We start from the raw sequence: 72,089 nt of genomic DNA on the forward strand, positions 1-72,089 counted from the left end.
GGGGTAGGTGTACTGTGACAGGCCTATGTCGTGGCTGGTGAAGGCGTTAGTGATGCTATACTGCTTCTCGGGCTGCCCGACCGCTGCTATCGTGAAGGAGACATTTTCACCCTTTATGGTCTTCAGGTCTCTTCTAATGGTACGGATTGTCATTGTTTCTTCGCTCCCCCGCAGACCCAGCCGGGCTGCGGCGGATGCGAGGAGGAGAGTCTTTTCTGACCCATCGTCTAGGACGGCGTAAGTGTCCATGACCTTGTCCTCGTAGCTTAAGAGCACTCGGACCACCTTCAAGAGCACTCGGGAGCTCCCGCTCTTCGCAGGGTCTATGTACATGACGTTCACTCTCGAGCTGCTTGGGGGTACGGGTTTCTTCTTGTTGCTGTCGTGTAGGACCTCCAAGTGGGCGCCGTCGCACTTGCTGCATCTTTTCTTTAGGCGGCACTCAGCTGCCATATGGCTGCGCGCGCAGCGGAAGCAGCGGCGGTTGGCTTTGATCCACTGACTCACCTCGTCAGCGGTCAGCTTCTTGAAGGTGTCACATTGAGACAGCCAATGTTCATTTTCACAGTACTGGCATACAATCTTCCACTTCCCCTTGGTCTGGGGGGTGCTGTGGTTCTTGTGCTGCGGCACTGACTCGGCCTGGTGCATAACTGTCACTGACCGGCGGTTATCATTGGACCTCCGAGGTCCATCTCTTGGGCTAGATCCACTCCACACGAATGTGTCCAGTCGTAGGCTGCTAACTTCCCTTGCGAGGAAAGCGGCCAGGTCTAGGAGGGATGGCTCTGGGCCGTTGGGATCACGGTGGTCTCTCTGCCGCCGAAAACGCTCTTGGCGGGCTGGAGGGAGCTTCTCCAGTATTCGCTCCACATTAGAATTTGCATACAGTTCATATCTCCCCTTCTCCTTTTGGGACCCCAGCATTCCCACGAGGGATTGTACCTTGATAGAGAGGTCATCCAGTGCTCTATTGTCTTTGGCTGGGGGGAGACGGTCGATATCCCGTATTTCTTGGATCACGTAATCCCATATGCGTCCATAACGCTGGTCGAGGGCCACCAGAGCCGCGGAGTATGGGGTGCTTGAGTTGGAATATGCCAGCGCTATGTTATGCGCTCTGGGCACCTTGAGATGCTTGAGGAGGATGGCATATTTGTATGACTCGTCGGGGACATCGGACATCATAGTCTCCAAACACATGCGTAATTCCGTGTACTGTGCTCTGTCCTCGCGTGTAAAGTCTGGGAACGTCGGTGTGCCAAGGTACGATGCCATGGATGGCTGGTACATTGGTGAGCGTAGGGGAAGAGGCCTCCTGGGCGAGTCTCCCCGTACGTGTGGTCGTGGGTTAGTACTTGGTGGGTACCAGAGGCCGGGTCCCCAGGTGCTGTTCCTCGGTGCTGACTGTACGTCAAACTCACCCGTGAGTTGGGTCGGGGGTTTGTAGTGCAGTGACTCGGGGCTGAAGTCGGGGCTGTACTGGGCCTCCTGGTCCGAAGTACGTTCGTGCTGGTGGGCTTGATATTCCTCCTCTTCCTCTTCTAGGTCCTGGAGTCTTCTAGTTAGTCTCTCGGCGACGTAGGCCAGTTCTTCCCGTTGGCTGGGTCTCGTATGGACCGGTCGGGGAGGGGGCTCGGAGACGTAGACAGGTTCCTCCTGTTGGCCGGGTCCCGGGTAGCTTTGTCGGGTAGGGGAAGGTGCCCTAGACCCTTGTCGTGATGATCTCCGGGAGCTCCGTGCGGAGAAAGGGGGTGTCGCCCTGGCGATCAATTGTTCTATCATCTGCGCCTGCAGCCGGTCGCGCTCTGCTTCGCGCTGCGCATTGGCGGCATCGCGCTGTGCATTGGCGCGGTCTCGTTCTATATTCTCTTCCGTCTGAAGGCGCCTCTCCTCCAGTCTTATGCGGTCGTCCTCACTCCTTTGTTGCGCCTCGAGGCGCTCTCGTTCAGTTGCAGAGTGTTCGCGCTCACTAAGGGTTTGCGCTTGGAGTTGCGCGTGAAGGCGCTCTCGTTCCGCTGCAGAGTGTTCGCGCTCGCTTAATTGTTGCGCCTGGAGGCGCTCTCGTTCCGCTGCAGAGTGTTCGCGCTCGCTTAATTGTTGCGCCTGGAGGCGCTCTCGTTGTTCGCGCTCGCTCATCTGTTGAGCCTGGAGGCGCTCTCGTTCCACGGCAGAGTGTTCGCGCTCACTTAATTGTTGCGCCCGGAGGCGCTCTCTTTCCGTGGCAGAGTGTTCGCGCTCACTAAGCGTCTTTGCTTGAAGCCGGTCGCGCTCACCCTGGAGTCGGTCTCTTTCGGTTGAGGCTGTCAGCGTGGCGATCAAGGCTTGCGCCAGTCTCTGGTCCGCCTCGCTGGGGGATGACACTGACGGAGGTGATCGGGTGCTGACAGGGCTTGTTGGAGATCTGTTCTCCTGGCGCGCTCCGAGATCTATCTCCTGGGCGCGGTACTCTTCTCTTGGTTGTGTGTCGGGTTCTATCCCTGGAGCGCTTTCTTTATCCTGGAGCGCTCCGGGGTCTATCCCGGTGACGCTGTCTGGAGGTATAGTCACGTCATGTCCCACTTGGTCCCCCCCGTGAGCTAAGTCAGTTTTGTTTGAACCCACTGGGGTCTCTACTGGCAGGGTCGCCAAGTCGATAGGATTGGACATGCTTAAACTATCCGATTTATCCGTATTTAACGTCTGTTTAGATAAGCTAGGGGGTAGAACGAAAGCGAAGTCCTCCAGATATGGAGGTAGCTGACGTTTGCGCTGCGGGCGTTCTAGCTTAGGGGAGCCGCTTGGAGAGTGTTCACCGCTGGCCATGTCAATATTAATATTATATTAAATATTACACTGATACCCTCCGGCTCGAAGGACCAATTGTAACTGAGGGGTTACAAAACCCTGACTGTATTAAAGATTGTGATAGATTAAACCACTGCTAGTTATGTACTTTAATTACTGGCCAGACAGTACATCAAATATAGATGGTGAACACCCACAAGAACACGGCATTGACAAAGAAATAGTATTTGAGGGTATTTTATTATTATTAGGCAACATTAGGTTACAGAATGAGAATTAGGGTCGCGCTTGTATGGCGAAGAATATGCGTAAAGTCAGTCAATAGCATGAGTCACTAAGAATAGCAGGAATCCTACGATGGGTCTAAGTTGACACCACCTGTCGTATAGTAGCAACTATATAAGGCAACACTGGTACCGCCTGGAGACAATGGGTTCCCTCCGGGGGTGTAAGGCCTGGAGGGTAGAGGAATGTTCGGGTACTCCGTCTGATTCAATGAGGAATAAAGAGACTCCAGGTACAGGAGTCGGTCCTTGTAACTCCCTTGATCAGCAGCAAAGCAATAATTGTAATCCAAATGCTCGATAGCATTGATGACAGTTAGCCAGCCTCCGTCCACGAGGCCAGCCCGAGTTGTAATCCTCACGAGGTTGAATCCCAAACGATAGTGGAAATCAACGATGCTCTTCTCCGGGTACCACGTTCCAAATCAATATAATCCAACCAGTAATGGTTCTGCAATCGCCGACGCCGATTCTCCGGTGTACATGTCCAACAGTTCTCCGCCTAGGACTCCTCGGGTGTGGGCGACGTATTTAGGCCACACACCCTGGCTAAGTACACTAGCTAAAGACACGACGAACCGCTGGGTAATGCTACACACGAACGAACTGTGGCCGCACGATATACAATAAATGAACGACTATTTACTTCACATTAGATTAGGTCGAACTCGACGTTACTGCATTAAACTCTGACACTTTACTATTCTATTCGCACGTGGTTCTCAACGCTCTGTTAGACGCAAGGTTGCTCACTTCACTGCACGTTGACTCAGGGTGAAGGTGGGGTAAGGTACTGAACGAGGCACGGTGTGCGCACCTTGCGCTGTATTTATACTTAAGTGAATATCTAGTCCCAAACCGCAGTCTTTGTCTGGTATCAATACGCTGACTCCGGGCATGTCCTGACATGCCTGAACTTGTCTTTGAACCTGCCGTTGGGGGCCTGCGCGCTGGCGCCTGGGGGCGCTGTCCAATAAGGAGAGCGGATATTACTCTGGTTTGAACGCAGGTAAAGGGATATTCCGTGTATATATATAAATAATATACAAAGTATATCAAACAATAAAGGTAGATTCTCAGTTTAATCTGGCCCTTCACAACAATATATAATAATAATAATAATAATAATAATAATAATAATAATAATAATAATAATAATAATAATAATAATAATAATAATAATAATAATAATAATAATAATAATAATAATAATAATAATAATAATAATAATAATAATAATAATAATAATAATAATAATAATAATAATAATAATAATAATAATAATAATAATAATAATAATAATACAAAACCTACCATACTTTGTTTTACATCTTCCACATCTTCATAAGAACTTTCCACACTCTCTGAGGTGGATGCCTGGTTCTCAGTCTGCCAGTCTACACATGTCAGTGCACCTGAGGCCATTTGCAACACACATACATCTTGGGAGTAAACACATTTTTGGACACTTACAGGCCAGTAGATCCAGGACGGCATCGGGTGCTGGCTGGCCTTCCATCCAGTCCACCACCAACTGTTCAGCTTCCTCTTCTCTCTCCATCTTCAGGCTTCTGCCAACAGGGCTTGGCACTTGTGGGTCCTTCTCCAAACATCTTCTCCATATACCAGCCTGGTAGTTGGCTTTCTGTGCATGTTTTGTTAAGCAGTCCTTGCATGGTGGGAGTTGATGACTTTCAAGTTCACCTTTTTTGGCATAGAAAATGTGATATCTGAGCTGATTGACCTTCGTGGTTGATGCTTTTGGGGCATACAGGAGACATGTAAATGCCTCTAGTTTGTCCCTCAGCTCTGGGGAGAGATCCCATTCCTGACCTAACTCTGAGAATGTGTCCTGATTTTGCCTATTGCTGGTCAGAATTTTTAGGGCACTTGTCTTCCCTTTGCCTGCAAAAGCACTTACAGTGTCACATCCTGTATATGCATGCAACCCGATGAGAGCCCTACACACCTCTACGCGAACAGTGGCAGCAACCTTCCTGGTGTCCACAAGCCTTGCACGGGATTTACTGCCACACATCTGGAACAATGGGGCCTCAATCTTGTCACAGAACGCTAAAGACATGATAAAGACATCTGTGTCTTCTGAGCAGATAACTACAGATGGGTATCCCTCTCTTTTGTAACATGGGCAGCATGGAGAAGTAGGCGGCCATCTGCTTCTTGTTGACATTGAAGAGCTGACACCTCCTCACTGTCCTGAGATGAGATTCTGTAACATTTGTCATTCACAGTTGCATACAGAATCTTGTCTTGTAGCTTTGCTCTGTACTCTGCCTTCCTCCATTCATCGACTATACAGCTAATGAGACTAGTTTTGTTACTGACTTTGGTCAGGAAGCTCCTCCACTGCCTCACCATCTGTGTACCTGTGATACCTTGCAACTCATGACCAGTCACTTCACCCCGTAGAGATCTTTCACTGTTCTTGATAGAGTTCTCCTTGTATGTGTCAAACACAACATCTATTCTGCTACTCTGACTGCCTTCCCTCAGAGCCATACCCAGAACTGTTGTGGCAACATCTCTGAAAGTAACTTGATCACCTTTCACTCTTTGGACCAAGTTCATTCCATCAACCACTGTAGCAGAGTTCCCTGGGAGTTGCTATGCTAATGCAAACATTTTCTGCAAGGTCGTGGCCAAAGTAGCTTTATTTGTCTTTCTCAGCAATCCGCCTGGTGTGGACTGTGGACAGGGCCCAGGAAAATCGCCCAAGGGGATGAGAAAGGATATCTTCCATATGTAGACTGCACCCTTGTGCCATCACTTTGATGTGTCCAAACAAAGACCTGTTTGCTTTCAAGATGATTGTCCTCCCACTTGATTTCACTTCTCTCTTCTTACACATATCACTGAATGTTTTTAGCCTGTTGGTTTTCATTGGGTCATGGAATTTCTTTGCTGGTAGGTCTTTCTCCAGTCTCTCATCCTTGAAGATTGCATAGCATTGCTCACCAATCTCATATGCCTTCATCAGGTTGGAGTCAATCTCCTTGGGGGCTGTCTTTGCTGTAGAGATTCTAATGAGGTCCCGCTTCTCTGCAAATGGGTTGACCCATTCCTGTATGAGGCTAACCACTGCTGAAACTGCTTCCTCATCTTTCAGGATTATTGGCTGCTGTAGCTCCGCATGACAAACCTCTGATTTGTTACCTTGCACCATCTCCCTTAACTGTCCCAGGAATGCACTGCGGTGCTCAGCTGTTATGTAGTAACGCTTGACAGCTCCAGCATTCAGGCTGAACCATGTTGTGCCTCCAGGAGTCGTGTCTTTGTTAACTGTGACTTCAGTAGCCTGGTCCACAGGGATCCGTCCAAAGGGGTTGTTACTTGACAGCTGCACCAAGAATTGGCCTGTCTTGAAAGCCTCATACACAGCAGGATGCTTCTCTGGGCGGTTTTTCATCTGAGCAAAGTAAGGGGACAGGTACCTGGCATAATTTATCTTATCATAAGCAAAGCACCATGGGATCATGCTTCTTATAGCATGGAGGTGCAACTCCCAGTCCCCCTCACGAGGCACGCAGAAGGCCAAGTATTACGTTATCTACCATGTCAATTAGGGATGCCCCGATCGATCGGCCACCGATCGCTATCGGCCGATAATCAGTATAAATATGCGATCGGTGATAATGCTTTATTTTTGCCGATCGTCAAAACCGATCGAAAAGCGAGATTTCACTCGCTGAGTTCTGTCTCAGACGCTCCGTCTCCTCCTCCTCCTCCTCCCTTCCCCGTGTAAACAACAAGCTCGGGCAATAGTCTGCTCTAACCTAGTGCATGCGAGCTCCTTGAGCTAACGTTAGCCACCGTTACTGTTTAAACAGAATGACCCAGTCAACTATTCACTTTTAGTTTAATACATGAGGCATTGTTAACGGTATCTAGCCGGCTAGCTACTGATAGCTCCTGATATCAACAAATGCTCCAGCAATAGTCTAGTAGAGACGTGCATGATAGCTCACGTTAGCCCACGTTACTTAGCCCACTGCTCAAAACGAAAAGTCCCATTAAACTAAATAGTTCACTGAGGCGTTGTCTTAACGTTATATAACCGGATAGCAGTAGCCACAGATAGCTCCTGATATCAATGTATCAATGTCTTATAACAGTGATTCGATGCGTATTCGAGCCCCGGCTTGCATCGCAGTCACAAACGGGGCTAGCTGAGGGAGTAGGGTATATCTGCAGAGCCTAGGGTATATCTGCAGAGCCGCAGATATACCCTGCTGAGGGTATGCTGAATGTGATTTGATCAAAGCAGAGTATACACACAGACAGTGGAGATAGCGAGCATTTTGACTTGTTGCATGGTGGCGATGTCTCGCAGATAATACAACTACAAGTATAATTATATAATATATATATTTTATTAAAAAAAAATTATATAAAATAAAAATGTTAATCAAAAACGATCGATATCGGATCGGTATCGGCCGATATGGCTCAAGACGATCGGTGATCGGTATCGGTGGCAAAAAACGTGATCGGGGCATCCCTACATGTATGACATCCAGAATGCAGAAAGCTCTCCATTGTTGTGACGGAGGTGTTCCAGAAAGTCTGTCCACAGGGTTATCAGCTCAGCTAAGAGTGGACTTTGCAGCAGATTGTCCAAGAATGATTTAATCATCCCACTCTTCTCTGGAATGCTGTCCTCAACCCACAGTGTGAACTCTGAACTCTGCCCATGTGAGTCTCATCAGTGCTTCATAGATGTACTTGTGGACCCTGACAGCACGGTTATAGTGTTTACCATCAAGGACTCCATTGACGGAACCCTCTTCTACAATTCCAGCCTCTATGCATATGTCCTTTAGACCAGCATCCCGAAATCGCTTTCCTAGGATGGCTAAGGCATTACGTATGGTATGGAATGTCCCCATTCTGAGAAGAATGTTGGAGAAGCGCTCTTTGTGCTTCCAGGCAATTTCAGTGGCTTTTGCATATAGTGCTTGATCCATGACTACCACAATTGATTCTAGATGCAGTTCCTTTCTGATTATCTCTGATTGATTCAGGATTTCAAACACTGGTCAACTGTGGCTGGTGAATTGATGGTTGGCAGATACCCAACTATATCTTGTGAGATTGGTTCTTGGTCCCTGGTGCTGATATTAAAACCAGTCCAGCTTGGGATTGTCTGATTCTCTGTATCTGTTTGCCTTGCAAGTGCCCACACCAGGTTCTTCTTGCAGGCAAGAAGAGCAGCTTCCTTGGTTTCCTGGACACAGTGTTCCCTGGTTGGGAGAGGCTGTGGGCCCACACGCGCACCTGCTACATATACTCCCAGTTCTTGGTCCTCAATGGTGACCGATCTCTGCTTCAGTTTCTCAATGTGTGGAAGCTCAGCTCTTGGTAGTTGTGGTCCATAGACATTGGCCTGTACAACTACCATTGACTCTATGTGATGTGCCCTTTCCAGTGAGAGTTTCCTCAAGTCTATCAATATTGTCCCATGCAAGATTGATGCTGGAAGTACAACTCTTTGAGTTGAGGCTGTTGCTAGCTTTTGGAGACACAGAGCAGTGTCATTCTCTTCATGTTGGGAGTAATAGACCCCATGCCCAAGCTTGTTCAGTGTTTGGATGAGCTCAGTATTACCCATCAATGTTTTTACTGCATAAGGAAGTAGAAGGTGGTTTGTGTTAAAAATGTAAACATGATTACTTGATTAAAATGTTCCTTACGCTTTCTCCTAGCATCACAATCGGCCATGCTTGCTGAAAGAGGGGTGTGGCTCTAATGCAGTCCACTTTAGATGATGTGGAACGGTGGTTGGCTTATAGACATCCAAGAAAATATTTGTTCATATGGGTGGATGGAGTCCGATAATAATAATAATTATAGATCTAGACCGCCTTTAAAAGTCATGTCCATGGATCAAATGGGATATCTTTATAAATTGTATCATAAATGTTGTATTTTGTGTATTTTCATCAGATCCAGAGTTACATTTGTAGTCAAGGAGTAGGAGGACACATTCAGTTGCATTATTATCCATGTGATATTGGTAATAATGGTCATATTGCCTTTTAAATTAAGATTATGTACCAGGCGAGGATATAAATATGATGTTTTCCTTCATTGTATCTCCATTTACTCTGGAATGGTAATATATATGTATACATGCATATAGGCCTTATGGTTCAGGAGCTATCATGATTAATTTGGGGCATGTAATTTCGGACAGGAGGCCTGCAAAATATGCTTGGTAGTGTTATAAAAGATATGATGGCACACATTTGGAGGCAACTGCTGCATTGCTATCACATATTTTCTAGCAGCAGGGGTGTATACCTTCCCAAAAATCACTATGAAAGTTAGTCCCCCAAGATGGTAGCCGTGGCCCAAATTTGGGGCCCTGGCTCACGGCCTAAAATGTGTTACTACACATTAGATATCAGTATTAAATGTTGCACTAATAATTAACAAATAAGGTTGATCATGTGGAAAAAAGTTACCAACAGATCGAATTTTAAACGAGTACATTTACAAATGATGTACTAATCAGTTGTAAATGTGGTTTTGTTCATGATTAGTTCATTATCCACTATAGCGTTATAAATAATTTGTAAATGTTATACAAATATAGTTATAAACGATTTAATAATCATTTATGAATGTATATAAATGGTTTGTTCATGATTAGTTCATTATCTACAAATACCTTATAAATGTATTATAACAGGGTGTTATTATAAAGTGCTACCGACTTATTTTGTATTTCCCACGACAGTCAGGATAGTCAAAACACCACCAATCTGTTGCGGTCGACTAAAAACACACTTCTTCAATCAATATCTGAAATGTGGTTATATAGTCGTTATGCCAATTCCCAATCCCCTTCCTGGTCGTTGCGCACCCCCCCCCCCCCCCCCCCCATCCCTACTGTTGCTCCGGGAGGCCGGATACTATCACATGCTTTCCTCCGACACATGTGCAGCCAGCCGGCAGCCATCCTGGCAGCGCGGACTCGAACTGGGAGAGTGTAACGTGTGGAAGATCACACTACCTCCCTCCAGATCCTTCCCTCGCTGTGCAGGTGCCCCGACCGAACTGTAGGAGTCGCTGTTTACAACAACCTACCCACACCAACTTCCCACCCACTGACACTGCCAATTGTGTCAGCACGGACGACCGACAAGCCGGAGGTACCGTTGGCAGACGCTTAGTCCGCTGCGCTACCCGGCCGCCCCTGAATCTTGAACCTTGTATTATATATGTTTATAATATAGATAGAATATATGTTGTGTATTATATTTAGTCTATAGTTTAGTTTGAGTTTACAGCTATTTGTACAGTTAGCATAGCATCGTTTGTATAGATAGAATATACGTTGTATTATGTTTACTACTAGTGTGGTAGTGAAAGGTTAACCTTCTGTAGTGTGGTAGTGAAAGGGTTAATGAGACAGGATTCACATGCCTTGTATAATGTGTACTCAAGTGATGTTGTGTTTTAAGGATGTATGCTAAGGGTTCTGGAATGAAGAGGTGAAAAACTCCTAGTCCAGAAGAAGAGAGAGAGAGAGAGAGAGAGAGAGAGAGAGAGAGAGAGAGAGAGAGAGAGAGAGAGAGAGAGAGAATCTAAAGGACAACTATGCTGAAGAAGAACACAAGGCAAGACTTATTTTGTATATCCCACGACAGTCAGGATATAGCCAAAACACCACCAATCTGTTGCGGTCGACTAAAAACACACTTCTTCAATCAATATCTGAAATGAAAGAAATAAAAAAGAAAAACAACCAACTTTCTTACTGTCTTCTACTATCATCATCTTGAGCCGTACTGTATTGTACCCATTCTGCAATCTGTTAAATAAAGTTTTCATTCATGTACTCTTCCACTAATTAATGTTCCTTGTGTATATTACTACCTACTATACTAATATGTCTATACTACTCTGCACTCAACACTGCAGCACTGTTTTGATGAACATTGTTACTCAGCAAAAAGAGTTGTACCCTTCCTGCTGACTTGTCATACGGAACTTGTAAGTCGCTTTGGATAAAAGTGTCAAATGACTAAATGTAAATGTAAGCAGAATAGAATGCCAATTTTGATGATTGAAAGCTCATTTGTTGGGCCTTATAGACACACCTGGGCCATTTAAATGAATAAAGGTTTGAATTTGAATTTAATTTATATTGTGTTACTACTCCTATTCCTATTGGTGAAAAGGAAACCAATTGTATGAACCTAATCGATCAACATGATGCAATTTGTATGATGCTTTTCTGTTGAATATTGTGCAAGGTTTGAAACAGGAAACATCTCTTTCGTAGAAAGCAGAATCAGAGAATCGCACAGCATGTTTTTTCTCTTCTCTCTTTCTCTCTCTGAAAAAGATGCCATCCCTATAGCTACGTCACACGCATACCGCATGTTAAACAGACACACAGGAAATACCAGCAGCACTTCTCTACTGCAGGGGCTTGAGCAGCTCGTCACTATCTCATGATGGCAGGTGAGTGCATTTTCCACACCTGGATGAAAACAGTATTTGAGTATATTCTAGTATTTTAATTTGTACTGTATTTGTTACAAACTTATTTTTTTATTTATTTTTTTGCACAATGAAACAAAATAAAAAATAGCAAAGCGACAAATTAAACAAAATGTGCAGGTGGGATTAAAAAATAAAAATATAGGAGTTACAGCGTAACTCGCTCTGTTGCTGAGAGAGAAAGAGAGAGAGAGAGAGAGAGAGAGAGAGAGAGAGAGAGAGAGAGAGAGAGAGAGAGAGAGAGAAAGAGAGAGAAGAACACTCGCAGTTTAGTTCTTGCAGCCGATTAAATTAGAGATTTGTATTTGGAAATTAGGAGTAAACTACTCGTTTTACTCTCAGGTGACTAAGTATTTGTATTTGAGCTGATGTGATCTGTGAGCTAATTTCATATCATATATAATGAATTTTTTTTATATGTATGTGTTTAATCATTCAAGCTGTGTTAGACCTGCCACTTGTCGAACACAATCTCAGGAGGCTCATACAGAACCAAGCATTTCACTGTAATGTACACCTTATATGTGAATGTGACAAATAAAACAAAACTTGGAAACTTCCCAGTCGCGACGTTCATTGATGTTTTGTTTTGGAATTGTTTCAATACAATACGCAAATATATTATAGCGTTACTAATTTACGTTTTCTGACGGGACCTTGTTGCAACACATCACCAATATAAGCAGGGAAGTGTTGTGATCTCAATTCCACATCCTCATCAAAGTAGGCAAACTGCATGTCTCCAACAGCGCTGAAGCAGTCATTACGCACGAATGAAATGCGCTTTGATGACACCAACAACAAGAGCCTTTCCACGCGTGCACGTCATCACTCTCTAATTCAAGTTTCAAGTTTTGTTTTATTTGTCACATAAGGTACATGATTATGTGACTACATGTACATTACAATGCTTGGTTCTGTAGAGCCTCCTGGGATTGTGCTTCATTAGTAAAGTAAAAGAATAAAGACCAAACGCTATACAAAATATACAATATACAAAACAAAAGTACAAAATGCAAAAATGAGAGATGTAGTGCAAATATTTTAGTAATAAATAGATCAAATATGGTGTAGTGTTAACACTACACCATATTTGATCTATTTTGCATTTTGTACTTTTGTTTTGTATATTGTATACTGTTTTCGGATGTCTAATTTTCGGAAAATGTGCCTAAAAGTACATATACCCAAGTAAAAAGGAAGATTGCTCCACTTCTACAAGGCCATTAGCATGTTCTAGGAACATCTATGGACCTCAGGGAATATATTCCCAGTGTCATAAATATTGTGTCTGTTAAAATGCTATGAGTAAATTGTGATGAACCAAAGGAGAAATATATTTTCATCCTCGCCTGTTTCCCCCCCCCCCATATTTGACAGTGAATAACACCATGCTAACAATGTCCAGACCTGAAAACATGCCACGGAGCTCATTCAGCAACTTCTTGACAACAACTGTACCAAAAAGCTAAGCAATTGAACAAAGGACATAGCTTCCAGAGCAGTTCTAAAAAGGGTAGTAGCAGGCGGATACTCAAAGGGACATCTGGGATACCCAAAGTACCCAAAATGTGCCGAATGGGTTCCAATGGAATTTGGCTGGAAAAAACCACTTATGATCAGTACAGGAGGTTATTTCCACATAATGCAGCCTTTGAATATGACATGTACCCTGTGCATCATATTCTACCATTGTGCACAGTATAACATCAATAAAAAACAACAAAGTTGTATCGGAAGCATACTAGGACCGCTACTGTTCCTAATTTATGCAAATTGCATGTCGTCAGCTTGTGACTGCAACTTGTTCCTGTTTGCGGACGACTCAGCCCTGCTGGTCTCTGACAAGAACAAGTTGCAGGTTGAAAAAACCCTCAGCTCGGAACTAGGCAAAATCTGCATATGGCTCGCTGATAACAAACTATCATTACACATGGGCAAAACAGAGTCCATTCTCTTCGGCTCAAATAACAAACTCAGCAAGACCGACGGCATCTCAGTTGCAGTGGGTGACAATATTGTCACAAGGAAAGATGAAATTACCTACCTGGGTTCCATCCTAGAGGCAAATCTTTCCTGTGACAAAATGGCATCCAATGTAATAAAAAAAGTCAACCAACGAACTAGATTCTTGTACCGGATCTCCTCTCTGGTAAACAAGAATACCCTGAAGACTCTGGCAGGAGCACTCATTCAAGGGTACTACGACTATGCTTGCACCTCATGGTACCAAAGCACCTCAAAGGCGCTAAAAACAAGATTACAAACATCACAAAACAAACTGGTCAGACTACTACTTGACCTTACTCCTAGAACCCACCTCACCCCTGCCCACTTTGACAACCTAGGATGGCTTAGAGTAGACGACAGAGTACAGCAACTTGCAATGGGCCTGGTCTACAAGATACACTACACGACCAAGGTACCCATGTACATGTCAAAATACTTCCCAAAGGTCAGTGAATACCACAACCACTACACCAGAGGAAGCTCAACAAATCATGTTAAACCCAGATTCGGCTCAAACAAGGGACTAAACACATTTCGCAATTGTGCCACATCAATGTGGAACGCCCTACCCAAAGCTGTAAAGGAATGTGAATCACTACCCACATTCAAAACCGCTCTTAAAGAGCACCTACGGGAGGCTGCAATTCGAAACTGGCCACCGTAAATGCCCAAAACCCCCACCACCTCCTAATAGACAGTCTCCTCCCCACCGCATGTATATATTCCCTCCCCGCCGTATGTATATTTCTCTCCCACCCACCCACCCCCTCCTAATGTACAGTCCCCTCTCCATTATGTATATACTCTGTCAGGATCTATGGGTAACAGTACTGTATATTTGAATACCGTTTATGTCACAAATGTATCAGTACTAAATACCTATATGTCCCTATGCCATAAATGTCATGTATGTTGTGTATGTCATAAATGTCAATATGAACTGAAAATGGGGGACCCTGATGGAAACAAGACAAACGTCTTTCTCTGGTCTGCAGCCCCTTAACAATTGTGTGTATTGAGCCGTACTGTATTGTACCCATTCTGCAATCTGTTAAATAAAGTTTTCATTCATTCATTCATTCATTCATTCATTCATTCATTCATTCATTCATTCATTCATTCATCCATTCATCCATTCATTCATTCATTCATTCATTCATTCATTCATTCATTCGTTCGTTCGTTCATTCATTCATTGAAGTTTTTTTTATGGTGGAGCTCTGAGATACATGACAAGTATCTATTTGAGCTGTCCTCAAACAGGCCTCTGTGATTTGCTGGGGCCAACGACTAACGTCTCAGTTTTATCTGCGTAAAATAACACGGGAGACTCGAGATCATCAACACAACAGCTTTTACATCCAAAATCCCAGACAGAAAGTGGGAGCAATGTGCGCATGAGCCCTTCCCCAAAACAATCCACACGAGGGCGCTCAAGTCCACCATCACAACATCAGTGTCAACATACATAAGATAAGATAATAATAATAATAATAATAATAATAATAATAATAATAATAATAATAATAATAATAATAATAATAATAATAATAATAATAATAATAATAATAATAATAATAATAATAATAATAATAATAATAATAATAATAATAATAATAATAATAATAATAATAATAATAATAATAATAATAATAATAATAATAATAATAATAATTGTTGTGAAGGGCCAGATTAAACCGAATATATATATTTATTTATATATATATATTTAATTGTATTTGTATATTCTCTAATATTCCCTGATATCCCTTGTATATTCCTTGTACAATATGCATTGAATATCCATTCTAGCCTACTGAACATCCCATAATAGTCTCCATTCTACTATTGGTCGAGACCTTGGTGCCAGGCTGCCATACCCCTCAGACCCAGTTCAAACGTACCGCTCGACATGTACGAACAAGTCCTAGTTCCGCGTAGGAATTTGGCTACCGCACCACTAATGGGACTATTTGTTCATAGTGCGTATATATACTGCGCTACTAAAGTAGGACTTTCTTTTCAGTCCAGTTTCTTACCCTCCAATAGAGTCACAGACGTAAAGCCTCCCCGCGATGCCACGTGTGGGAGTAAGGCCAAGTTCGGCCTACCATCGGTATTGAGACATCGTGTATATTAATATTTGAATAGTTATATTTGGCACTATATCGTCGAGTTGGACGTAGTCTATTAAGCTAATAATAGTCTGTTAATATATAGTGCTTCGTGCGGTGAGAATACTACCGTAGTCAGTACCCCATCGTTTCGGGCAGAGAACTGGCTGCTTACCCAGGGTGGTTGACCCTATGTGAAGCTGCACCCGAGGAGCCCCAGAGCCGATGAGCGAGTGGACCTGTATACCGGATTATTCTACCGACGACAGCCCGCCTTCCCAGGCACGGATTATGCTTTGGATACTTTGATTATTCTATGGATAAAGACCCCCGACACTACCGTGTGTTGGAACCCCCCCCCCTGGAGAGGACGCAAGGTGAGGAGACGCTCTGCAAGACGAGGTCTCTCCACATCTCTCCCCCGTGGACCGGAGAGAGCCGGCCCACAAAGAGTCCACCTGCTTTCATCTGTGGTCCAAGGATCGCCGGCGCATTGAACGGCACTACAGTGGGTTCACCTGGGATACCCTTGGCCGGACGAGGCAGCTGGATTCTACCCCCCCCCCCCCCTCCTACTCCTGTCGGCTTACAAGCGACCGGATTAACCCCCTCTAGTGTATCCAGCCTATAATCATTAAAGTATCATTGCTGTTATTCCTTAACTATTCCAGGTCGTATATTTACCACCTGCGCCTTCAGAGATTGGACATTATCTATTGATATACCGACAAATACTCCTTGCCATAAAAGTGCATACTATTTCAATTCATAAATGTAATTAAGTGATTAAGTGCTTATTCTACACACCATCGCTGTGTAGGAAATAAAGACCTGTTTCTAATTCGTACATTTGTGTTGGATCCGTTTCATCTACGTGAGAGTGTTCATGATAATATATTTATGCCGTGTACTGGGTGGCCGAATATTAAGTACAAAGGTAGTGGTAGTAAGTATCATATCTAGTAATACAGTCAGGGAATTGTACCCCTCAGTTACAATTGGTCCTTCGAGCCGGATGGTAATTAGTGTAATATTAATATAGTGTTATTAATATTGAAATGGCCTATGATGAACACTCCACGAAACGATCCTCCTAACCAACGCCCGCAGCGCGAACGACGGCTCCCTCAGTACTTAGAGGCTTACGCTGTCAGTCAACAACCTAGTCTTCTACTAACAGTAAACGCGGTAAAACTAGAAAGTAAAAGTATGTCTAACCCCAACGCCCAGACTACCCCGACCATAGAGGCCCCTACGGGCTCTAATGTAACTGACCAAGTTCACGGTGGGGACCAGTGGGAACCAGACATGACTTCACACCCCGCCAGTACTGAAGAAGTAGTCCCCGATGAGTCCCGGGAGGAATACAACGCTACCGAGAGAGAACTCGGCACGGAAGAAGACGGGGAGAGCACCGTGGAGATAGAGCTCCAAGGCTCCGCAAGGAGTACCCCGAGGGAAGGCTCCCCTATACAACCGCCTTCTCCCAGCGAGGCAGAGAGGACCCTACAGCAGGCATTCCTCGTCAGCCTGAAAGCCTCTACTGAACGCGATAGACTCCAGGGTGAACGCGATCGATTGCAGCTACAGCAACGGAGCGAAGAAGAGCACATACGCCTGGAAATAAGACGCATTCAGATGGAAGAGAATGTGGCCCGAGACCGAGCAGACAGCCAGCGAGCAGCTGCTGGTGCTCTACGGGACGCAGAGCGCGACAGACAGCAAGCGCAACTAATAGAACAGCTGATCAGACGGACAACACCCTCTCCCTCCGCCAGAGGCTCCAGGAACTCGTCTAGACACACCTCCAGGGCGGCATCCCCTAGCCGAGTAAACAACCCTGAACTTGACCAACAGACGAGGTCTATACCCCCCACAGACCACCTCCCCCCACCGGTCCAAGCGAGACCTAGCAACCGGGAAGGAGCAGCATATCCTGTGGAGAGGCTAAACCAGAGACTACAAGCACTGGATGACCTAACTGAAGACGAAGAGGAAGAGGAGGAGAACCGCGCCCGAAGACAGCACAGTACTCTACCGGACCAGGAGGTCCGGTACAGCCCAGGCTATACTCCCGCGGAGCTGCGCTACAGACCCCAGACTCTATACACGGGTGAGCACGACGCACGACCCGCACCGAGGAACAGCACCTGGACAAGCGGGCCATGGTACACTGCCGGTACCAGCCCATACCAAGGAGCGGGAGGAGACTCGCCTAGGAGGCCTCTCCCCCAACGCTCGCCGATGTATCCACAGTCAGCGTCATACATTGGCACGCCTATGGTACCCGACTTCACCCAAGAGAACCGGGCCCAGTATACAGAACTCCGCATGTGTCTGGAGACCATGTTGGTGGATGTATTGGATGAACGCCACAAATACGCCATCCTACTGCAGCACTTAAAGGTGCCCCGCGCACATAATATAGCGCTCGCCTACGCGACTTCCACCACCCCATACACAGCAGCGCTGGTAGCATTGGACCAGAGGTATGGGCGCATATGGGATTACGTGATCCAGGAGATCCGACACATCGACCGCTTACCCCCAGCAATAGACAATCGAGCACTGGACGACCTGTCCATCAGAGTGCAGTCCCTGGTAGGGATGTTGGGAGCGCAAAGAGAGAAGGGGAAGTATGAACTTTACGCCAACTCAAATGTGGAAAGGATCCTGGAGAAGCTGCCGCCCGCTCGTCAGGAGCGCTTTAGGCGGCAGAGGGACCACAGAGACCCGAATGGCCCCGAACCGAACCTCCTCGATCTAGCAGACTTCCTGGCGAGAGAAGTCAGCAGCCTACGGCTAGATACATTCGGACGGAGCACCCCTGGCTCCAGAGAAGGAACCAGACGACTAAATGATGGAAGAAGATCGGTGACTGTGATGCACCAATCGGAGTCAGTACCGAGCAGCAGGAGCCACAGTACCCCCTCCAGAACGGAGAAGTGGAAGATAGTGTGCCCCTACTGTGAGAAAGAACACTGGCTAGCGCAATGTGACTCCTTCCCCAAGCTGAACGCGGAGGAAGCAGGTCAATGGATAAAGTCCAACAAGCGCTGTTTTCGCTGTGCGCGCTCACACATGGCAGCCGAATGCCGCTTAAAGAAAAGGTGCACCAAGTGCGAAGGAGCCCATCTGGACATACTTCACGACAGTAACAGACGGCGCCCTTCACCTGCACCATCCAGCCGCAAAGCGAGCGTCATGTACATCGATCCCGCCAGCAGCAGTGGAGCCCGAGTACTCCTAAAAGTAGTGCGTGTGACACTAAGCTACCAGAATAAAGTCCTGGACACTTACGCCGTCCTCGATGACGGGTCAGAGAAGACCCTGCTGCTCGCCTCCGCTGCGGCCCAGCTAGGGCTGCGGGGAAGCGAAACCCAAATGACAATTCGGACAATAAGACGAGATTTGAAGACGATAAAGGGCGAGAATGTCTCATTCTCTATCGCAGCAAGCGGCCAGCCTGAGCGACGGTACCAGATTGCAGACGCTTTCACCAGCCAAGAAATAGGACTGTCGCGGTACACATACCCCGTCGCCAAGCTGATGGAGAAATATGCACATCTGCGCAAGTTACCGATCCCGCTCATAGACAATGCTATGCCGACCCTGTTGATAGGCTCCGACCATGCAGACCTCATTGTCCCGATAGACCGGGTTCATACCGGACCCCGAGGCTGTCCTGCAGCAGTCGAGACCCGTTTGGGATGGACTCTCCAAGGCCCGCTCGCCAAATCTCTCAACCGAAGTACAGCCACTAGATGTCTCCACTCCCGAGTCACAGAGGGAGAAACTGCACTCCTGCAACACGTAGAGCGGCTATGGAGCTTGGAACAAATGCCCTTTAAGAATGGAAAGAAAGACATTCGCTCTAAAGATGACATTTACGCCATTCACCTCCTCGAGACAGGGACCAAGAGAGTCCCGGTCAACGGCGTGTTGAGATACGCCACGCCACTCCTGCGGCGAGAAGGAATGCCTACTTTCCACGCCAAGACAGACGCCATAGAACGGTACCTGCTGAACACGGAGCGGCGCTTAGCCAAGAACCCCGCCCAAGAGAGTGTATACCGCGCTGAGATTGAGAAGCTCATCACAGCGGGACACGTCACAAAGATGGACATTAAAGAGGCTGACCAGACCACTGAATCGTGGTACGTGCCCCACCACAAGGTCCATCACAACGGTAAAGACCGCATAGTATTTAACTGCAGCTACCAGATCGGATCCCAAAATCTGAATAAAGAGTTACTGCCCGGTCCCACACTCGGCCCCTCCCTACTCGGCGTTCTACTCCGCTTCCGCCAGGAAAAGGTGGCCATCAGCGGGGACATTAAAGGAATGTTCCTGCAGGTGAGATTAGTAGAGGCGGACAAGCCCCTGTTACGGTTCCTATGGAGAGAGAAGCCAGGAGATGAGCACCCAGCCATCTACCAATGGGAAGTCCTCCCCTTCGGAACGACGTGCAGCCCCTGCTGTGCGACATTTGCACTACAGAAACATGTAGCAGAGGACCCAGCAGCGGACGAAGAGGTCCGACACAGCGTAAAGAACAGCTTCTACGTAGACAACTGTCTACAAAGCCTTTCAACCCAGGAAGAAGCCGAGGCTCTCCTGATTAAACTCCGCGCCTCATTGATCAAAGGCGGCTTTGATCTCAGGCAGTGGGCCAGCAGCGATCCGCAAGTACTGCGCAGCCTCTCCTCCGAGGACAAGGCAGCCAGCAGCGAGACCTGGATGGCTACAATCCCGGGAGAAGCCCAGGAGATGACCCTGGGATTGGTGTGGCGATTCAAAACAGATTCGCTTCACTACAGACACAAGCCCCTGACTACGGAGCAGGGAAGGCCGGCGGCGGCGCCGACCACCAGACGGAGTGTGTACACAACACTCGCCCGACAATATGACCCGCTAGGATGTATTCTACCGTACACCACCAGGGCAAAAATGATTGTACGAGCATTGTGGGACAAGGACCAGGGCTGGGACGACCCCATTCCCGCACACCTTGCATCCACCTGGAGAGAGTGGGAGATGGAGCTCCACTCACTCCCAGGCGTTAATATGCGCCGAAGCTACTTCCCACCCAAGGTGAGGCCAGAGACATGTAAAATGGACTTACACGTCTTCAGTGACGCCTCAGAGGTCGCATACGGATCAGTAGCCTACTTGCGGGCCCAAGACCAAGGGGGAGAGATCTACACAGCATTTGTCCTCGCCCGCTCGAGAATAGCCCCACGCAAGCAACAATCTATCCCACGTCTAGAGCTCTGCGCAGCCCTAGCCGGAGCGCACCTAGCCACGCTCATCCAACGTGAGCTCACCATACCGGTGTCTAGAACAATCCTGTGGTCAGATTCCACGACGGTACTCGCCTGGATCAAATCGGACTCATGCAAGTACAAAGTCTTCGTGGGAGTCAGAGTCACCGAGATTCAAGACTTAACCGAAGAGTTAACCGGAGAAACAGAGTGGCGCTACGTTGATACAAAACAGAACCCAGCTGACGTCATCACCCGGGGGATGCCCCTGGATGACCTCACCCGTCGCAATGTCTACAGTGACGGCCCCGCATTCCTAAGACTCCCGGAAGGACAGTGGCCCATGCCTATCCCGAGGGAAGCAAGTCCAGAGGAGGTGGAAATTAAGAAGTCTGTGTTCTGTGGATTGAGCACCGTAGCCTCCACCGACCCTAACATAAACGATTGCACGTCCATAGAGAGTGCACAACAAAGAACATTCCTGCGGTACCACCCGGAGTGCAAGTCCCCCGCTGATATGTCAGCGGCTAACTACGAGGAAGCAGAATTGCTTCTACTGCAGCGAGCCCAGAGAGACTCGTTCCCCGATGAATTGGCCTGTCTACAGGGAGGAAAGCCCGTCCCATCCGACAGCAGATTAATTCACCTGGCCCCCGAGAGCGACGCTCACACCCTCATCAGAGTGGGTGGTCGCCTACGCAGAGCCCCCAATCTACCGGATGACATTAAATACCCGATCGTATTGAACAGCCGACACAAGGTCACAGAGCTGATTATAAAGAAATACGATGAGGATGTACATCACGCAGGAGCAGAAAGAGTCTTCGCGGAAATCAGACGTCGTTACTGGATCCTACAAGGAAGAGAGGCGGTACGACGCTTCCAACGAACATGTCTAGACTGCCGCAAGTGGCGCGCGCAGCCCAGCATACCAAGGATGGCTGACCTTCCTCCATGTCGCCTCCGAATCGGTGACAAGCCATTCCACTCAACGGGTATGGACTGCTTTGGCCCGCTGCACATAAAGAAAGGAAGAGGAACCGAGAAGCGGTGGGGTATTGTATTCAAATGCATGACCACCAGAGCGATACACATCGAGCTTCTCCCGACCATGAGCACAGACTCATTCCTTATGGCCTTCCGTAGATTCATATCCCGGAAAGGAAGACCGTCTACCCTATTGTCCGATCATGGGACAAACTTTAAAGGCGGCGAAAGAGAGCTGAGAGAGAGCTTCCAAGCTATGGGCCCAGAACTTAAGACCCACCTCGCTCCAGCACAGGTTGATTTCCAATTCAACCCCCCAAACGCACCCCACTTCGGTGGCACTTGGGAACGAGAAGTGCGCTCCATAAAGACAGCCCTGTACGCAGTACTTGGGGCCCAGACTGTGGCAGAAGAAGTCCTAATGACAGTCCTCACGGAGATTGAGGGAGTACTTAACTCGAAGCCCCTCGGATATGTCTCCAGTGATGTGGCGGATATCGACCCAGTTACCCCCAACACACTCCTGATGGGGCGGCTAGATCCCACATTACCCCAGACAATGTACCGGCCTGAAGAAGCGAACGGCCGACGAATGTGGAGGTACAGCCAAGTATTAGCCGACAAGTTTTGGAACAGTTTCCTACTGCACTACCTACCGTCTCTACAGACCCGCCAGAAGTGGGTAAAGGAGAGAGACAATTTGACAGAAGGAACAGTCGTCATGATTATTGATCAATCACTGCCCAGAGCTATGTGGCCGGCCGGCCGCGTAAGCAAAGTGATCACCGGTGCCGACGGCAAGGTCCGAGCAGCTGAAGTGCTCGTCCAGGGTCGCACTTACACCCGTCCCGTGGCAAGGCTCATAGAACTGCCTCGACTCCCAGACACAATCGATGATGACCATGACCCTACAACCCTATGACTTTGTGAAGTTGACTGACCCCTACAGCAAACCCTTATGTGTAAATAGACAACGCGATTAATCTGTCTCCGTTTAACTGATTAGGTCTGGGACCTATTCAGGGGGTGGCTGTTGTGAAGGGCCAGATTAAACCGAATATATATATTTATTTATTTATATATATATATTTAATTGTATTTGTATATTCTCTAATATTCCCTGATATCCCTTGTATATTCCTTGTACAATATGCATTGAATATCCATTCTAGCCTACTGAACATCCCATAATAGTCTCCATTCTACTATTGGTCGAGACCTTGGTGCCAGGCTGCCATACCCCTCAGACCCAGTTCAAACGTACCGCTCGACATGTACGAACAAGTCCTAGTTCCGCGTAGGAATTTGGCTACCGCACCACTAATGGGACTATTTGTTCATAGTGCGTATATATACTGCGCTACTAAAGTAGGACTTTCTTTTCAGTCCAGTTTCTTACCCTCCAATAGAGTCACAGACGTAAAGCCTCCCCGCGATGCCACGTGTGGGAGTAAGGCCAAGTTCGGCCTACCATCGGTATTGAGACATCGTGTATATTAATATTTGAATAGTTATATTTGGCACTATATCGTCGAGTTGGACGTAGTCTATTAAGCTAATAATAGTCTGTTAATATATAGTGCTTCGTGCGGTGAGAATACTACCGTAGTCAGTACCCCATCGTTTCGGGCAGAGAACTGGCTGCTTACCCAGGGTGGTTGACCCTATGTGAAGCTGCACCCGAGGAGCCCCAGAGCCGACGAGCGAGTGGACCTGTATACCGGATTATTCTACCGACGACAGCCCGCCTTCCCAGGCACGGATTATGCTTTGGATACTTTGATTATTCTATGGATAAAGACCCCCGACACTACCGTGTGTTGGAACCCCCCCCCCTGGAGAGGACGCAAGGTGAGGAGACGCTCTGCAAGACGAGGTCTCTCCACATCTCTCCCCCGTGGACCGGAGAGAGCCGGCCCACAAAGAGTCCACCTGCTTTCATCTGTGGTCCAAGGATCGCCGGCGCATTGAACGGCACTACAGTGGGTTCACCTGGGATACCCTTGGCCGGACGAGGCAGCTGGATTCTACCCCCCCCCCCCCCCCTCCTACTCCTGTCGGCTTACAAGCGACCGGATTAACCCCCTCTAGTGTATCCAGCCTATAATCATTAAAGTATCATTGCTGTTATTCCTTAACTATTCCAGGTCGTATATTTACCACCTGCGCCTTCAGAGATTGGACATTATCTATTGATATACCGACGAATACTCCTTGCCATAAAAGTGCATACTATTTCAATTCATAAATGTAATTAAGTGATTAAGTGCTTATTCTACACACCATCGCTGTGTAGGAAATAAAGACCTGTTTCTAATTCGTACATTTGTGTTGGATCCGTTTCATCTACGTGAGAGTGTTCATGATAATATATTTATGCCGTGTACTGGGTGGCCGAATATTAAGTACAAAGGTAGTGGTAGTAAGTATCATATCTAGTAATACAGTCAGGGAATTGTACCCCTCAGTTACAATAATAATAATAATAATAATAATAATAATAATAATAATAATAATAATAATAATAATAATAATAATAATAATAATAATAATAATAATAATAATAATAATAATAATAATAATAAATTAGATTTAGAGAGAGAAGCGCCTTTCTCAGACTCAAGGACACTTTACATAAAAAGAGAGAAGCTATATAAAAGACAATATATGAATATGAATATATATGTAGCCTATAGTAACAACAGGAAAATTAAAACAAAATAAAAAAGAGTCGGAGGGGAGTGGGTGAAGAGACTTGGCTACTTGGGAGCAGGGCCGTGTTGCGTGAAGGCAAGTGTGAACAGGTGTGTTTTTAGGTGTGTTTTGGAGAGGTTGATGGTGTCGGAGCCTCGGATGGTAGGGGAGAGGGAGTTCCACAGCCTGGGGGCAGCTACGGAGAAAGCTCGGTCTCCCAGTGTGGAATATTCCTTTATTGATCCCCTTGGGAAAATTCAGGCATCATAGCAGCATGGGGGAGGGGAGGTACAGGTACATGGTAATAGTAAACATAATACAGGTAATACAATTATAGTACAGTAGAAAAGTAAAAATAGGCAGTGTAAACAATATAACAATATAATTAGCTCTGAGTATACACATATGAAACAGCTTACACTATCATTAAAATAAAGTCTTGGTATAGCCTATTTATCAGTAATTGTTATTGTAGCTTACATTTCTTTTGTTTATTGGTTTTACAGCATAATTGAAATGCTATCTTTGTATATTCATCTTTCATATTTCTTGTTTTTTGGTTTCACACAGAAACGCACGTGTGTGTGTGTGTGTGTGTGTGCGTGCGTGTGGCGTGCATGTGTGTGTGCGTGTGTGTGTAGATGTTGGACACCACACAGAATAGACTGTGTGACTATGATTACAGAGGGTAGACAGTGCCTACTAGAAATTATATACAGTATGTATGTGTGTGTGTATATATATATACTCAAATGTATTGAGTATCAAATTGTCATCATTATACAGCACAAGTACAGTACAATGAAAAATAAGTTTAGCATCCAACCAGAGTGCAAATGTAGCAGTAAAGTGCAACAGCAATATACAATGTACAGGTGATTAAACTGGGTACAAAATATACAAATTAGTACTACCAAGTGTAGTGCTAGTCAGATGTATGTACACAGTTGTATTATATTTATATAAATAGAAACAGTATGACTACTACTGGCCAGCAGCGTAACTAGTAAGAGTAGGATATGTACAGATAACTTGAAAAGCATTGTTGAAAACTCCAGTGCTCCCGATGGCCAGTCCAGGCCAGTGTACAGATATAATATAAGGGACTATGTGCAGGTAAGTACATACAGGTGAGGATAGGTATATATGCGGTGAGAATAAATATATATATACAGTATGGTATATATATACAGCATTATAGTACATGCTATCATACAAAGCAACGGGTTATATGCAGGTGTACATCGTTTTTAGGGTTAGAAAACATTGGGGGCTTCAGCCCGGGGGGATGAGAGGGATCTGGGCAGTCCCCATAGAAAATTCAAAGTTAACAGGACCAAATCATCAGTTTCTTATTTATTTATTTAACCTTTATTTAGCCAGATAAAATATTGATATGGTTCAAGAGACCCCAACGAGTACAAATATACATATATACTAGGGATGCTCGATATTGGCTTTTTTACCGATACCGATATTTCGATATTGTCCAACTCTTAATTTCCGATACCGATATCAACCGATATCAACCGATACCGATATATGCAGGGTTTCCCCGTCCAAAAAACGGAATAATTTCAGGTACTGTAACTAATAATTTCACTGGATATATATATAACAAATATTGTTATTGTTTTTTTTTGTTTTTAAACCAGTACCGATATTTTCCGATATCACATTTTACTGCCGATATCGGCCGATAATATCGGTCGGCCGATAATATCGGACATCCCTAATATATACACATATACATACATACATACATACATACATACATACATACATACATACATACATACATACATACATACATACATACATACATTACATACATACATACATACATACATACATACATACATACATACATACATACATACATACATACATACATACATACATACATACATACATACATACATACATACATACATACATACATACATACATACATACATACATACAGTACATACATACATACATACATACATACATACATACATACATACATACATACATACATACATACATACATACATACATACATACATACATACATACATACATACATACATACATACATACATATATACATATATACATATATATACATATACATACATACACACATATACACCAATAACAAAATAAAAACACAGTTAAGAATCATACACATAAGCAAATAAACAAACAAACAAACATTATGCACAGCCTATGTACAAAAGAAATAAACAGTTAATCTCTAGTCTTTACAGTTTTCTTCGATTGCATAAACACTCAAATCAAAAGTATTACACAATTATCAAAACCTTACACTCAAGGAGCAAAACATAGGCCCAGATTTGCACCCCTATAAGCACAAAGTCAGCCTCACATTTTTTGCAAAACAATACACACAGTGATTTGCAAAACACTAAACACACTTGCATTACATTAGACACAGAATGTCAAATTACCACACATATGAGCCAATTGGTTAAACACAGCAATCAGATGCACAAACACACCATTGCTTAATTGTAGATACACCAATCAGTTTTAAGCACTATAAAAATGCAGCAGGTGAGTTTGGTCTTCAACCAAAATGGAAGGAGAGTGAAGTACTGTACACAGATAACGTGAAAATATACAATACATTCACCAAACACTACACAAGACAACCAATGATGCAGACTGATGAAAATATAAATTTTCTCTCCATATACCCAAATCAGTCAACATGATTGTCAACATGGAGAATCACAACAAAGAAATCTCTTGCAGATCTAGCTAGGCAAAGAGATAATGTCTAGTATTTTCTGTACTCTATTTAAATTTGTTCTACTTTTGTTTTTGTTTTACTGTAATTTTAACCTGTACTGGATACAGTATTTTATGTTTGTATGATATTTGCTGAGCTTACTGTGTTATGCACATTGTAGTAGCATGAAAACTGGGACATGTTTTGTTGTGATTCTCCATGTTGAAATGTTGACTGATTTGGTTATATGGAGAGAAAATTTATATTTTCATCAGTCTGCATCATTGATTTGGGTATATGGAGAGAATTTTTTTTCATCAGTCTGCATCATTGATTTGGGTATATGGAGATAAATCAATTATGTTTTCATCAGTCTACACTACATTGGTCTTGTGTAGTGTTTGGTGAATTTATTGTATATTTGCACATTATCTGTGTATTTCACTTAATCACTGAGAAGTAGATTAAATTAATTAAATGTGTTTTAGGTTAAGCACAGCAGTGTGTAACTGGTTCAAACAGAATTAAGTCATATGAAACGTGTGTTTCATATGGTAACTAAATGTAGTTTTTATAAATTAGTGTATAGTTTGTGTTTAATTTAGCAAAGGATCTGAGGTGTTCTGATAATTGTGTGTGTGGTTGTGCTAATTGTGTGTAGTGTTTTGAAACACCGGGCCCTGTTTTCAAATCGTGCTTAAGCAATCGAAAAAATTATATACATAATGTTTCAGTCTTCTCATAAAAAAAATATTCGATTTTGGGGTCTTTTCCTGCCTTTGGTCCGCTTTGCATTCACATCTCAAATGAACCGCAGCAGGGTTCACTTGCAAGAGTGAATGAGCTTTCACACCACCCCAAACCAACCGGACTATCCGAGGAAATGAACCAGGGTTCGATTAAAGCTTATTATAGTTTATCACAATATCATGAGCATGTTTTTGTCAGTGGACACTGGACATGGGTATGATGGCTCCAGGTGCTGCTGCGTTAAAGTGCACATCTTCAATACCTATCTGTACTATTTAAAAGCACAGTGCAGGACACACTCAAAGGTTATCGCACCTCAGAGATGGCAGTGGACATGTATGACAGGACAAAGGCCATATGTAATGGCCTTGGGATTGAGGAACATACTACCAGCCAAAGGAGGAAGCAGAAAAGGATGGATGAGTATGTAGTTGAGTCATCTTGTGGCACAAGCTCAGACCTCATGGAGATCAGCTGAGACAGAGACTGTTCTATCCAGTCCTCGACAGAATGCTGCAAGAGCTTGAGAGCAGGTTCTCATGAGTTGGAGAACAACGTATGAGAGGCATACAGGCATGTTATCCAGCCTCAGACCAGTTTCTCTCAGTGGAATTACTGCAACCCCTCGCCACACATTACAATATCCAACTACTGCCAGAGGAGATCACAGTTGCAAAGTGTTTCCTGGCCAGGACAGGCAGAGATGCAGTCCCTACTATCCAAAGTGTCTTTTCCCTCCTGGATGATAATAATAATAATAATAATAATAATAATAATAATAATAATAATAATAATAATAATAATAATAATAATAATAATAATAATAATAATAATAATAATAATAATAATAATAATAATAATAATAATAATAATAATAATAATGCATTTTATTTATAATGCGCCTTTCAAGACACTAAAAAGTCCACAAATCGGTGAATGAAACAATTATATAGGATCAAATGAAAACTACTACTTGCTAAAAATCTATGTTTAAAAGTACTAAAAACCAAAGAAAAATACCAAACACTAACAAACATTCAGCACAGACAATGGGGATGCTACCATCAAAAAATAAATATATATGTAAAAGCTTTTCTTTTATTTATTTTTTAGATCCGGGGCTAGGAGAAAAACATCCGGGGCTAAAGCCCTGGAAGCCCAGGGCTAACGACGCCACTTATGTGTGTGTGTGTGTGTGTGTGTGTGTGTGTGTGTGTGTGTGTGTGTGTGTGTGTGTGTGTGTGTGTGTGTGTGTGTGTGTGTGTGTGTGTGTGTGTGTGTGTGTGTGTGTGTGTGTGTGTGTGCGTGCGTGCGTGCGTGCGTGCGTGCGTGCGTGCGTGCGTGCGTGCGTGCGTGCGTGCGTGCGTGCGTGCGTGTGTGTGTGTGTGTATAAGCCTGTTTAAATATTTCTTCATATGCATGTATAGTTAAACACAGCAGAGGTCGGCTACTTTCAGGCGATTTGTCACATTCTAAGTGATTTGGACTTTGAATCCAAGCAGACTTATTATGGTTCTTCGTCTGAAGAATTTGGTGTATCCTGATTGGAGGACCACATATAGGCAGAGTTCGTCACATAATGCAACAAGCATCAGTAAGTTTGACTCTTTGAAAGTCAATATAGTGTTCTATACTTTTCTGAGATTGACCCTTTATCAGACACGGTGACCTTTCTAAATTGACCCAATGCGGTAAACACCACCCATCTGGTACCTAAAGCAGGTTGCATACTAACCTCCTTCCCAGTTTTATCTCCGTGAGATAAAGCCTGGTAAAGAACTACTGCCGAAAGTGTCTGTGGAGTAGAATTTCCGGTGTATGTACTTCCCCTGGAAGCTGCCTCCGAACATAGACATTTTAGAAGGCATATCTTTACCAGCCTAGTTGCATACAGACCCCCACCTGCACCTTTGCTTACACCGTTTATTCTTCTCATATTTTTATATTCAGATCAAATTGTATTACCTATACTTGTGTCTTTCTACTATTACCCTGCCCATACCTGTACCTCCCCTCCCCCTCCTGCATGCCTCTTCTATGACAACCTTATTTGATCTTATATTATATCATCAAACAGTAAGAATTACTTGGAATTTCCCAAGTCTTATAAATATATAGTAGTACCTATATCAGTTTTAGTAAACCTTCACCTATGTCTGTCTAAAGTACAGATAACCATAAAGTAATAGTTATTCTTAGTATTGTAATTAGTCATTCTTATATACTCCTCCTCCTTACAAAGCACTAAATGGAACAGGACTACTGTAAGCTACATTGCCAATTCCCTTGTCAAGTCAAGTCAAGTCAAGAGTTTTATTTGTCACGGCATACAAGTATACAATGAAATGCGGGTGGTCTTGCCCGCAACGATGTGCAATACAGTGGTACAACATATAATAGAATCCAATAAAAAACAACATTGTGCATAAACAGGTAACAAGCAGGTAACATGGTGGGACATCTCGGTATCTGTACATAGTTATTTACATAGCATGTAGGACATGCTAGATCCTTTGGTAGTGCAATACACTGTTACTGTTGCTATGCTATTTTTAAAGTGACCTTTCCTTTTGGCCATAAGTGTGGGCGTGTGCGGCATGAGTGTGTGCCTGCTCATGTTAAAGTGGCTGCTAGTGTGCGAGCGTGCACAGCGTGCGTGTCGTGTGTGTGCTCATGTGTGCTTGTGTGTGGAAAGTTCAGTGCTCTGTGGCACTCAGTGTTCATTGTTCAGGGCTCTGATGGCCTGGGGGAAGAAGCTGAGCCGAAGCCTCTCTATCCTAGTAGCTGGGGTTCGCAGGCGTCTGCCTGACCTCAGCAGCTGGAACAGACTGTTATTGGGGTGGTGGGGGTCTTTCATTATTCTGCAGGCTCTGGATTTGCACCTCTTGTTGTATAGAACCTGCAGGGGAGGTAGTGCAATACCCGTGGTACGCTCGGCTGAGCGCACCACTCTCTGTAGGGCCTTCTTGTCCTGTGCCGTGCTGTTTCCATACCAGGCAGTGATGTTTCCAGTCAAGATGCTCTCTACAGCTCCGGAGTAGAAGGACTGGAGTATCTTCCCCGATACTCTGAACTTCCTTAACTGTCTCAGGTGGTAGAGGCGCTGCTTCGCCTTTTTTACGACTGTGTCTATGTGTGTTGACCATGTCAGATCCTCTGAGATGTGGACCCCCAGGTACTTGAAGCTGCTCACCCTGTCCACGGTAGCCCTGTTTATCATCAGTGGTGTGTGTGTCTCCTGCTGTCCTCTCCTATAATCCACGATCAGCTCCTTGGTTTTACCAATGTTCAGGAGCAGGCTGTTGTCCTGGCACCAGCGTTCCAGTACCTCAACCTCCTCCCGGTAGGTCTTCTTGTCGTTGTCCGAGATCAGCCCCACCACCACCGTGTCGTCTGCAAACTTCACTATGGAGTTGGAGCTGAACTTGGCCACACAATCGTGTGTGTAGAGTGAGTACAGCAGGGGGCTCAGAACACAGCCCTGGGGGGACCCGATGCTCAGGGTGATGGTGTTGGAGGTCTGACCCCCCACCCTGACCGCCTGGGGTCTTTCACTCAGAAAGTCCAGTACCCAGGCGCTCAGGGCGGAGCTCAGACCCAGCTCGATCAGCTTGTCCACCAGTCTGGTGGGGACTATGGTGTTGAACGCTGAGCTGTAGTCAATGAACAACAGTCTCACATAGCCCCCCTTCTGGCGGTCAAGGTGAGAGAGGGTGCTGTGCAGTACCTGGGAGACCGCGTCGTCAGTGGACCTGTTTGTCCTGTATGCAAATTGCATAGGGTCCATATCACTGGGGAGGGAGGCACAAATGTGATCCTTGACCAGCCTCTCGAAACATTTTATGACCACAGAGGTGAGTGCCACCGGTCTGTAGTCATTGAGACATGTTGGGGAGGGTTTCTTCGGTACAGGGATGATGGTAGACATCTTGAAGCAGGCAGGGACCACTGACTCCGCCAGGGATTGATTAAATATGGCGGTGAACACCGGGGCTAGCTGGTTGGCACAGGACTTAAGTATGCCTCCTGTTATACCATCTGGGCCAGCCGCTTTCCTGGTGTTCACCTGCATAAATGCTCTTCTCACACTGTGTTCCGACAACGAGAGAGCGTCCCGCCCCCCCGCGGTTGCCCCCCCCCCCCTCCACAACAGCCGGCGCGCCAGGGACGTCACTAGCCGTTGAGCCAGCGGCGCCACCGTCTACACCAAACCGAGCGTAGAAAGAGTTGAGTTTGTCCGCGAGAGAGGCGTCGTCGCTCCCCATTGAGGGGGCGCTGACTTTGTAATCAGTTATTGTCCTCAGTCCCCGCCATAATCCTCTTGTGTTGTTATGTGCCATTTGTGTCTCCAGTTTATCAGCATATGTCCGTTTTGCAAGTTTTACAGCCTTGCGCAGAGTATAGACTGAAGCCTTATATTCCTCCATGTTTCCTGACTCTCTGCCCCGGTTGTAAGCAGTGGTGCGAGAGTTCAGAGCTGCTCTGATAGTACTGTCCACCCACGGTTTCTGGTTTGGGAAAACCTGCACCTTTTTCGTGGGGACAATACTATTAGCGAGTGTTGTTATGTAGCTCACCACGGTGTCTGCGAGCTCGCTGACGTCACTGGCGCTTCCCTGGAACATATTCCAATCCGTGTCTGCGAGCGCGTTCTGGAGTGTGGCCTCTGATTCGTCGGTCAATTTTTTTGTCTCACGTGACACGACGGCGTCACGTGATCTTTGTTTGTAGGACGGAATTAACAAAATGGAGTCGTGATCGCTTGAGCTTGTAGCACCCATCAATGGTGGAGCTGCCACAGCCTTGTAGCCGGCTCTGAACGGGGTGTAACAATGGTTGAGTGTGTTTCCCCCTCTTGTGGAGCAGGCGATGTGTTGGAAAAAGGACGGCATCACTTTTTTCAAATTCGCCTGGTTGAAATCACCAGCTACGATCGTCGCCGCGTCAGGATGTTTGATTTGGTGCTTATTGAGGTGCTCGTGTAGTTCCCCCAGCGCTTTGCCAGTGTTCGCGTGTGGAGGGATATATACGGCGGTCATGATGACCGCAGTGAACTCACGGGGGAGGTGGAACGGACGGCACAGAATTGAGAGATGTTCCATGTCTGGTGAGCATGAGCTTGAGAGAACATGCACCTCTTTAGGATTCACCCAGACATTGTTCGTGATGAGACAGACCCCGCCGCCGGCGCTCTTACCGGAGGCTGCCGTGCGGTCCGCTCGTAGGACAGTGAAGGAGTCCGAGGGACAGACGCTGTGGTCCGGAGTCGCTGGCTTGAGCCATGTCTCCGTGAAACACATGATGTTAACGTCTCTCATCTCCCGTTGGAAGCGGATCCTCGCCCTCAGGTCATCCATCCTCCCCTCCAACGAACGTGCATTCGCCAGAAAGATGGATCATTGCCGGGCGGTAAGCAGCTCTTCTTAACCTCTGTTTGATTCCTCCTCTCTTCACTCTGTGTCTCTTTTTCTTGCCGGCTCCTTTGTCCTCCTTGTTGTGGCGCCAGATCTCCGGTGGTAAATCTAGGCATAAAGTGTCTCTAAACTCCTCTTTGAGTCCGGAGTTTAGGTCAATAAGTGACTGGCGGTCGTATGACGTCCCCGCCAGTGATGTTTCCATAAAAAAAGTAGTAAAAACAAACATAATAACAAAAAATTTGCACAATCGTTGCTGAGCTGAACCAACGGCGACTGACCTGGGTCACGCCATTTTTGACAGTACTACAGTACTACAGTACTTTGACAACTATGTGCCCCCAAGAACACTACGATCATCTACTACTGGTTTATTGAAGGTTCCCAACAGCAGCCAAAAGAGGATGCAGCCTTTGCTAATTACACACCAAAGCTCAAACAAGGGACTAAACACGTTTAGCAATTATGCCACACAGTGGCGGCTCGTGAATTTTTCTCCAGGGGGGTCGATCGATACCAAAAATGTACATGTACCATTGTACCAAGGTAGCACAATGCCACACTGCACACAAACACGCGCGTGCACACGCATCGCGAAACCACACACTACTGTGTGCGTCAGAGAGCGTCGGTGAAACCAAAAGCATACGGATATTTAAGTAGGTACAGTTACAGTACAACTATCACCATTGCCATCAATCAATATGATCACAGAGTCCATGCAGCTAGGTTTCCAAACACTCACACCCCGATCTCAACTCTCTCTCTCTCTCTCGAAAATTAACAACACGCTGTGAGAGAGAGAGAGAGAGAGAGAGAGAGAGAGAGAGAGAGAGAGAGAGAGAGAGAGAGAGAGAGAGAGAGAGCGAGAGAGAGCGAGAGAGAGAGAGAGCGAGAGAGAGAGAGAGAGAGAGAGAGAGCGAGAGAGAGAGAGAGACCGAATTAACTCACTGTTTACGTGGTCGAGGAGGGCTTGATAAAGTGTATAATTATGTCCACTGTTGTCCCCAGACTGTTGATGTATATCCACTCTGTCCAGACTGCATCCAGATTAGCTTGTTAGCACAACACAACAGTACTGTGATGAATGAATGAATGAGTCTGTCTTTGCCCATTTCCGCGTCGAACAGCCTGCAAACTACCTGGCGTTCTATCGCCCTGCTCTAAGACAAACTCTAACCTTAACCAACTTTGAAAGAGTGCCTAAGCTTAACCGTCGAAAGAACTTGCCGTCACGCTCTAAGACAAACTCTAACGTTACCTTGTCCTTAACCTACTTCGAACGAAGAGTGGCTTTCCCAGTGTAGAAACTGGCGTCGGCCAATCAGAGAGCGTCTCGGAGAAATGCGGCTACGGAAATTATAGACGCTGCTTGCTTAGACCACTTCAAATCGCGCCCGGCTTCCATCATAATACATCATATTTCAACGCACAGCGCGTTACGCACTGATTGGCTGCGACGGATACAGCAATGAAACCAGTGCACGCACACTCAAAGCGCTATTGCGTCTAGCCCGAGAGAAATGCGGCTAGGAGAAATGCGGCTACGGTAACGGAACGTATTCTCTATCAGACAGAGTCGTCACTTCCTGTTCAGGAAAACGATTATTTATATTTGATATATTAACGTTATATTGTGCATTGGAAACAGAAACATACTTAAAATGAGTAAATATTATTCATTTTAAACATGTTTATATTATTTATAATAATAATCAGGGTTAACCAGGGGGGGCGGCGCCCCAGCGCCCCTAGTGGCGAGCCGCCACTGATGCCACATCAATGTGGAACGCCCTACCCAAAGCTGTAAAGGAATGTGAATCCCTACCCACATTCAAAACCGCTAGAGCACCTACGGGAGGCTGCAATTCGAAACTGGCCACCGTAAATGTCCAAACCCCCCACCCCCTCCTAGTAGACAGTCTCCTCCCCACCGCATGTATATATTCTCTCCCCACCGTATGTATATTTCTCTCCCACCCACCTACCCCCTCCAAATGTACAGTCTCCTCCCCACCGCATGTATATTATTCTCTCCCCACCGTATGTATATTTCTCTCCCACCCACCCACCCCCTCCTAATGTACAGTCTCCTCCCCACCGTATGTATATATTCTCTCCCCACCGTATGTATATTTCTCTCCCACCCACCCACCCCCTCCTAATGTACAGTCTCCTCCCCATCATATGTATATACTCTGTCAGGATCTATGGGTAACAGTACTGTATATTTGCATATTGTATATGTCACAAATGTAACAGTACTAAATACCTGTATGTCATGTATGTCCCTATGCTATAAATGCCATGATGTCATGTATGTTGTGTATGTCATAAATGTCACTATGAATTGAAAATGGGGGACCCTGATGTAAACAAGACAAACGTCTTTCTCTGGTCTGCATCCCCTTAACAATTGTGTGTATTGAGCCGTACTGTATTGTACCCATTCTGCAATCTGTTAAATAAAGTTTTAATTAATTAATTCATTCATTCATTAATAAATAAATAAATTAATTAATGAATTAATGAATTAATGAATTAATGAATTAATTCATTCATTCATTCATTCATTCATTCAGCTATGGATCACCCTGCCTATGGATATTAGGGAGGCTAGATAAAGCTACGGATCACCCTGCCTATGGACATTAGGGAGGCTAGATAAAGCTACAGATCAACCTGCCTATGGACATTAGGGAGGCTAGATAAAGCTACGGATCACCCTGCCTATGGACATTAGGGAGGCTAGATAAAGCTACAGATCACCCTGCCTATGGACATTAGGGAGGCTAGATAAAGCTACGGATCACCCTGCCTATGGACATTAGGGAGGCTAGATAAAGCTACGGATCACCCTGCCTATGGACATTAGGGAGGCTAGATAAAGCTACGGATCACTCTGCCTATGGACATTAGGGAGGCTAGATAAAGCTATGGATCACCTTGCCTATGGACATTAGGGAGGCTAGATAAAGCTATGGATCACCTTGCCTATGGACATTAGGGAAGCTAAATCATTCTGCCCACTTTACGCTCATTACATCCACACTGTGATTATTGTAAATGAGAGCAATTTTATTGTTGTTTATGTTGCCATCTCTATGCCTTCTATTGTTTGCCTTTGTTGTACCGTTATCGTCTGCATTGCTTTTGATCACTTTTCCTATTTTCGACGTTGCTCTTATTCTTTTATTCTATTTCTATGCTCATTTTAGTTTATTATTATTACTTGCTGCAATTGTGGTACTAGAATTTGAGCTTGGCTGTTGCACTTCCTGTACTCTCATCTGGATACGAGCATCAAATGCTTGAAATGTAAATAGAAGATACCACTGTCTGTAAAATATGAATGCGCAGGAAATCTATTCTACTAAGTTTCAAATAAATTATAGTCTTTATAAATAGACATTATATATATATATATATATATATATATATATATATATATATATATATATATATATATATATATATATATATATATATATATATCCACATCTGTCTGTACATACCTGCATATAATAATTTTTACATACAGTATCTGTAGATACTATATCTATATCCGTATACATATCCCTTACCTACTCTTACTAGTTACGCTGGTGGTCAGTATGACTTACTACCATAGTGTCTTTATACCTGCATCACTGTACATATTAATAGTACAACTCTGTACATACATCTGATTAGCACTATTACTCAGTAGTACTCATTTATATACTTTATATCCAGTTTAATCACCTGTACATTGTATATAAGTACTGCACTTTGCTGTTACATTTGCACTCTGGTTGGACGCCAAACTTCTTTACGTTGTACTGTACTTGTGCTGCATGATGACAATACATTTTAATCTAATCTAATCTAACAGATTGGCCCGAAAACAAAACCGAAATCAACTATGATGACTATCTCACTGGAGACTTCGTATCACCTGTACCATCGAAGAACAGCAGCCAGGAGTTTGGCGTGGTGTTCCTGCCAACTCTCTACAGCATAGTCATCATCATTGGCTTCATAGGTAAGTGTGTGTTTGTGTGTGTGTGTGTGTGTGTGTGTGTGTGTGTGTGTGTGTGTGTGTGTGTGTGTGTGTGTGTGTGTGTGTGTGTCCTTGTTTTCCTACTGTTGTGGGGACCAAATGTACCCACATGTGATGAAAACTATTTTTGTTGTCGTTGTGGGGACATTGGTTATGTTTATTTTAACACTTTCAGCGCCAGCCGTTTTATCCATCCTTGTAGTCAATGGGCCACGCTTTAAAATATAGGGATTTTCACTGTGCGTTGCAGTGTTTGCAGGGCTATATCTATATTCTATATTATAGCTATTGTAAGATCCTGATCAAACTGGCCAGTATCACGTCTTCGTCTGCTTGGCTCTCCATCCAATTCCTCTGCGTTGTGTACTTTTAATGGTCCTGACGTCTACGACACTGGCTGATAAGATCCTTATCTCCCCCGTGCAATCCATAAACCATACTAATTCTCCACCTCCGTAAGAATTCGACACTTCGACACCGTGAAATACCTTATGAGGAAAAGCGTTGTTTTATTGCTATAAACAGAACCTCATAATCAGATGTTATCAAATTGTATCGTCCTTGAAGAGTCTATTCTAATGATCTTTCGGTGTGTTCGTCTATCGTCCTTTCGTTATTCAGTCCAATAGCGGTCAGGCCTGTTCGTTAGCCGAGACCATCCTCGTGGTAGCCGAAGCTAATGCTGATGTGGCATTCTTCCTCCCCCCCCCCCTCTCAATGAGAGGAGAGAGTGTCTTCTGTGTGATCTCAGTCCTACTCGCTCTTGGTCAGATTCTAGTCTGCCTTACACCCGGAAACACCGTTCGACTTATAGATCCTCGCCGTAGCAACGATAGCCCACCCCTTTCTGGTTGTCATGTGCCGCGTTGTCATGACAACTGCGTTAATAACCTTTCACACCATTAAACGTTTCATTCACTGTTGCATTAAAGAGGTCACCCCTCTCCCTCCTGCTCTGGAAACGTATGCCTTATTCCTTGCTCATAAAACACCTATCGAATGCAAACCCAAAGTAAATTGAAAGCGGTTCTTAAACCATTTGTAGCACATGCATAAGTCTGGTCTCTTTTGAAAGACCTTTTCTAAACTGACGCTCGTTGGCTGTTTGGTCTTATAACCCGAGATTGGAAGCACATAATAGGTCAAGCAGAGTGTCAATCAAACAGCGGCCATTTTAGCTTTCAAACGATGTGCTGCTTCAGAGATACTAAAACAATGGGACGCCGACAGACAACGGTAAAATGTTCTGTGACGTGTCCATCACGGCCAAGGGCGGGCCATCGGACAGTTAAAGAGGACCTCACTCGTCATCCAGAGTTTTGGATTCCTGCGTAGTCGATGCACAATTCTACTTATTTTCTTTCTTAATTTATCTTAACTCTTATTTAATAATACGGTTATTTTAAAGTGTATTAAAGTGTAAAGTTAAAGGTCAATCTCCACGTTGTATTTTTGTTCAATAAACAATGTGGACTAGGCCAACAGTGGCTTTCATGAAGAAGGGGGAAAAAAAGTATTGAAATTGACCCAGTTTTAGCGTTTTTATCAAACATTTTGTCTGACCAACACAATCACCACGCACGTGCATATTTTAATCAATGGTTCATAACGTGCGCGTGTAATGTCGTCACAACAGGTGCAGGACAACAGGGGGCTCACCAGGGGGCGCTGAGAGTCACACAGCTAGTGGCAGGCAGAGAGCCTTGCTACCATAGATATATGCTTGCTACTACTAGCCGAATGGAAATGTATCTGTTTCACCTCACTATTGCTCCGTGATTATAGCCACCCATCCATCTCTAAAGCTAACCACTATTTGTAAAAGCCACAACCACGTTACCATATTTGTAATAATGTAAATCATTGTGTCGTTGTACACATATTGTGTTTATAACGTTAGTAGATAACATAGCTTAGCTTGGTAGCTATTGTGCTAACAACATATCTCGACATCCGGCTCGCTGGCCGGCATGAACGGCCGACCCAAAATGGTTCTCTCCTCTCTGTACACCCCGTCCCCACGGATGCCCTGCCGGGGGGCCCATGGACGCGACGGCGGCGGCAGCCGCAGGGCGCCCGAGCCCGCAAAGGCTAGTGTTACACGATAGCTATGAGCTAACTAGCGCTGCGGGCTCCGGCGCCCCGCGGCCGCCGCTGTCGTCGAGTCCACAAGCTCCTCCGCGGGGACGGGGGCACACAAAGAGGAGAGAACCACCCGCAGGGACGGCGGGCTATAGGCTAACGTCAGTGAGTGTAGTGGTCCCGACTGCGTGTAGCAGGGACGGCAGAGATATAGGCTAACTGTGATGCACCGAGTGAGCCACCATTGATCTAGTACTATGACCCGGACGGACATAAGGCATTACTTTCCTGAAGTGACGTTACGGCCGTGCTAGGTGCTAGCGTCTGATAAGCTTTTAGATTCGGCTCATTAATATGCACCTGTTGTGACGTTGGCGTTTGATAAGCTTTTTTGATTCGCGCGTGCATGTTATTCGTGCGTGGACCTTTTTAACTCTTTCAGAGTGGCATTTCCGGTGTCAAATGGAAAAAAATAAATAATGAAATTATATACCAATGATGTAAACTACCCATAATTGATCAGTAGGGTTTAACCTAGAGGTTGGGCTTTAAGGGACTTTGTTACCTAGTGGGTACCAAGGGGGAAACAAAGGACTTTTTTTTTCACTTATAATTATAATGTGTGTGTGGTGACCGGGCGTCATAGCAGCATGGGGGAGGCGAGGTACAGGTATGGGCAGGGTAATAGAATAAATACATAAATGTAGGCAATACAATTAGATCTGAATATAAAAACATGAGAAAAATAAACAGTGTAAACAGTATAATTAACTGAGTATAAAAATATGAGGACAAATAAACAGTGTAAGCAACCGTGCAGATGGTTATAATATACGTTACATTAAATTCAGTTCAGAGACACGAATGCGATCTAGATGAGAAAATCACTTAAACTACTTCTTATCACGCCCTCCTAGGTAACAGCCTGGTGGTGTGCGTTCTGGCGAAACACCGCAAGCAGACCAACCTGACGGACATCTGCCTCCTCAACCTGGCCCTCGCCGACCTCCTCTTCATCTTCTCGCTGCCCTTCCTCGCCCACTACGCCGCCGTCCTCTCGTGGGTCTTCGGAGACTTCCTGTGCCGCCTCACCGCGGTGATCTACAAACTCGGCTTCTACGGCAGCATCTTCTTCATGGTCGCCATGACGCTGGACCGCTACGCCGTCATCGTGCACGCTCACACCTCGGCGCGCCACCGCACGGTGGGGCTGGCCGTCGCCCTGTCCCTGTCGGTGTGGACGCTGAGCCTCCTCGTCTCCCTGCCCGCCCTCATCTTCACCTCATCGAAGGAGGTGAGCACGGGTGGACGCTCTCGTTGCAAACCCCACTATCCCAAGGGCAGCCACTGGGAAGAGTTCGACCTGCTGGAGATGAACATCCTGGGCTTCCTGGTTCCCCTGCTGGTGATGGTGTTCTGCTACTCCAGGATCTTCCCCACGCTGCTGGCCCTCAGGAGCACCAAGAGGCACCGCGCCATCAAGCTGATTGTCGCCGTCGTCGCCGCCTTCTTCTGCTTCTGGACGCCGTACAACATTGTGGTCTTCCTGCGCTTCCTGCGGTTGCGGGGGGTGTACTCGCCGGTCGAGGGGGAGGGCATGAGACTGGCCATGATAGTCACAGAGACCATCGCGTTTGTTCACTGCTGCCTGAACCCTGTGATCTACGCCTTCGCGGGACAGAAGTTCATGCAGCGCGTCGTCAAGATGCTGAGGAGCTGGGCGCCTCTGTGCCTCTTCGCCGCCTCCGCCGGGGACCGGGCGGAGAGCTCGACATGGAGGAGCTCCGGGAAGTCCACCTCCACTTTTAACATGTAGGGCGAATGGAATAGGAAAGCCCACTTCCCGGTGGTGTTCCTTTATTGATCCCCTCGGGGGGGGGGGGGGGGGGGGGGGGGGGGATTCAAGTGTCATAGCGGCATTGGGGGAGGTGGGGGGGGGGGGGGGGTACAGGTATGGGCAGGGTAATAGAAATACAGGTAGGATAGGTAGTAATAATAATAGAACATGGAAGTGCAAGTAGTAATGATAATAGAGATTAACAGTCCTAACTAGAGCGAGGCTATAGTTGGAAGTTGCGCGAGCATGCACAATTCTTCCTTTTTGCTAGCGCATGCGGCGTGCACCTGCAAACGGCACTGTCCATGGTTCTGAATTCATACAATACACACACCCACTAGGCTACTACGGTGACCCCAACTCATTTAATATATAGTGCAAATTAAGTGTTCAAATTAAGGCATCCAATATGATTAACCATTGTCTTACCTTAATGCAGCAATATGCAATGTTTCGTCTTGGCATCAAATTGGGTCTCATTCTCCAACGGACTTACGACAAAAAGGGCTTTCTCTTAGGGCCATTTGAGACCTTTTCGGGCAGATTTTGGGATTCACCAACCGTCCCAATAAAACATATATAATTAATATTATAATATATTGTCTATATTCATGTCTTGCCCGAAAAGGTCTCAAATGGCCCTAAGAGAAAGCCCTTTTTGTCGTAAGTCTGTTGGTGAATGAGACCCATTTGATATTTTAAGTTTGTCACAATGTGAAGCAGTGTTTGTCACAATGTGAAGTAGACTCAGAGTTGACTGTCTCTCCTGGCGCACATTGTTGTTCTTAGCCAGTTTCGGATGCACCTCATTGCTGAGAAAGACCGTTCACAAGTTGCGGTGCCGACGGGCAATGAAGGAAACGTTTTTCGTAATTTGGATCTCATCATGCTTTGAAAACAATGTACATACAGTAGCTCTAAAAAGTGTCCACGATTTGATGAACTCTGACTCTCATCATGCCCTCGTAGAGCAAGCCCTTGTTTGCCAAGATAAAGCAATAGCCTCAGGTGATCCGGTGTTATGCCCAGGGGCAGGGCTCGCTGTGGCTGCAGGGGTGCGGTACCTGGTGCTGCTGCTGGCAGCTTCTGAATTACTTTGTTTATATTTTGCCTTGGAAAAATACCGTATATCCATTTAGCTTTTTGAAATTTGACAAAAAATAGCGTGCTGGTGTTCGCTACAAAGCATACATACATTCGGAATGCAGATGTTAACAAAAAATTAATTATGCTATGCGGCGGGATCAGGATGTGATTGGCAACATAATTATTTAACTTGAGCCTACCCATAATCACCAGGGCCCTATCCCCCGTACCTGGCTAACTGAGGTAGCCGGATAATTTTCAGCATAACTTGACTTAAGCCACACATTTCCGTTCCCCGATGTCGGATTTTATAAGTCGCTATGGTAACAGATCAGAAAGTTTGAACCTGCTCCGGAGCAGGGTTTAGTTAAGTAAGCTGGATGAACCATGGCCACACCCTCGCAAAGAAATGCCAGCTTGCTTCCTGAAATAATTATCACAGTCTACATCCCATTATACCGTTCTGTTTTTGTGCTTCGTTTTCCTAGAGGGGGCTTTTGAAATGTAAAATAATAGACCTAAAATGCTGATACTAAATTTACTTTGTCCTAAATAATGCACGTCATAGTTATACGGATACGGCGCTCGCGACACACAGTTATTTTAATAACGGACTAAACGGATCATTGCAAATGTGAATCCTGCAGGGATATTTTTAATGAATGAAACCTATCGGGCGTTTGGCTCTGATTAGTTTCATATTCTTTGCTGTGTATTTGCTTAACGGAGCGCCCGGATTGTGTTTCATTCAAGCATATGAAGCGTCTATGCGCGGATTGTGGATATGAATTATGAGGAATCTGAATCTGTGGAGTGTTTAATTGTATCACTGTCACTGTGACAGTGTCACACGTTATTGTGATATTGTAACTGGGTTTAAAATATATGAGGAGATGCGCTGTTTGATGGATTTGATGGCGTGACGTGACTTGATAAATTGAATGAGCCTTTGACGTTTTTGATGAATGAATTTGAGAAAATGCATTTATCTTTTCAAGCACTGTTATCTGATGATGAACATGAGGTGTCACTGGTATAAACCAAAGGGTAATCAATTCAATGCATGTATGGATTATGTCCGAAACAGATTAAAACCTGATTAATAGTGTAACTGCGTGCAAGCCTCCCTCCAACCTCTCTTTGGGAACCATGTATTTATATAGTACATAATACCTAAGCACATACAGTACAGATATCCTCATAATATAATTTGTATCAATTAGATATACTATTTGGGCTTGTTTTTATCCTTATTCTGAAAGAGTTGAACTAATTATTTTCGCTAGCAAGATCTCATTTGATTATTCATTCCATTAAGCCTACTGCCAGCAGCACATTTAAAGAAATATAATCTGATTGCTTGGGGTAATGAGGGACTTAAAATTAGCCTATAGATTATGCATTTAACTTGTCGGCGAGGCTATTGAGCCGTACTGTATTGTACCCATTCTGCAATCTGTTAATAAAGTTTGAAATCAATCAATCAATCAATGCTAAAAATCAGGATTTCTGCGATCGACATCTGCTGTCTTTTCAACTGTCTTTTCAACCGTGCGCACTTATCCTGAGTATCAAGTCTGGTTCGAATTAACGAGACTGAATCAGGGTTCGAGGAACAGGGAAAGCGCGGATTCAAACATCAGTTTAATTGAATCTGGATAATGGGACTTTTGATCGATTTAGTTGAACCAGGTACGGGGAATAGGGCCCAGATTGTCACCAGGGGGCTGCAGCGACAACACACACAGTGTGACAGTGGCTCGGGAGGTACAGCAGTCGTCTGGCAATCCGGAGGTTCCCGGTTCGATTCCCGCTCCTCCCGGGCAGCGTGTCGATGTGTCCTTGAGCAAGATACTTAACCCCTACTTGCTCCCGATGAGCAAGTTGGCACCTTGCATGGTTGCCTCTGTCTACCCTAGTCTAGCCTTCATTACCCACTGCCTATGGTCCTAAGGGTGTTTATTATTAAAAGTCAGACAGTCCTAACAGTGTTTATTATTAAGAGTCAGACAGTCCTAACAGTGTTTATTATTAAGAGTCAGACAGTCCTAACAGTGTTTATTATTAAGAGTCAGACAGTCCTAACAGTGTTTATTACTAAGAGTCAGACAGTCCTAACAGTGTTTATTACTAAGAGTCAGACAGTCCTAACAGTGTTTATTACTAAGAGTCAGACAGTCCTAACAGTGTTTATTACTAAGAGTCAGATAGTCCTAACAGTGTTTATTACTAAGAGTCAGACAGTCCTAACAGTGTTTATTACTAAGAGTCAGACAGTCCTAACAGTGTTTATTATTAAGAGTCAGATTGTCCTAACAGTGTTTATTATTAAGAGTCAGACAGTCCTAACAGTGTTTATTATTAAGAGTCAGACAGTCCTAACAGTGTTTATTATTAAGAGTCAGACAGTCCTAACAGTGTTTATTATTAAGAGTCAGACAGTCCGAACAGTGTTTATTATTAAGAGTCAGACAGTCCTAACAGTGTTTATTATTAAGAGTCAGACAGTCCTAACAGTGTTTATTATTAAGAGTCAGACAGTCCTAACAGTGTTTATTATTAAGAGTCAGATAGTCCTAACAGTGTTTATTATTAACACATCCAGTGCCGTTAACGTAGATCTACGTTTCTGTTTTGTTGTATAGAGAAACTTACCATCTGTCCTATACAGTCAGATCAATTTCAATGACAGATGGAAATCTAAACAAGGAACTGTCAGAAACAAATGTTTCTGGTAAAAGGTCACAGGAAGGTCTTAGCTTCTTCTTCACTGCTTCCACCACCACCTCCTTCCTGGTCCGTGCACACGGTACGACGGTACGCGCAGAGAAGGATCCTCTGTGACAGGAAACCGCAGCGCAGCGCCGCCCGACTACGAGGACGAGAAGCACACAAGCACCTGAGCTGAGATCAGCTGCAGCACAGGAGGATGTGTTACAAAGAGCGAGTTATAGCCAGCTAACGCGGGTTAACTACTGTGTTTGTCACCGGAGCAAAAGAGGACACCGCTAGCGGAGCAGAGCGACGACTACAGCAGAAATATAAAACACGGTAAATATAGCTTCACACACTTCACACTTTTTTGTACCTGATATGCTATCAACCAGACATCAAACACACACACACACACTGTGCTGATGTGGTTGTTTGTGTGTTTGAGTGTGCATACCACAGGAAGTGATGAGGGTCTGCTAGGCAGGCATAGCAGGTGGTGTGTGTGTGTGTGTGTGAGAGAGTGAGAGTGTGTGAGAGACAGTATGAGAGAGAGTGTGAGAGAGAGAGGAGAGAGAGATAGATAGTGTGAGAGAGAGTGTGAGAGAGAGTGTGAGAGAGAGGAGAGAGAGATAGATAGTGTGAGAGAGAGTGTGAGAGATAGTGTGAGAGAGAGCTTGAGAGAGAGTGTGAAAGAGTGTGAAAGAGAGACTGTGAGAGAGAGAGTGTGAGAGAGAGTGTGAGAGTGAGAGAGAGGAGAGAGAGAGTGTGAGAGAGAGAGTGAGATAGTGAGAGAGATAGTGTGAGAGAGAGAGAGAGTGTGAGAGAGAGTGTGAGAGAGAGAGTGTGAGAGAGAGAGAGAGAGAGAGAGAGAGAGAGGAGAGAGAGTGTGAGAGAGATTGTGAGAGAGATAGTGTGAGAGAGAGAGTGTGAGAGAGAGTGTGAGAGAGAGTGTGAGAGTGAGATAGTGTGATAGATAGTGTGAGAGAGAGTGTGTGAGAGAGAGAGTGTGAGAGAGAGTGTGTGAGAGAGAGTGTGAGAGAGTGTGAGAGTGAGATAGTGAGAGAGATAGTGTGAGAGAGAGTGTGAGTGAGAGTGTGAGAGAGAGTGTGAGAGAGAGAGTGTGAGAGAGAGTGTGAGAGTGAGATAGTGAGAGAGAGAGTGTGAGAGAGAGTGTGAGAGAGAGTGTGAGAGATGTTGAGATCAGAGGCTCTGTATAGGTCTAACTGTGCAATATGACTGTTTACACTGGTAAGTGTTTACCTGATTGTCTCCACCAGTGATGGTCTAGTTGTATATATATCTGCTCCCACCAGAGGGCGCTCTAGGCGGAGCCACCCAGGTACCCTACCTTATGGCAACTATAAAAGGAAAGGTATCCACCCCTTTCGTTCTCTTCCCCCAATGTCTCTCAGAGAGAGAAGAGTTGTACTACTTCTGCTGCTGACATGTGAATAAAAGAAGCCACGCCAGTTCAGGCACAAGATAGAAACCATGCCTCTTGACCACATTATTGTCGCCCTAAGTTGAGTTCTGTTAACAAGAGATAGTGTGAGAGAGAGAGTGTGAGAGAGAGTGTGTGAGAGAGAGAGAGAGAGAGTGAGAGAGAGCTTGAGAGAGAGTGTGAAAGAGAGTGTGAAAGAGAGTGTGAGAGTGTGAGAGAGAGAGAGAGAGAGAGAGAGAGAGAGAGAGAGAGAGAGAGAGAGAGCGTGTTAGGTTAACCTTTCACTACCACACTACAGACGGTTAACCTTTCACTACCACACTACAGAAGGTTAACCTTTCACTACATAAGGTTAACCTTTCACTACCGGCGGCCAGGTTGTGCAGTGGGCAAGGCACTCACCACCAATGCTGGAGACGCTGGGTTCGCGTGTTCGATACCAGCTCTCCACATTGTTTTCAGTTTGGCTGGTCGTTTGTACTAATACAATTGGCAGTCTTAGAGGGTGGGAAAGCTGATGGGTGGGTCCTGGGCGTTGTAAACAGAAAAATACTCCTACAGTTCGGTCGGGGCGCCTGCTCAGCGAAGGAAGGATCTCTGGAGGGAGGTAGTGTGACCTTTCACACGTTACACTCTCCCAGTGAGAATCTGAGCTGCCAGGTGTCTGAGGATAGCATGTGATAGTCTCCGGCCTCCCGGACCAACAGACGGTTAACCTTATGTAGTGTGGTAGTGAAAGGGTTAAGGTCCCCTGAGTTTGCTCTGAACAGGATAAATCTGCATTTAGCTGTGATGCCCCTCTAGCTCATGGAATGAACTCCAACAGTCCTTAAAGCTTGAGATTCTCCCCTCTGTTGCAGAGTTTAAAACCTTTGTCAACCTCCAACCTTTGCTCTTTGCCTCGTCTTGTTGTCATATCGTTAAGATTTTATGATTTTTATGATGATTTTTTTTAAACGAGGGAAACCTCAGTAGCCTTTCGAGTTTAAATAAAGGTTTGAAAATTAACATGAAATTAAAAACAAAACCAAAATAACGCTACATTTTCTATACAACGCAATTCACCAGTGTTGTAGTACTCGAGTCCACGACTGATTTTCAGGACTCGTGACTCGACTTGGACTTGAGTACTGATGACTCGGACCTTGGACTTGGACTCGAGCATTTACTGCATTCGGACTCGGAAGGTGCAGACTCTCAGACTTGTTAAATGATAAATACATTGTTTTAAAAAAAATAATGTAATAGGCCCTATTACACGATATTGATGGCTAGTGCATTTGTTTGGCTATTGTGTCACAAAGTAAATAAACTCCCTTTGAAACGGTGACCGCTGTGTCATTTATGTTTAATGTAGAACCTTTTTTTTTATTTGTACGTCAGCTATTTGACTGGCAGAGTGGAGGTGACTCAACCTTGATGACTTGGACTTGAACTCGGACTAGGGTAATGGGGACTCGACTCGGACTCGACTCAGGCTCTTCTTTGGTGACTCGGACATGGACTCGGACTCGAACACCGGGGACTCGAGACTCGACTCGGACTCGAGATTTAGTGACTCGACTACAACACTGCAATTTACACGACAGAGAATCTAACCGCTAAAAGTGTCCCTCCCTCATCGCCAGCAACATGAACTCGACAACAGAGGCGCCGCTCTACGCCGAAACAATGTTCGACTACGGTGGGTGTGACCCGCGGTCCGTCCTGCCCAGCGGTTCTGTTGCCATGCCGGTTCTGCTGTACCTGGTGTTCTGTCTCGGGTTACCAGGTATGTCAAACACTCATTCATCGGTTCTGCTGTACCTGGTGTTCTGTCTCGGGTTACCAGGTATGTCAAACACTCATTCATCGGTTCTCCTGAACCCGGGGTACCAGGCACCCAGGTGGGGTATCTCCCGGGTCTTTCTGTGTGGAGTTTGCATGTTCTCCCCCCGTGCTCGCAAGGGTTTCCCCTCCAGAAAAAGAGATAGACCCAATGGAAAAAACATGCAGAACAGATCGATTCGTCCCTGACGGGGGGGGGGATAGGTCAAGTGCAGAGAGGCATTTCATGTGTGTGTGTGTGTGTGTGTGTGGTGGAATGAACTACCCACCCCAGTTAGGACAGCCGAATCCCGTCCAATCTTTGGCCGTCAACTAAAGACGCACTTCTTCAACCATTATCTGAAATAATAAAAAAAATAATAATAATCTAACCTTACTGTCATGCACTTGTCCTAATAAACTACCCTACACTGTAACACGCAACACTTTGATGAACATTGTTACTCAGCTGATAGAGTTGTGCCCTTCCTGATGACCTGTCGTACAGAACTTGTAAGTCGCTTTGGATAAAAGTGTCAGCTAAATGACTAAATGTAAATGTAAATGTAAATGTGTGTGTGTGTGTGTGTGTGTGTGTGTGTGTGCGTGCGTGCGTGCGTGCGTGCGTGCGTGCGTGCGTGTGTGTGTGTGTGTGTGTGTGTTCCTGTGTGTTGCCCATCTTATTATGTGTGTGTTTGCTGCATGACAAATAAAGACTTCTTCTTCTTCTACTTCAGCCAAAAAATAAAACACCAAATCGAACATTATTGAAGCCGTTTGGCTATTCTGACGTTAGCTATAATTTAGCAAGAAGGTCTGTTTTCTGTGGCAAGTTGGCAACCCTCTACCAGTGGCAGATCACTGCTGCTGAAAGGAATGTGGAAGAACAGCCGGTCTCGCTCAAAATACGTAAATAAAGTTCTTATCAATCACAGGAAAAAGGTACATGATGTTATAGCCATACAGTAAGTAACATATTCTGTGAGTTTCTTGGGGGGGGGGGACTTTTACCGATACGAAGAGTAAATATATTACGCATACAATTAGGGATGTCCGATATTGGCATTAAAATGTAATATCGGAAATGATCGGTATCGGTTTTCAAATTATTTTTTTTCTTTTTTCTTTTTACATTTATTTAACCTTTATTTACCCAGGCAAGCAAGTAAGAACAAATTCTTATTTTATTTATTGTCAAAAGTATGCATAATGTTGTGTTAATTCCACAACAAGAGATATGTAATGTTAATTACCTGAAATTATTCCGTTTTGGGGGGGGGGGGGGGGGGGGGGGAGGGAGGGGGGTCAGTTGATATCGGTATCGGAAATTAAGAGTTGGACAATATCGGTATATCGGATATCGGTAAAAAAGCCGAACATCCCTACATACAATACGTGAATATGTTACGTATGGCTACAACATAACGTACATTATGTACCTTTTTCCCTGTGGTTGATAAGTACTTTATTTACGTATTTTAAGCGAGACTGGCTGTTCTTCCACATTACTTTCACATAGGGGGGTGTAGTGGTTACGTCATTGGTGTTTCCCGCGCGGTCCACCCTCCTTGAAATTGCCATGTATTTCCAATGGATCCATTTCTAAATTGTCTCGTTTAAAACAAATAAAGCATCAACATTGGCATGGTGTACCTTTCTGTGTGTATTCGTCCACAATCTATAGCTCAACATGAAACAATTCGCAATGAATCGTAAAAGTAGCTAAATAATAACGTTTATGTTTTTGTTCACTGAGGAACTACACTCACTCATACACTCACTGCTGACAGGTGTTCTACTGGTAAGTGTAGTTCTTTTTTAACGACAAATTAAAAACATTTTATACAATGGCATACAAATTTCTTGATTCTGATTGGCTGAAAGTCAAGTTAGACATGGTTATTTCTCATAACACACGCTCGTGATCCCAGAACCCGCCCACAACCGAATTACAATCACTCCGCCAGTTCGAGTTTTTAGGAAAAACCAAGATGGCGGACAATAATCTTTACGAATGGATGTGTTGATATAGTCATAACGACTCATTCAAAAACGATTCTGTCACGTGGAATGTGTTAGTTTCTTACACAATGTTGGATTATGTAATTGGTGGGTCATGAGTCATTGTGGAACAAAATATAAATCGCGGGAAGTCTGTTGTTAGATGCCATTCGTCAAAAGGACACTCATTTCACTGTTAATACAATTTTCAAGCAAGCAATCAATCAATCAAACCAATAACACACGCTCACTTCACTGTTAGACGGCATGCTTTGAAGCAGCTCGGAGGTGCATGCCATCTAAGAATGAAGTGAGCGTGTGTTATTGGAATGATTGATTGATTGATTGAACATTTTATTAACACGTTGAATGCCAGCCACGACATAACACGTGTTAGCAGCCCGCCCCCTGAATGCCCAGCCCGATAATTAGCGTGACATTTTTTTTATTAGGGATCTGAATTCATATTTCATCAACCGAGTCTACCGTTGGGAAACGAGCCCCACCAGGCGCTCAGATGTGAAAAAAGCGCCCCCTATCGTCTCCCAGATGGTAATGCACCCTTTTGGAATGGACTCAATGAAAATGGATGAGAAAAAAAAACTCCGGAATCCACATTTTACTTCTCACGCATGTACCCCGAGCCGCTCGGAGTCATTGTGGACCATCAGAACAGCGTGTAATATGTCTTTACAGTACGTAGCATTGGATCAATAAAAGGATCGATTTTTGGAATGGCGATCAGGAATTGGAATAATCTTTTTGGATACCATCTGATCTCAGGTAAGGAATCTATTTGACCAGTCTTAGGATAATCAGACCTGTTTTCACAGAGATATAAGCTTTTCCCCTATGTGTGATATGGCTGTTTGGCTGTGCGAGCGATCAGGAACTAAGAGAATCGATTTTAAGCTCGCGGCACCAGCGTGCATACGTACACATATACTATCGATAATCTAGCGTTTATTTGAAAACGATTCATAAATAGGCCGAAAAATTACAACGTTCTAGAATATTCCAGTACAGGCAATCTTTTTATTTTCTGTGAAAACGATGGCTTTTCAAAATGCTATAAAACGGAAATGAACCGATAAAAAAACAATCCGCTTCCACAATGTTGACTGGAAAATGAGTCATTGATAAGCGACGGGAAGATTAGACACATAGCCATAATTTAAAACAGATTAGGCGATATTAACGCTAACATTGAAGTGGTTGATGGGCATTCAAGGGGGTAAAAAGGAAAACACGGCCGGCTCCGAAAGTGTTAATGTCCGCCTTGTTTCGAACTGGTTATGCTTAGGCCCTCTTTCGAAGTCGGTTATGCTTAGAGTTTATCTTTAGAGCAGGGCGATAGACCACCAGCCCTGATTCCAAACTCTAAGCATAACCGACTTCGAAAGAGGGCCAAAGCATAACCAGTTCGAAACAAGGCTTGAGAGGCAAATTCTCTTCTTTCTTTTTGAACCTACCTTTTCTGCGGATGGTTTTGTGAATAAATCTCCATTATGCTTCAATTAATGTGTGTTTATTGTATAGCAATAAGGTTGGATGAATTCGGCAATTGTATAAAGATGTAAGCACTGTCTATCTGTAATACAATTTTCAATCAATCAATCAATCAATCAATCAAACCAATAACACACGCTCACTTCATTCTTGCCTTGAAACAGCGCACCTCCGAGCTGCATCCACACAGAGGCAACTTCTCTTTATTTTTTTTGGAACAACTTTTTCTGCGGATGGTTTTGTCAATAAATCTTCAATTAATGTGTGTTTATTGTATAGCAATAAGGTTGGATGAATTCTGCCATTGTATAAAAGCATTACATCACGCAACAGAGTGTGTTATAGAAATTCGATCACGCCTATGGGTGGCCCCCATAGGCGTGATCTAATTTCTATAACACACTCTGTCGCGTGATGTAATCAGGGGCGTAGCTGGGGGGGGGGGGGTAGCTTAGGATGATTCCAAGGGCCCAGCACTGGGGGGGGGCCCATTTTTTTTTTCTTTTTTTCTTTTTTTTTTACTAGACATCACTCAGTTGTATTATTGATGCTCTCATTGATACTATGTTTGTTCCTGAAGTGTGTGTGTGTGTGTGTGTGTGTGTGTGTGTGTGTGTGTGTGTGTGTGTGTGTGTGTGTGTGTGTGTGTGTGTGTGTGTGTGTGTGTGTGTGTGTGTGTGTGTGTGTGTGTGTGTGTGTGTGTGTGTGAGAGATATATAGAGAGAGAGGGGGGGCTTTGCTAGACTTATTGCATTGGTCCATTCATTGAAGATGAACGCAATGCGACATCCTTTACTAGGCTCACCCACCAACAGGGGCGGCGGGGGGGAGGAGCTAGCAGGGTCTTAAGCCCCCTCTGAAAAAGGCTTAGCCCCCTCTAAGCCCCCCCTCCCAGTTATGTTTTTTATTTTATTTATATATAAAATACATTACGAATGTATTTTAGCGAAGAACTGAGAAATTTGGCAGAGAGACGGCAACATTATCGTGGGTTTGCGTGATGAGTATCTCCACCTCTTTTATTGTGAAGCTGTATCTATCTACCGGACGTCATCAAAAGCATGTCTGTCACTATAGCCAATTGAAATGCTAGAAATGGTCACGTGGACTGGGAGAACCAATGGAATAGTCCCACCGGGACTACACCAATAGTCCCTAACGCACTTTCACTTCCGCGTTCGAGATGCGTGCGAGTTCAAAAAACAAAACAAACATCTTTGGATATAAATAAGAACGATTCGGGGAAATATAACGCTTCTTTTAATAAACAGGGGCCATACATAAAATACGGGTTTATCGCAACAGGTCGGTGATTCTTGCGTGCCGAGCCGACGTCCTCTCTGCATAATATGTGGCGACAACAACAACAACAACAATGAGGCAAGTTGGCAGATAAAGTAGCTGCTGCATTCAACGCCAATCTGGAATTGGAGGGCGGCGAGTGGATATGTGACATGTTTCAAACATTAGCAGGGATTTTGGAGGACTTAACAACAAACAAGGTAGGGTGAGTCGTGTTTGCATGCATTCTGATCTGTTCGTCACCCGCCGCGGTGATCTGACTGCAACAGCTGATCTGCTGTTCATGAATGAATGAATGAATGAATGAAAAACAGATTGCAGAACGGGTACAATACAGTACGGCGCAATACACACAATTGTTAAGGGGATGCAGACCAGAGAAAAAAGTTTTTATTTTTTTTCAATATCAGTATATTAAATTAGCCATTGTTTTTTATCCTGGCCCGCCAAGAAACGGCTTGTGGAAAATATGGCCCGTGGCCAAACCTAATAGCCGACCCCTAGCCTATATTAGCCGGTATTTTGTTTGTTGCATTAAAATTCATTAGCCCCTGCTATAAACAATCCAGCCCCTCCAAAGCTCCCGCGAGGCCAATTCTCTGGCACCGCTACTGCCCACCAACAGTGCAGGTGCTGAACTGCTGATCCGAATGTATAGGTAAAAACCATATTATGCGTTTTCATCAATAAAAAAATGGCCAAAACAAATTCCTCTCTCGCGCTTACGCGCGCTCGCATTCACTGGGGGCCTACAAATACATTCTTTCATGGGGCCCAGAATCTGGAGCTACACCCCTGGATGTAATGCTTAAAGGGGAACTCCAACATTTTGGGAAATTAGCTTATTTAACATCTTCCCTGGAGTTAGACAAGAAGATACATACCTTTTTTGTCTCTGTGCGTGCATTTTAGCTTTGGGAAAAGACGCTCCGTTAGCATAGCTTAGCTTCATCACTGGAAGTGAGGCAGGACAGTAGCCTTACAGTGCCTTACAGTGTATTGCAAGGTCTGACATTGACCAAATTTGATATACATGACCTTGGTGGGCTCTAGGTCAACTCCTGAAAAGGGGGTCAATGTCAGACCTTGCAATCAAAAGTTAGGGGGCGCACTGAAATTATGGCAAGGGTTATTAGCCCCCTAACTTTTGATTGCAAAGTCTGACATTGACCCCCTTTTCAGGAGTTGACCTAGAGCCCACCAAGGTCATGCATATCAAGTTTGGTCAATGTCAGACCTTGCAATACACTGTAAGGCACTGTAAGGCTACTGTCCTGCCTCACTTCCAGTGATGAAGCTAAGCTATGCTAACAGAGCGTCTATTCCCAAAGCTAAAATGCACGCACAGAGACAAAAAAGGTATGTATCTTCTTGTCTAACTCCAGGGAAGATGTTAAATAAGCTAATTTCCCAAAATGTTGGAGTTCCCCTTTAAATAACTAACTTTATTTCAACCAAAAATGCTCAAACAATAATGTTAGTGATAGAAGGGAACTCATTTTGTGCAAAAAATGAAAAGCTTGAGGCAGAATTATTACAATAGCCGATAATACATTTCCCCAATGATAAACCCCTATACGGGTGGACCGCGCGGGTAACTAAAGTGACGTCAGACCACACCTCCCTATTCCTTCCTGTGGTCGAGATTAGTACTTTGTTTACGTTTCCTGATGAGACCATGTTGCAGCCATCAGCAAAGATATAGACTCCAAGTCAACAGAACATTTACGTGGCGTGTTTATTTTCTCCTCTTCGGTTGCTAGGCAACGCCACAGTTATTTGGGTCCTCCTGCGCTACATGAAGCTGAAGAGCATGACGGACGTCTGCCTCCTGAACCTGGCCATGTCTGATCTCCTCATGGTCCTCTCCCTGCCCCTCTGGGCCTACAGCTACCAGCACTACCTGGGAGTCCACGCACACGCTCAGTGTAAAGTGATGACCGGTATCTACGAGGTCTGTCTGTCTGTCTGTCTGTCTGTCTGTCTGTCTGTCTGTCTGTCTGTCTGTCTGTCTGTCTGTCTGTCTGTCTGTCTGTCTGTCTGTCTGTCTGTCTGTCTGTCTGTCTGTCTGTCTGTCTGTCTGTCTGTCTGTCTGTCTGTCTGTCTGTCTGTCTGTCTGTCTGTCTGTCTGTCTGTCTGTCTATCTATCTATCTATCTATCTATCTATCTATCTATCTATCTATCTATCTATCTATCTATCTATCTATCTATCTATCTATCTATCTATCTATCTATCTATCTATCTATCTATCTATCTATCTATCTATCTATCTATCTATCTATCTATCTATCTATCTATCTATCTATCTATCTATCTATCTATCTATCTATCTATCTATCTATCTATCTATCTATCTATCTATCTATCTATCTATCTATCTATCTATCTATCTATCTATCTATCTATCTATCTATCTATCTATCTATCTATCTATCTATCTATCTATCTATCTATCTATCTATCTATCTATCTATCTATATATATATCTATCTACTGTATCCATCTATATCTATATATATCTGCTCTATCTATCTACTGTATCTATCTATATCTATATATATCTGCTCTATCTATCTACTGTATCTATCTATATCTATATATATCTGCTCTATCTCTCCAGCTGGGCTTCTACAGCGGGACCCTGTTTGTGACCCTGCTCAGCGTGGACCGCTACCTGGCCATCGTCCACGCCGTGGCGCCCCCGCGCACCATGCGGACCCTGCGCTACGGGGTCGCGGCGAGCGTCATCATCTGGCTGGTGTCCCTCGCCATGGCGGCCCCCCACACGGCGTTCGCCCGCGTCGTCGCGGAGCCGGACGAGTACGGGGAGGAGGAGGCGGCGGGCGCCCCGACGTGCGACCGCCTGTACCCGGAGGCCGCGCGGAACGCCTGGAAGCTGTTCCGGAACTTCGGGGAGAACACCGCGGGGCTCGTCGTGGGCCTCCCCGTCACGGCGTTCTGCTATGCCCGCATCCTCGCCGCGCTGCGGAGGTCCCGGAGCTCCGCCAGGAATCGGAGGGCCACGAGGCTGATCCTCGTCATCGTGTGCGCTTTCGTCGTCTGCTGGGTGCCGTACAACGCCCTGGTCTTCCTGGAGACGCTGCAGCTGTTCGGCGTGCTGAGCAGCTGCGAGGCGTCGAGGGCCATCAACTCGGGGATGGAGGTGGCGCAGGCCGTCGCCCTGGCACACTGCTGCGTGAACCCGCTCATATACGCCTTCGTGGGGGAGAAGTTCAGGAGGTCTCTGGGCAGAGCGCTGACCGCGTGCCCGCTGTGTAAGAGCCTGCCGAGCGGGCGGCGGGCGGCCTGGAGCCGGGGCTCTGAGAACGAGACCTCCAACACGCCCGTGAGATCAGAGTTCTCCAGGGGCAGTTAGCTAACAGCTGCTGTGATGCCCGGGGGAAGATCAGATCATATGTTCCTTTATTGATCCCCTTGTTAAGATCAGATACGATGTTCCTTTATTGATCCCCTTGTTAAGATCAGATCATATGTTCCTTTATTGATCCCCTTGTTAAGATCAGATCATATGTTCCTTTATTGATCCCCTTGTTAAGATAAGATGTTCCTTTATTGATCCCCTTGTTAAGATCAGATCATATGTTCCTTTATTGATCCCCTTGTTAAGATCAGATCATATGTTCCTTTATTGATCCCCTTGTTAAGATCAGATCATATGTTCCTTTATTGATCCCCTTGTTAAGATAAGATGTTCCTTTATTGATCCCCTTGTTAAGATAAGATGTTCTTTTATTGATCCCCTTGTTAAGATAAGATGTTCTTTTATTGATCCCCTTGTTAAGATAAGATGTTCCTTTATTGATCCCCTTGGGTTGGGTTAGTACATTTACAGGAGGCCAGTTTCTAATTGCAGTCTCCCGTAGGTGCTCTTTGAGAGTGGTTTTGAAAGTGGGTAGTGATTCACATTCCTTTACAGCTGTGGGTAGGGCGTTCCACATTGTCACTCAAACTCAATCTCCTTTGTCTGATTAAAGAGCATGGTTGTCTATTTTGTGTGTGTGTGTGTGTGTGTGTGTGTGTGTGTGTGTGTGTGTGTGTGTGCGTGCGCGTACTGTAGGTGTGTGTGTGTGTGTGTGGTTGTGTATAATGTGGCCTAAGATAGGCAACATGGGCTTAGCATGGGTTCCATGGAGGACCTGCACGTGCTTAGCCCAAGTGATGTTCAGAACACGTCACTCAGAGAAGACGGACAATGACCTCCTCTTGACCCCAGATCTCCGGCTCAGCTGACCTTTTTCTTTAATACTGTTTTTTGGAGTCTTCATTTTGTTAAGAATATATAGGACAGGCATGTATAAGCATTATGCTTTAGCCTGTACCTTTTCAGTCACTGACTAAATCAAAGGTTGTTGAATGATTGTGCATATTGTATTGTGTGTAGTGGTGGGTAGGGATGGGTACCTTTCACATTTGAACCGATACCGGTACCGGTACCTGTGAATCAATACCGGTACCCAACGGTACCTTTTTTCGGTACTTTAGTCTCAAGAAATTTAATTTACCTACCTCAGTCGTAAAAAATAAAAAAATCCAAAATTCAAATAACTACAATTTCGACAGTTTTCGGCTTGTCATTGCTCCGACTGCTTTGTTGTTGAATCAAGTCAAATCCTAGGTAAGCATATATTGTGCGTGTGAACGTTGACATGAAAAGAAAAAAGTAAAAAAAAAAAAAAAAAAGTAAAAAAAAATTATAATAAAAAAGATATTTTTTTATTTTATTTAAATTTTTTTTTCGGTTTCTCACTTGATTCGATACTCGGTAGTACCGACGTGTTTCTGTTCGGTGCCTCAAAAGTACCGAATTCGGTACCCATCCCTAGTGGTGGGACTCGATTAATCGAATTAATTTGAGACTTTATAGTTAATTAATCGAAATTAATCACATTTTAATCGCATATAAATATTTGATGCGAAAAGCCCCATCCGATTTCTTAGCTTTTTTCACTGTTTACTTATCATGCATTGCAACACTAATATATGGTCAGTACCCCAAGTCAGACTGCCCATATAAAAATTATCTTGGGGGTCTGAGGGCAGTAGCCCCCGACCCCCTCCCTGGGGAAGCACTTAAGTTAAGTACCCTCCCTTTGTTCACAGTTAGACCCAGCCACCAGCCCCCGAAAATTAACACCTGAGTGCTAGTAGTAGGGTACTGAATCTGAAGTGCTTCATCTGTACTTATGTGAATCTGGGTTTTCTACTCTAGCATACCTGAAAAACAAATACAGAAACAGACTAAATGCTCAGCATGACCTCATAATAGCACTTTCAAAAACCAAGCCCAGAATAGATCTGCTGGTTGAAAACTTCAACCAGCCACATACCTCTCATTAAATTTCATTGTGCCATAGATTAAATAGTATACCCCTTCTAGCATGTCAGGTCAGTAGAATTTTTAAATAAGTCAGTACAAATTAATCAGAATGTTGCTCAATGTTGGGGTTTAAGGTTGAGGGACGGAGGGAGGGGGTAAGAAATGGAGAGTTGAAAAAGGGGTAAGAAATAGAAAGGAGTAGAACATGTTTGTTTTTAAAAGTCTTACAAAATTGTATGAGGTGGTGAGCAACTTAACATTACACTCTGATTATTGCTGTGATGTACTTTTATAATTAAATAAATACATTTCATATACATTTGAAATTCATAGTTTGTTGTGTTCTTCATCAGTAGTTTATAAATGTATGTTTTTTTTTTTATTTTTTTTATTATCTTTTCCCCTTTTCTTTTTCTGTTTTTTCTCCCATCCCAATGTTAGTTGTCATGCCCATTCCCAATCCCCTTCCTGGTCCTTGCACACTCTACCCCCTACCGTCGGTCCGGGAGGGTGGAGACTATCACATGCTTCCTCCGACACATGTGTACCCAGCCCACCGCTTCTTTTCACCTAGCAGCGCGGACTCTCACTGGGAGAGTGTAACGTGTGGAAGGTCACACTACCTCTCCTAGATCCTTCCCTTGCTGTGCAGGCGCCCCGACCGAACTGTAGGAGTCGCTGTTTACAACGACCAGGACCCACCCTCGCCGGGTTTCCCACCCGCTAACACTGCCAATTGTGTCAGAATGGACGGTCGGCCAACCCGGAAGCACCACAGCTGGATTCGATCCCACTGTCTCTGTGGTGGTAGACAGACGCTTAGTCCGCTGCACTACCAGGCCTCCCTAGAAATGTATGTTATGGCAATTCATGATGTATTTTTGTAAGTTTGGGTGCCGGGGAAACACCAAATTTCTCTTTTGGGTCTCGAGCTGAAAACGTTTGGGAACCCCTGGTCTACAGACAGTACACCCTCCCCAGACCGACAGTGGGGCAGCATGTGATAGTCTACACCAGCGGTTCTCAAACTACGGGCTGCGACCGAAAGTGGGGTCGTGGGTAGGTGACAGTGCAATTGGCAAAAAAATAAAAACTCTGATTGTGTTTTCCACCCGACAGCTGTGTGTATTTGCCATGTCTCGCCCCTTCATCAACGGAGGCCGACACACAGTATTCCAATACACATCTCACTACATCCTGCGCGTGGAGGTTTCTCTATGACAACACGTGAAACACAAATTCACTCATAATTCATAATTATTATTAATTTACATATATATATATATTCTTATTTATATATATAAAACTTTTTTTTTTTTAATTATTATTATTATTTTTTTTTTATTAGAAAAGTTATCCTCTGTAAAAAAATGCCAGTTAATTTTTTCTTTTCTTCAAAAATGGCCTAAATTGTCAGCTCTGAGCAGGCCTGCACTGCAGTAATGACTGCAGTAATATTCGTGCATAATACTTCAAGCACGGTCTGTGCAGTTAAACTCTTGTCATTGAATGGAGGATTGAATGATTGACAGCCCTTGACATCCAATACACAGAGGTTGAATATGATTGGCAGCCTTGCAAATCCAATCAGAGATTGCTGCATTGCAAAGTCAAAACGGGTCCAGCTGCAGGTACGGAGGATAGGTTTAGCTCAGGCCAATCTCAAGTTTCTTAAGTTTCTTTATTAGTTGTCATACAGAAGTACAGAATACTTTTATACAAAATGTAACATAAAGAAGCATTTTGTATAAAAGTATTCTGTACTTCTGTATGACAACTAATAAAGAAACTTGAGAAACTTGAGATTGGCCCGAGCTAAACCTATCCTCCGGACCTACAGCTGGACCCGTTTTGACTATGTGAAAGAGCAAGCTATAGTTTAGTTGTTGTTTAGTAGTTAGTAAGCTGTACAGCTATAACAAGTCAAGTCAGGCTAAATTAAACTTTGCGCCAACATTAGGACCGAAGTATAAACCAGCAACTGAGCAACATGAAGAAGTGGACTTATGCATCTGGATCAGAAAAAACGTTGTGGATGAAAAAGTAAGTAGGCTACAGTGTTTGTAAAAGCTTGTATGCTAACAGTAGCTAGCCAGCTTAGCCTACATCACAATGATAATCACCAAGCTAACTTACTGTACACACTGTAGGGCTGGGCAATTAATCAAAACAGAATCGCGATATCGATTCATAGACCTATGCAATCTCATTTCTAAGTTATGACTATTTTTCTTTTATTATTATTATTATTATTATTATTATTATTATTATTATTATTATTATTATTATTATTATTATTATTATTATTATTATTATTATTATTATTATTATTATTATTATTATTTTTTTTTTTTTTTTTTTTTTTTTTTTTTTTTTTTTTTTTTTTTATCTGGGTTGAACATGATTTGTGGAACTCCCTCTGGTGTTGTGGTCATGGTATTCACTGACCTTTGGGAAGTATTTCGACATGCACATGGGTATCTTAGTGGTGTAGTGTATCTTGTAGACCAGGCCCATTGCAAGTTGCTGTACTCTGTCGTCTACTCTAAGCCATCCTAGGTTGTCAAAGTGGACAGGGGTGAGGTGGGTTTTAGGAGTAAGGTCAAGCAGTAGTCTGACCAGTTTGTTTTGTGATGTTTGTAATCATGTTTTTAGTGCCTTTGAGGTGCTTTGGTACCATGAGGTGCAAGCATAGTCGTAGTACCCTTGAATGAGTGCTCCTGTTAGAGTCTTCAAGGTATTCTTGTTTACCAGAGAGGAGATCCGGTACAGGAATCTAGTTTGTTGGTTGACTTAGTTTTATTACATTGGATCCCATTTTGTCACAGGAAAGATTTGCCTCTATAGGATGGAACCCAGGTAGGTAATTTCATCTTTCCTTTTAAGATAAGATACGATATTCCTTTATTGATCCCCTTGGGGAAATTCAGGCATCATAGCAGCATGGGGGAAGGGGGGGGGGGGGGGTACAGGTAGTGAAAACAACACAAGCAGTGTAAACAAATAGGTCAATATAATTTACTATCTAACTAACTGAAATATACATTATTCATTATTCACAGTATCACAGTATCCACATAAGGTGCAGTATGCATAAGGTAGTGTTATTGTCCTACTTGGGTTCCTATTAGTTCTAGGTCGATGTCTGGCAGCAGTCGCTGCCCACTGTTGTGGAGCCTGATGGCCACTGGTATGAAGGACTGTCCGAGGCGGTTAGTTGAGTGTCGGGGGGGTATGAGTCTGTGGCTTCCTTGTCACCTTCACCTAATATGTTTTGATCTGGTCAGGTGCGCTGTCACCTAAAATGTTTTGATCTGATCAGGTGCGCTGCCACCTAATATGTTTTGATCTGGTCAGGTGCGCTGTCACCTAATATGATTTCATCTGGTCAGGTGTGCTGTCACCTAATATGTTTTCATCTGGTCAGGTCCGCTGTCACCTAATGTTAATATGTTTTCATCTGTGTCCACTGACCACTGACACACAGTGGGGGATGTTTTAAAAATATTATTTAAAGGGGAACTATCTTATAAATGGCCTTTTTCAGTGTTTAGCATTGTTTCCTAGCTATGTGGACTTATATTAATATGTTCTATGTCTCTAATTCTCATATTGGCGCATTCTTCCAATTCTCCTCTCACAATATTCACCCTCACTGAACTGAGTCATCTGAAAATGTGATGATTTGTGATGTCAGAGAGACACCGCTGCATGATAATGTTCAGGCGAGTCAGTAACTTACCATTGTGGCTGGAGCCCAGGCTCAAAACAGCTTAGGATCTTGAGGTAGAAAAATGCTGTTTTTGAGGACTTCATTAGAAATACAAAACAATGAATTAAAAAAAAATTTAAAATTACAGAGGTGTTCCATAAACTCACAGGAATTGTGTAAAAGTGCCCAAATAGTGAAAGAAATAGTAAAATAGTTCCCCTTTAATATATAATATAATATAATAATTTGTGCTTCACCTACAAATTTGGTCAGCAGCCTTAGTGTGTGTGGGTGTCACTTTATGCTTTCCCACACTGTGCATTCTCTAAAAAGGGTGTACACTTTGTTAATATGTGAAAAGGGGTTCTCGGCTAGTAGCTATAAGCAAGGGTAATAATATTCATATTTAATATATATTAACTAATGTATATCCCACTGGTCCTGGTTGTTTGAGAGAGTGAAGCTACTTCCTCCGGTCACATATGTCCACAGTTAAGGTCTCTCTGCTTGTTGCCTTCCTTATCTTCTTCCCAGCCTGAGTCATAAAGTTCATCAATGTTTGTTGTGTAGTTAAAAGGGCAGTGCATGGGATCTTTTGGCTGTGTATTTGGGCCTCTGGACATAATCCATTCTTCCTCGCAGGTGTAATGGGAGACTGGAACAGGAGTATTTTTCCTCTGTCCGTATAGGAGTATTGGCAATTTAGATATTTGTCCTCCCCTAGTTTGATGAGTAGGTTGGTAGCTGTTTGATTGATTGATTGATTGATTGATTGATTGATTGGTCTGGGATGCAGACCAGAGAAAGACTTTTGTCTTGTTTACATCAGGGTCCCCCATTTTCAATTCATCAGGACATATATGACATACATGACATACAGATAGACAGTACTGCTACATCTATACATTTATGACATACCAGATTTGCAAATACAGTACTGTTTGTGATACAAAAAGAGTCTATAAAAGACTATATACATTTGACCTTGCATTAAAACTTGGGGTTGGGGGTAGAGATACTTTGTTGTTATGATATGATATGATGTGATATTTTCATTTATAATGCGCCCCCCAGCCAGGGCTGGACTGGAACCAAAAATCGGCCCCGGCATTTTTGGCCCAGACCAGCCCACCATAATCGGTCGGACACCACCCACCAGTACACCATCCTTGCTGTACCCTTAAATATGCGTACCTACTGTACTATTCCCCCAAACCACTACAAAGCTGGGTAGTAAGTGCCATGGACAAGGGGACCAGTGCAAGTGGACCAGTGTACTCACTCACTCGTGACTGAATCTTGTTTTGGGTGGTGATGTAAAACATCTGCATCATAGCAGGCTCAGGATGGGCAAAGTAGTCTATAGCCTGTTCATCCCTGTCTCTCTCCTCCACAACCTGGCTTGACTAGACATAAGGAGAGAGAGAGATGATTACAATTAACTGGTACATTCAGGTCCAGAATTGTTGGAATTCCCTGACAAAGATGTGCAAAAAGCTGTACAATACCATACTGGTAATGAGCAAATAGTTGTTTATTCAATGAATCCATGGAGCTGTTCCATCTTATTTCATTTGATACTAACTACTCAGTTCATACAGATTTCAAGTATTCAAATATCAATGATGAATATTGCATAAGGTTTACACAGTTAATAGATCACCTTCTTGTTTTATATTCATGTTCAGAGAGGAGTAATAGTTAGATCTTTGTATGTGATTTATATGGCAATTAAATCAATGGTGTGCTTGTTTGTTTGGGGAGTTTGACCTATATTTATAGTTAATGTGCCTACCATGTGAAGGTGCATGATCAATGGTAAGGAAAAAAAACTATTTGTGTAGGTGGAGACTAGAGCTACCACAGATAAGTTATAAGAGTAAGTAATCCATACCATATATCCTAATAGTTACCTTATTACCATATTTGGCTGAAAATAAACATTGCTGTCTGTTGTGAATGTGTTTTTCCCTGTAGGCTAATACATAAGTAGGCATACATTTTTGCAGTTGAGCAAACATTTGCAGTTGAGTAGGCTATGTGCTGTGTTTTTACGTCTTCCATCAAGGACCACCTTGGAAATAAGTGTTTTAATGAATGCTTTTAGGTGATATCCTCAGGAATACAAATTGGTCAAGATAATTTGTTTTTATGATGTGTTTTTAATTTCCAAATACAAATCTAATCAAATAAAAAAAGCCGTTTTTGCAGTTGAGCTACAGGTATTATACAGCCTTTTCATGCATCTTTATCAAGGGAACCCTTATCCTGATAATTTTTTAAATAATATTATGATGATACGATATGGACCTAGTAGTTGGGTTATCTGTGGCACTTCGTTTCTCGATGGATTTGTCATCTAGGAGGGTTAATAAACACATTTAGCCGGGGTGTATTTTTTAAAAAGGCGGGGGAAATTTGTGAGAGACCAAAATCCAAAATGGCTGCTGTGGAAATTAACTTTTTAATGGTTTGACCTACAATGATGCACAATACATGGTACCAGCCCCCTCTCAGTCATGTACCAGCCCCCTCTCAGTCATGTACCAGCCAGCCCCCTCTCAGTCATGTACCAGCCAGCCCCCTCTCAGTCATATACCAGCCCCCTCTCAGTCATGTACCACAGCCCCCTCTCAGTCATGTACCACAGCCCCCTCTCAGTCATGTACCACAGCCCCCTCTCAGTCATGTACCAGCCAGCCCCCTCTCAGTCATGTACCAGCCTCCTCTCAGTCATGTATACCAGCCCCCTCTCAGTCCTGTATACCAGTCCCCTCTCAGTCATGTACCAGCCCCCTCTCAGTCATGTACCAGTCCCCTCTCAGGCTACGTTTAGACGGAGAGAGTCTGAACAGAAACCGCAAAAGTCGTCTTACGGTTTCACTTTAAATTTTTCATTTAGACTATCGTTTTGGGATGGAATTCTCCGTGCAGACGAGGCTGTAACGACTCCAGAGAACTGAGCCCCGCTGTCACACGATTGGCGCATATGTCACATGACGTGCTGTGAAGACCCGCCCTACTCTGCCTCTGATTCGCAGACTGTGGGTGGGGAATGTGATTGGACCAAAGCAGAGTCACTCACAGACAGTGGGTCCAGTCACGCCGCGGGACAGATTATTGTGTATTTAAAAGTACTGCCAATGTAGCCTTCAGGTGATCGCCATGGATAGAATCAGACATGCTTTGTTTACGCTTCTAGGCTACTGACGCATGCCTGTGATGTAAGCAGTACACGCGTCGAGAGCCTTGACAACCCTTTCGTCATCGTTTTATGCGGTTTGACAGTTTAGATGAGAGCGCAATGGTTTACCGTTTCTAGTAATTCCACCCTGGAAGGTAGTCTCACTTTTTTGCGGTTTCACCCCGTAAAAACGCCGTTTCCGTATAAACGAAAGGCACATCCGAAAAAATATTTTTGCGGATTCACCTGCTAGCGTTTCCGTCTAAACGGGGCCTCAGTCATGTACCAGCCCCCTCTCAGTCATGTACCAGCCCCCTCTCAGTCATGTACCAGCCCCCTCTCAGTCCTGTATACCAGCCCCCTCTCAGTCATGTACCAGCCCCCTCTCAGTCATGTATACCAGCCCCCTCTCAGTCATGTACCAGCCCCCTCTCAGTCATGTACCAGCCCCCTCTCAGTCATGTACCACAGCCTCATCTCAGTCATGTACCAGCCCCCTCTCAGTCATGTACCAGCCCCCTATCAGTCCTGTATACCAGCCCCCTCTCAGTCATGTACCAGCCCCCTCTCAGTCATGTATACCAGCTCCCTCTCAGTCATGTACCAGCTCCCCTCTCAGTCATGTACCAGCCAGCCCCCTCTCAGTCATGTACCAGCCAGCCCCCTCTCAGTCATGTATACCAGCCCCCCTCTCAGTCCTGTATACCAGCCCCCTCTCAGTCATGTACCACAGCCCCCTCTCAGTCATGTACCAGCCCCCTCTCAGTCATGTACCACAGCCCCATCTCAGTCATGTACCACAGCCCCCTCTCAGTCATGTACCACAGCCCCCTCTCAGTCATGTAGCAGCCCCCCTCTCAGTCATGTACCTGCACGACTGGCGGGGGGGGGGGGGGTGCTTAGTAAGATATGTGATTGGGTCAGTACCAATGGGCCGCTGTCCCAGCCTAGTAGTGGGCCGGTCGTTGACAAAAAAAATATATAATAATAATAATATAATATTTTTTATAAATAACAAAAAAGAAATTATCAAATCATAACGGCCCAAATGCGTCTATTCGAAAGGCAACCGGTTCATGCTTCCGCGTTCGCTTTTTGCGCTCTGATTGGCTACTGCTGTTTCTGGTCGCACCAATCATGTGACGGCAAGTTATTTCGCCGGTTAAGCTTAGGCACTCTTTCGAAGTTGGTTAAGGTTAGAGTTTGGAATCAGGGCTGGTGTTCTATTGCCCTGCTCTAAGACAAACTCTAACCTTAACCAACTTCGAAAGAGTGCCTAAGCTTAACCGGTGAAAGAAACAGGCGTCACACGATTGGCCGCACATGTCACACGACCAGAAACGGCAGTGGCCAATCAGATCGCAGAACGCGCACGCGGAACTGGAAATCCGTCGGTAAAAGTATTGACGCATCCAGGCTCTCCATAGCACCGCCCTAGAATGATAAAAGTCTTCTCCTGTATTGCCACAAGTGGCCTCACGGAGTATTTGAGTGGTGATGCTCGGTTCCCTCCATTCTTGATCCAGAGGTTTGAGTATACAGGGGTGCTTGTGTAACAGGGAACCCAGAGTGGGCTGGGTCAGTTAATGGGACCTCGTCTCTTAAGGTCTGTGGCCCAGAGAGGTCAGCTGGGGCTCCTCTCTGAGATAATGGTTGTTTGGTAGTGGCTGCAATAAAATTAGATGTGAATATAAAAATGTGGGTCTTAAACAAGACTCCAAATGCTCCTTATGTACAAATGGGGATGAGGGGACATTTATGCACATGTACTGGGACTGCCCACCAGTTAAGATATTCTGGAAAGAAGTGACCCAGCAATTATCAAATCTCTTAAAGGATAACTCCACTATTTTGGGAAATTAGCTTATTTAACATCTTCCCTGGAGTTAGACAAGAAGATACATACCTTTTTTGTCTCTGTGCGTGCATTTTAGCTTTGGGAATAGACGCTCCGTTAGCATAGCTTAGCTTCATCACTGGAAGTGAGGCAGGACAGTAGCCTTACAGTGCCTTACAGTGTATTGCAAGGTCTGACATTGACCAAATTTGATATGCATGACCTTGGTGGGCTCTAGGTCAACTCCTGAAAAGGGGGTCAATGTCAGACCTTGCAATCAAAAGTTAGGGGGCGCACTGAAATTATGGCAAGGGTTATTAGCCCCCTAACTTTTGATTGCAAAGTCTGACATTGACCCCCTTTGCAGGAGTTGACCTGAATATACCTGTACACCCCTCTGTATTACTGCTGAATGATGTTTTTGAGTGTGCAGTACATCCACAGCTAAAGAGATTGGTTTTATCGGGTATCACAGTGGCTAAAAAGCTGATAGCATCACGATGGTTTCAACCTGAAAAAATGTGCCGGAAGGTCTGGATTCTTACATATCTCTATGTGATTTATCAAGAAATATCTACAGCAAGAATTTGGGGTCTCAATGAATCCAAAATGACAATGTGGTTAGAAGTGGTGGAGAGAATAAAAGCTAGCTTATAATGGTAGTGTCTGGTTAGGAGCGAGGGATAATGGATGGATTATCCAATGGGGGGTCCGGGAGGGGGGGGTACGAGCTAGAGCATATGTGTGTAGGGTATTAGATAGCAGGTATTAGGGGTATATCCTGTATAAGACATTTAACTAAATGGTGATTTCATTGGATGTGCACTGTTAATTAATGCTTGTATATCTTATCGTGTGTTATATGTTTGTTTAAAAAAAATACAAAAAAAATACAAAAAGAAAATGTGACAAAAGAAACAGTATAAACAATATAATTAACTCTGAATATAAAAAGATGAGAAAAGTAAACTGTCAACAAAGGTGCAGATGAGGGTCTGTCTGCCCTATCTGTTATATTATACTTTACAATAAATATAGGCAAAGAATTTGACAGGTATGGGCAGGGTAATAGTAGAAAGACATACATATAGGCAATACAATTTGATGTGAATATACAATATAATTAACTCTGAATATAAAAATATGAGAAGTAAACTGTCAACAAAGGTGCATATGAGGGTCTGTCTGCCCTATCGGTTATATTATACTATACAATAAATATAGGAAATAAAGAATTTTAATCTCAATACAGTAGTGGTATACTATGAGTATGAGTAAAAGTAAACGGTATACACAAGGTACCCATAATTGGCATGATATGTACGTGATATACTATGTTGAATATTTTTTCCAGATGCTGAAATTATAGCCACATGATCAGTACAAAATGGATGAAAAAGCAACTGTTGAGCACTTTTATTTTCCTGTTGACGCTGCTGGAAACCATGTGGTAATGACACTTACCGCAAAAGACATGACTACGCCACCCTAGGGTTTTACCAAGAACACAGGGAGCTGACTCACCCACCGACCCACCAACCCACCGACCGACCCACTCACTCACTCACTCACTCACGCACTCACTCACTCACATACTCACTCACGCACTCACTCACTCACACACTCTCTCACTCACTCACTCACTCACGCACGCACGCACTCACTCACGCACTCACTCACTCACTCATTCACTCACTCACTCACGCACTCACTCACTCACTCACTGACTGACTCACTGACTCACTCACTCACGCACTCACTTTTACTCACTTTTTAGGGTTTTACCAAGAACACAGGGAGCTGACTCACCCACCGACCCACTCACTCACTTACGCACACACGCACTCACTCACTCGCACACTCACTCACTCACTCACACACACTCACTCACTCACTCACTCATTCACTCAAGCCCTTCCCATAGTCGAGCGGACCGTACACGGAGCAGACTCCCCGCGGGCTCAAAGCGGACCCAAAGGGTACTCAAAGCAGACCCAAAGCAGAGTCCAAGTGTGAAGCTCCTATTTTCTGATGCGTGGACGTCCTGTGACTTGTGACTTGGTGTCACACAAAACGCTGCTAGGGGTCTTTGTTGACCATGACCTGCATTAAATGTGACACAGTGCAAGGAGAGTTTGAGATTAGCCCTTGACGCCATCGCCATCTTGTGGTAAAAACGATGGCACAGATAGACGCACATTTTGAGGAGAGACTGGCAAATGAAGTACAGAAATACAGACATTAATATGATACATCACTCTGGGACTATAAAAAGCTGGCGCCACTAGCTGTATGTATCTGTAAACTGGCGTGAGACATGTAGGAAATTGGTCCGTGGAGGTCCGCTGAGGTACAATCGAGTCGACTATGAAAGCTCAATGAGTCCAGTGGGCCTATATGCTAATACCAACGCAGTTGTGCGTTTTGCAAATCTGATTTGCCACTGACGTTTCTGGTCATGTGACATGTGCACCAATCGTGTGACGGCAAGTTCTTTCGACGGTTAAGCTTAGGCACTCTTTCGAAGTTGGTTAAGGTTAGAGTTTGTCTTAGAGCATGACGGCAAGTTCTTTCGACGGTTAAGCTTAGGCACTCTTGCGAAGTTGGTTAAAGCTTTGCGCCAACTTGCAGGTTGTATTTTTGTTCAATAAACAATGTGACTAGGGCAACGGTGACTTTCATGAAGAGGGGGAAAAAAATTATCGAAATTGACCCAGTTTTAGCGTTTTTATCAAATATTTTGTCGACCAAACCACAACCTCCACGCACATGCATATTTTAATCCATGGTTTCATAGCGTGCGTGTGTCATCTTAATGATGACGTCACACTGGGTACAGGGCAGCAGGGGCTCTGAGACTCACAGGCAGACGGCAGGAAGCAGAGAGCCTTGCTACTACTAGCCGAGGAGCTAGTCTCTGTTTCACCTAACACTATTGCTCCGTGATCATAGCCATTCATCTCTAAAGCTAACCACTATTTGTAAAAGCCACAACCACGTTATCATATTTGTAATAATGTAAATCATTGTGTCGTTGTACATATTGTGTTTATAACGTTAGTAGCTAAGTTAGCTAGCTTGGTAGCCAGCATTCTCGAAACTCCTAACATCACCCGATTTAAAATGGTTCTCTCCTCTTTGTATACCTTTGTCCTCACAAGTATTCCGCCAGGGAACGTATGGACACGACAATAGTAGTAGTTATAAGGTGTTTGAGCTTGTAACGTTAACGTTAGTTAGCTAATAGCTATCGTGGTAGCCCATTTCGTGACTGTGATGCACCGAGTGCTACCGAGGGGGCTACTATCGTATCAACATGCTGCGACGTGTAGCTTGCTAGCCGGCATGAATGCCCGATTTAAAATGGTTCTCTCCTCTTTGTATACCTTTGTCCTCACAAGTATTCTGCCAGGGAACTTATGGACACGACAATAGTAGTAGTTATAAGGTGTTTGAGCTTGTAACGTTAACGTTAGCTAATAGCTATCGTGGTAGCTCCTTTCGTGACTGATGCACCGAGTGCTATCCGAGGGGCTACTATCGTATCAACATGCCGCGACGTGTAGCTTGCTAGCCGGCATGATGCGTGTGCAGTGCTTTGCCCCACAGGTCTGAGAAGAGGACCTGCACATTTTACTCGTTCCCCAAACTCCTCTACATGCCCCGATCTAAAATGGTTCACGACAGTAGCCATAATGCTAAGAGCCATATAGCCAGTAGTACTATGACCCGGACGGGCATAAGGCATAAGTTGCCTCGAGTGACGTCACGGCCAGGGCCGTAGCCAGGGTTTAGAAATTAGGGAGGTCCATTTATTTTTTTGCCCAGACCGGCCCACTATAATCGGTCGGACACCACCCACCAGTACACCATCCTTACGGTCCCCTTAAATATGCGTACCTACTGTACTATTCCCCCCCCCCCAACCCATTACAAAGCTGGGTAGTAAGTGCCATGGACAAGTGGACCAGTGTACTCACTCGCTCTTGGCTGAATCTTGTTTTGGGTGGTGATGTAAAAACACCTGCATCATAGCAGGCTCAGGATGGGCAACGTAGTCTATAGCCTGTTCATCCCTGTCTCTCTCCTCCACAACCTGGCTTGACTAGACATAAGGAGAGAGATGATTACAATTAACTGGTACATTCAGGTCCAGAATTGTTGGAATCCCCTGACAAAGATGTGCAAAAAGCTGTACAATTTAAACAATACCATACTGGTAATGAGAAAATAGTTGTTTATTCAATGAATGCATGGAGCAGTTCCATCTTATTTCATTTGATACTAACTACTCAGTTCATACAGATTTCAAGTATTCAAATATCAATGATGAATATTGCATAAGGTTTACACAGTTAATAGATCACCTTCTTGTTTTATATTCATCTTATATGGCAATTAAATCAATGGTGTGTTTGTTTGGGGAGTTTGACCTATGTGCCTACCACGTGAAGGTGCATGATCAATGGACAGCACAAAAACAATTTGTGTAGGTGGAGACTAGAGCTACCACAGATAGTAATACGTTATTAAGAGTAAGTAATCCATACCATATATATCCTAATAGTTACCTTATTACCATACTTGGCTGAAAACAAACTTTGCTGCCTGTTGTGAAT

General features: G+C 44.5%; 1 protein-coding gene across 1 annotated transcript; it reads left to right on the top strand.

Moving 5' to 3' along the window:
• Positions 1–11,527: 11,527 nt before the first annotated feature.
• Positions 11,528–56,775, top strand: LOC311223540 (uncharacterized protein; the record flags this gene model as incomplete). The annotated part of the gene is made up of 6 exons (XM_084308321.1): positions 11,528–11,564; positions 37,451–37,600; positions 40,618–41,515; positions 48,408–48,550; positions 55,161–55,351; positions 56,020–56,775. Exons 1-6 carry the CDS (start codon positions 11,555–11,557, stop codon positions 56,773–56,775), a joined length of 2,148 nt encoding a protein of 715 aa, XP_084164447.1. The 5' UTR covers positions 11,528–11,554.
• Positions 56,776–72,089: the final 15,314 nt, after the last annotated feature.

The sequence above is a fragment of the Notolepis coatsorum genome (genome assembly GCF_963971535.1).
Source record: "Notolepis coatsorum genome assembly, chromosome: 2".
Classification (NCBI taxonomy): domain Eukaryota; kingdom Metazoa; phylum Chordata; class Actinopteri; order Aulopiformes; family Paralepididae; genus Notolepis; species Notolepis coatsorum.